At 49.2% G+C, this 60000-nt stretch overlaps 2 protein-coding genes and 2 long non-coding RNA genes across 8 annotated transcripts; all 4 read left to right on the top strand.

Moving 5' to 3' along the window:
* Nucleotides 1–650: 650 nt before the first annotated feature.
* CD79A (CD79a molecule) lies at nt 651–3338 on the top strand. Its single transcript, XM_063182998.1, is given in 7 exon segments — nt 651–801; nt 1507–1865; nt 1867–1894; nt 2128–2246; nt 2814–2844; nt 2847–2881; nt 3006–3338. Coding segments are annotated over 7 exon segments (798 nt in total). The 5' UTR covers nt 651–689; the 3' UTR covers nt 3120–3338.
* Nucleotides 3339–4993: 1655 nt separating this feature from the next.
* Nucleotides 4994–7361, top strand: LOC134434322 (basic proline-rich protein-like). Its single transcript, XM_063182999.1, has 4 exons — nt 4994–5950; nt 6202–6252; nt 6345–6478; nt 6689–7361. Exons 1-4 carry the CDS (start codon nt 4994–4996, stop codon nt 7359–7361), a joined length of 1815 nt encoding a protein of 604 aa, XP_063039069.1.
* A 7896-nt stretch (nt 7362–15257) lies between these two features.
* LOC134434324 (uncharacterized) lies at nt 15258–16685 on the top strand. The gene is made up of 4 exons (XR_010031845.1): nt 15258–15319; nt 15397–15447; nt 16412–16475; nt 16554–16685. It is a non-coding gene; the product is annotated as an uncharacterized LOC134434324 (long non-coding RNA).
* A 9443-nt stretch (nt 16686–26128) lies between these two features.
* LOC134434323 (uncharacterized) lies at nt 26129–32354 on the top strand. Of its 5 annotated transcripts, none has more exons than XR_010031841.1 (6): nt 26129–26311; nt 28942–29006; nt 29597–29660; nt 30350–30404; nt 30546–30855; nt 31196–32354. It is a non-coding gene; the product is annotated as an uncharacterized LOC134434323 (long non-coding RNA). The 5 variants fall into 5 exon arrangements; XR_010031842.1 differs by lacking the exon at nt 26129–26311 and having other exon boundaries at nt 28771–29006; nt 31196–31313; nt 31908–32354; XR_010031844.1 differs by lacking the exon at nt 26129–26311 and having other exon boundaries at nt 28771–29006; nt 31196–31313; nt 31974–32354.
* The last annotated feature ends 27646 nt before the right edge of the window (nt 32355–60000 follow it).

Here is a 60000-nt window from a genome sequence, read left to right on the forward strand (position 1 = left end):
TCCCTGAAGCCCCCAGACCCAAACCCCGAGACCCCGAACCCTGAAAATCCCAGTCCCAAACCCAAACCCTGAGACCTCCAGACCCTCCAGACCCAAACCCTGAAATCCCCAGACCCAAACCCTGAGACCCCAAACCCTGAGACCCCCAGATCCCCCAGACCCAAACCCTGAGACCCCAAATGCTGAAATCCCGGGGGTTTTGGGGGTGGGCTCCGGGGGGATTTTGGGGTGGGGTCCCAGGGGATTTTGGAGGTATTTTAGAGCAGGGTCCCTGGGGATTTTGGGGTGGGGTCCCAGGGGATTTTGGGGGTATTTTAGAGCAGGGTCTCAGGGGATTTTGGGGTGGGGTCCCAGGGGATTTTGGGGGTATTTTGGAGCAGGGTCCCAGGGGATTTTGGGGTGGGGTCCCAGGGGATTTTGGGGGTGTTTTGGAGCAGGGTCCCAGGGGATTTTGGGGTGGGGGTCCCAGGGGATTTTGGGGGTGTTTTGGAGCAGGGTCCCAGGGGATTTTTGGGGCCATTTCCCCCCGTTTCCTCCTCCCTCCGGGGCACTGGGGCAAATCTCCTGTGGGGTCCGGGGGGGATTTTTGGGGCGGGGTCCGCGGGGATTTTTGGGGCGGGGTCCCCCCCATTTCCCTCCCCCGGGGGCACTGGGGCGAATCTCCTGCCGGGCCCGGGCGCACGCAGCCGATGGCGGCCGCTCCCCAAACCCGGGGAGCTCCCCCAAAACTGGGGGTCCCGAGCCCCCTCCTCATCCTCAGCCTCCTCCTCTTCCTCCCAGGTATCACTGGCGGGGGGCTGGGTAATGGGATTTGGGTCTGGGGTCTCCTGAGGATCTCACTTCCGGGGTCTCTGGATTTGGGCCTGGGTGTTTCAGGATTTCCGGGGTCACCGGGTTTGGGGTCTCGGGGATGCCAAGGATCTCACTTCCGGGGTCTCCGGGCGCTCCCCACCCACCCACCTGGGCCGGGGTCTCCCCTGGGACCCCCCCCCCGAGCTTCTGGGGCCCAACGGGAACTGAAACTGGGGGGGAGGGGCGGGGGGGGCTGGGGGGGTCCTGGGTGAGACCCCCACCCACAGAGCCCCCCAGACCCCCACTGACTCCCAGCCCCTCAATGACCCCCAGACCCCTCCCCAATAACCCCCTCCCCATTTCCCCCCAGGTTCCCGGCCTGAGACCCCTCCCCAATGACCTCCCAGACCCCTCCCCAATAACCCCCTCCCCATTTCCCCCCCAGGTTCCCAAGGCCGGACCCCTCCCCAATGACCTCCCAGACCCCTCCCCAATAACCCCCTCCCCATTTCCCCCCAGGTTCCCGGCCTGAGACCCCTCCCCAATGACCCCATCCCCAATGACCCCCTCCCCCATTTCCCCCCCAGGTTCCCAAGGCCAGACCCCTCCCCAATGACCTCCCAGACCCCTCCCCAATGACCCCCTCCCCATTTCCCCCCAGGTTCCCGGCCTGAGACCACCAGCTGGCTCCCCCGATCACCCCCCCGAGCCCAGAGACCACCACCCCTCTGTCGGTGCGCACCAGCCCCGACCCCAGCCCCAGGTGCGGCTCGTGGGGAGGGGTCCGCGTGCAGCCGGTGCCCCCATCCAGCTCGGGGACCCCGGGCTCGTCCCTCTCCATCGAGTGCCGCTTCCAGCCTGAGGACGCCAACGTCACCTGGCTGCAGGTGTGCCCGCGGCGCTACCTGGGCCGCACCTGGAGCTGCACCTGGCCGCAGGAGGTGCCGGCCGAGGGCGGCGGCCGCCAGGTGAGCGCGGGGCCAGGTGTGTCCCGGCTGAGCTTCGCGCACCTGCGGCACAACCACAGCGGGCTCTACTTCTGCCGTGTGTGGCGGGGCGCGGCGGCCGCGCAGTTCCTGCGGCACCTTCGTCCGGGTGGAGGGTGAGTCTGGGGGGATTTGGGGGGTTTGGGTCGGGCTGACTCACCTGTGCCGCGCAGAGGCGATGCTGGGTGAGTCTGGGGGCGCTTTGGGGGGTTTGGGGGTTTTTGGGTGGTCGGGCTGACTCACCCGTGCCGCGCAGAGGATGTGCCGGGTGAGTCTGGGGGCGCTTTGGGGGGTTTGGGGGTGGTTTTGGGGGGTTTTTGGGTCGGGCTGACTCACCCGTGCCGCGCAGAGGACGTGCCGCAGCCGCTGCTGAACCTGGCAGACGCCACCAAGAACAGGATCCTGACGGCGCAGGGGGTGCTGCTGCTGCTGTGCGCGGCGGGCCCGGGGCTGCTGCTGCTCTTCAGGGTGAGGAGGGGGCGTGGGAGGGGACCCCCAACCCTAATGCCGGCCCTGGTATCCCCCTAATCCCAGTCCTGGGCAGGGGCTGCTGCTGCTGCTCAGGGTGAGGAGGGGGCGTCAGGACCCCCGACCCTAATTCCGGCCCTGCTGCCCCCCACCGGTACCTGTCCTGACAGCCCCAATTCATGCTGGCAGCCCCATGTCCCCTTCCAGACACCCCTGCAGACGCCCTGCCCAGCCCCAACCGCCCCCTGGGAGACCCCCAGGGTACCCCCAAACCCCCTTTTTTGCCCCCCAACCCCGCCCCCGTACCCCTTTTCCCCCCCCAAAATCCCCCTCAATTCCCCCCCAAACCCCTTTTCCCCCCCAAATCCCCCTCAATTCCTCCCCAAACCCCCTCATATCCCTTTTTCCCCCTGTACCCCCCTCAATTCCTCCCCAAACCCCCCTGTACCCCTTTTTCCCCCCAAATCCCCCTCAATTCCTCCCCAAACCCCCTCATATCCCTTTTCCTCCCCAAATCCCCCTCAATTCCTCCCCAAATCCCCCGTACCCCTTTTTCCCCCCTCCCAGAAGCGCTGGGCTAACGAGCGGCTCCTCCAGCCAAGAAAATCTCCTTGGAGGAGGAAAACCTTTATGAGGTGACCTTGGGGGGAGACCCCTCCCCAAAACAAGGGGCCTTGGGGAAGCCCCCCAAAAAAGAGGGGGATTAGGGGGGTCCTTCACCCCCTAACCGAACCCCCCACCGCAATTTCCCCCTGGCAGGGGCTGAACCTGGACGAGTGCTCCATGTACGAGGACATTTCCCGGGGGGTCCAGCCCACCTACCAGGACGTGGGGACCCCCCCTGCCGCCGATGGCCTCCTGGAAAAGCCTTAAAAGACCCCCCAAAATAAGGGGGGGGTCCCACGGGACCCCTCGCCAAAGCCCCCCAAAGGCTTCGCTTCGGTAACTCAAGGCAGCGCTGGTAATAAACGAAAATGAATCAAATTAAAGCAGGTGAGGGGCTAGGGGGGTACTGGGGACCTCCCCCTCGCCTGGAGCTGACGAATTGCTAATAAAGAATGAATTAATCTTTATTAAGCTGTGAATAAATAATGAGTGAGGCCTCTGTTTGCCCCCGTTATCCCAAATTTTTCCCCATTTTCCTTAAAATTCCCCCAATTTTCCTTAAAGTAACCCCCTTCTTCCTCAAAAATTTCTGCTTTATCCCATTATCCCCAGTTTCCCCCCATTTTATCCCATAATCCCCACTTTCCCTCTATTTCACGCCATTATCCCAAATTTCCCCATTTTATCCCATTATCCCGTTTCCCCCTATTTTACCCCATTATCTCCAGTTCCCCCATTATCCAAAATACCCCATGTTTTATCCTGTTTCCCCTCCTTTCTCCCAATTTTTCCCGTTATCTCCAAATCCGCCATTCTACCCAATTTGCTTCCCTTTCTCCACAATTTCACCTATTTTCCTTCAGTTTTCTGACAATTTTTCTCACAACTTTCCCTCATTATTCCCAACTTTAGCCCAGTACGTCCCATTTTCCCGCACTATCCCCCAATTTCCTCTCACTATCCCCATTTTCCCCCTTTATCCCCATTTCCCTCCATAATTCCCCATTCACTCTGTTCTCCTCCCACTTTTCCCCACTACGGCCATTTCCCCACAGTTCTCCCCAGATTTCCCTCAAATTTCCAAAACTACCCCTCACTGCACCCCATTTCTCCCCTGTTTCCTCCATTATTCTGCCTAATTTTCCCTTTTCCGCTCATTTCCACCCGTTATTCCCAACTTCCCTCAGACTCGCCTCTCCTTCCCCTCACGGAGCCCCGCCCCTCTCTCGGAGCCCCGCCTTTTCCCGCCCCCGTGCCCTCAGCCTATCAGCGGCCGAGCGCTTCCCCCCACCCCCCAGTGGGCCAATCGGCGCGAAGCGCGGGAGAATTCAAGCGAGCCCTGACGCCCAACGGCCGCTGCCTCCGGCCACGCCCGCTGGCGCGTGAGGAGGCGTGGCCTCGCGGCAGGTGTGGAAATTAAGGCGAAATTGGGGAAAAATTGGGGGAATTGGGGAGGATTGGGAGTTCTGGGGGGAATATGGGTCTTGGAAAGGAATGGAGGGGCCCGGGGGGAGATCTGAGGGGAAAATGAGGGTTGGAGTGGGCTCTGGGCCCTTCAGGGGGGCCTGGGGATATTGGGCGGTATCTGAGGGGAAAATGGGGGGCCGTGAGGAGAACTATGGGTCTAAGGGGTGCCCAGTGGGTCCTTGAGGAGAATGGAGAGTCCTGAGGTGGAACTGGGAGGCTCTGAGGGGGAAATGGGGGGTCCTAGGGGTAACCAGGGGGCCCTGAGGTGGAAATGGTGGGTCCTGAGGGGAACGGGAGGCTCTGAGGGGAAATGGGGGGGGGGGTCCTGAGGTGGAATTGGGAGACTGAGGGGGAAATGGGGGGTCCTAGGGGTAACCAGGGGCTCCTGAGGTGGAATTGGGGACCCTGAAGTGGAATTGGGGGATTTTGAGGGGGAAATGGGGGGTCCTGAGGTGGAATTGGAAGACTCTGAGGGGAAAATGGGGGGTCCTAGGGGTAACCAGGGGCTCCTGAGGCGGAACTGGGGGATACCGAGGAGGGAAACGGGGGGGGGGTGGGGGGGGGGGGGGGGGGTCCCCTGTGATTACCAAGTGGTTCCATCGTGGGGATAACGGGGACCCTGAGCTGGATGTATGACTCCTCCAAGCCCTCTGTCTTTTCCCAGCTTTTCCACCATGAGCCAGCGCCCCCAGCACCGCGAGGTCCCACCGCGAGCGCAGCGCCCCCTCCCCAGCCCGGGCACCAAGCCCAGAGCCGCCAAACCCCCCAGACCCAAACGGCTCCGCACCAAACGCGAGCGCGACGCCGCCAAGTTCGGCCCCAAGCCGCCCCCCCTGGGGGGCTGCCGCCCACCCTGGGCCCCCCGCCGCCGGCCGCAGCCCCCCCAGCGCGGGGGTCTCGCTCTGGGCAGCCCCCTGGGCCCCCCCAAGCCCGTGGTGATCACCCAGCACCGCCTGTGCCACCGCGGCCTCTTCAACCACGAGGTGAAATCGCTGGACGTCCGCCGCCTGCTGACCCCAGGCCCCGCCGGGGACGGACCCCCGGCCCCCGGCCCCCCGAACTGGGAGGGGGCGCAGCGCGGGGGGCTCCCGGGCGAGGCGCTGGGGGAGCTGGTGGCCGGGCTGGCCTCGCTGCTGGGCGGCCTGGGGCTGTTCGTGGGGCGGGATTTGGTCAGCGAGCGGCGCCGCAGCCTCGTGGCCGCGCTCAGGAAGCACCACCGGCGGGGACCCCCGGACCTGGGCGTGTTCCTGGCCCACCGGACCCCGGCCCAGCCCGCAGGTACTGCCCCCGACCCGAGGGGAGGGAGCTTTTCACCCCAAAATATTGTCCCCTTCGTTATTACCCCAAAATACTGTCACCTTTGTTTTCACCCCAAATCAAGTGCTGTCTCCAGCAGGGACCCCCGGGAGGAGGCAAGGCCGGGACCCCCAGGACAAGTGGTCAGTTTGGGGGGGTGGGAGGTGGGGGTCCACCCTGCTGGGACCCCCAGCCCACTTCATGTTGGCCACACGGTGAGTGCCCCAAAATGCCCCAAAAGTGTCCGAAATGCCCCAAAAAACCTCCGAAATTGCCCTAAAAGGGCTTCAAAAGTGTCCCAGAAAATCTCGAAAAGTGCCCCAAAAATACTCCAAGCATGTCCCAAAAAACTCCAGTAATGCCCTAAAAGGGCCTCAAAAGTGCCTCCAAAATGCTCCAAAAGTGCCCCAAAAGGGCTTCAAAATTGCACTAAAAGGGATCCAAAAGTGCCCCCAAAAAACTCCAAAAATTGCCCAAAAATTCTTCAAAAGTGCCTCCAAAATATTCCAAGAGTGCCAAAAAAAGAGCCCAAAACGCTCCAAAATCGCCTCACTTTTCCCCTTACCTTCTCTCCCCTCTCCCGCAGCTACCCCCCCGCACCCCCAGCCCCATTTTTGGAGCGCTCCGAGAGCGGGAGGTGAGTCTGGAATTTGGGGGGGTGGGAGGGGGTCCCACTCCGGTTTTGGGGTGTCCCGGGGGGGTTTTACTGACCCCCCCCCTCACCTCCAGAACCCTTTCTCGTGGAGCTCGGCCGAGGATGAGGAGGATGAGACCCCCGGGGGGCTCCCCCAGACCTGGGCTGGTCGCGGGGGGCTCCTGCCGCCGCCTCCCCCCTTCTGGAGATCCCCCCAGCCCCCTCCCCAGCAGGAGGAGGAGGAGGATGAGGAGGGCGCGGGAGATGAAGGCTGGACCCCCATCGCCCCCCCAGCCTTCAGCCCAGACCTTGCCCCCGCGGGGCGCCCCCAAACCAGAGAGCCCCGCGCCCCCAGACCCCCTCGGGCCCCCAAATTCTGGCGAAGCGAGACCCCCTGGGACCCCCCGGCGCCCCCCGCGTCCTCCTGGGCCGCCCCCAGACCCCCCTGGGGTTCCCCGGAGCCCCCCCGGACCCCCTCGAGACTCCTCTGGGACCTCGCCCGAGCCCCCCCGACCCCCCCCAGGCCCTGCCGAGCCCCCCAGATCTGGAGCCCGGACCCCCCCAGGCCCCCGTGGGACCCCCGACCCTGGAGCCCGGAGCCCCCCCGGGCCCCGCTGGATGCCCCCAGACCCCCGTGGGACCCCCCAGACGCCCCCAGGCCCCTCTGGGACTCCCCAGATCCCAGGCAGAGCCCCCAGCTCTGGAGCGCGGCGCCCGCCTGGGACCCCCCGGCCGCCCCCAGACCCTCACGGGACCCCCGGCCCTGGAGCCCGGAGCCGCCGGGAGCCCCCCAGGACACGACGGAACCGTCACGATGCTGCTGCCGCCGCCGGCTCTGTCGCGACATGGCCCAGCGCCGCAACCCGCTCTGCCACCAGCGCGCCGCCCGTCCCTGCCGCGACCCTTTCCACCGCGCCCCGCCCCCTCTCTGTCGCGACGTGCCGTGTCGCGACCCGCCCCGCTGCTGCCACCAGCCCCCCAAGCGGCGCCGGCCCGACTGGGGAGGGGTCGGGGGGCGCCCCTGGGGAGGGGGCTCCTCCCCCTCGCCCCCCGTCCCGGGCGGCTGCGGGTGCCCCTGCAGGGGCGGCTGCTGGGCGGGCGCTGCCCGGTGAGGAGGGGGCTGCCAGGGGGCGCCCCCTCCCCAATAAAGGCGGTTTGTTCGAGCCCTGGGGTCCTGCTCTTCTTTCGGCTCCCCCTGACGCCCGGTGACCCCAAATTCCACAGAGACACCCCCGCCCCCCCCAAAACACCCTGGAGCCCGCAAGCCTCTTGGCCTGGGGTCCCCAAACCCCTCAGTGACCCCAAAATCCCTCAGGGACCCCCAAACCCCTCCAAGAACGCTCAACTCCCCCAAACCCTCCCTTCCTCAGGGGGAGTTCCCCATGCCCCCCCTTTTGTGATACACCCCAAAAATCCTCCCTGCCAAACCCCGCCCCAAGCACACTTGTTTTGCCCAGAACCGGCTCCAATTAGGGTTATTAATTACTTATTAAGGTTATTAATTACTTATTAGGGTTGTTAATTACATTTATCGATAACAAAGTCAGACGAGTAAACTGAGAAGTAAAATTAAAATTAAAACCAGAGGAGCAAAACCAGGGAGAACGATAGGGAACTGAAAAGGGACTGAAAAGGGACTCATAAGAAATTGATAAAGGACAGATGAGGGACAGATAAGAGAGACTGAAAAGACACTGATAAGAAACTGACAAGGGCCAGATAAGGGGCTGACAGGAGGCTGAGAAGCCAAGCCCCAGCCCAAGGAAGCGTCTCCCGCAATCTGCCGTGCAGACGCGGGGTAGGAGAGTTTTGTTTGCCCGGGAAAGCGCCGGGGCCGGTGTGCGGGTGCCCAGAGCGGCCGGCTCCCCGACGGAGCCGCACTTGCACAGTCTGCCTCCAGCCCGGCTGTGCTTGAGCCTTCAGTGCCTCCTGCAAACCTTCCCCAGCTGCCTCCCATTGCTAAGCGTTTGTAATGAGGGGGAAAAGGCTCTCCTTTCATTGCTGGAGGGATTTAAATTGAGGAGAGCCCTTCCTTTCACAATATTTTTGGAGAATAAATTAAAGGGCAGAATTGGTTCATTTGCCACAGTATTGGTTCCAGTAGAGGTAAATGCCCCATTTCCTCTTTTTAAGGGGCTCACTGGATGGAAGCTCTGTATTTTTCAGCATTTTAAGGCTTTAAAACTACATTTCAGGGCACTTCTTTCTGTGCAGTAGGACCAAGTATCTCTGAGAAGGGTGAGCCTGGCATGCACTTAACCCTTACACTGCCTGGGAGGCTTTTATTTTTCTTATTCTTACTTTGAATGTAGATAGCCCTAATTAGAGGTCCCAAGGAGACCTAGACTATTCCTATCATGAGTATTCTTCTCCACCTGGCTTAGTCACGTGGGAAGTACTACTTAGCAGCCACTAAAGAATAATTATGCAAGCTAACAGCAAATTACCCAATTTAGCTAGTTATGCTGCCTAAACAAAAACTTTTATTTCTTACCAATTTCCTGCCCTTCTGCTCCAAGCAGTTGCTGCAAAAAAGAAAACGCTGCTATTTTTCTGAAGAGTTTTTTTCTATAACAAGCCCTTCACTCTCCTTGAATTCAAGTCAGAGGGGCCAAACAGCTGCAGCTGCTCTGAGGGCTTTTATACCCGGTGGGATTCGCCCCCTCCCTTTTCCCGGGGGCCATGGGAACGAGAGGCGGGCACCATCAGGGGTATATTAACCCCAGCCGTGGCTGAGAGGCTTCATTCCCTCTCTGGGATGTGCTGGGGTAAGAGCTCTCCTCTCATTTCAGTGAAGAGGCTCTTTCAGCTTGTGTTCAGCAGGGGTTGCTGGGCATCTAAAGCAACAGAGGCGTGGAAGAGACTGTAAGATTGAGGAGTGGTAAGGTGGTTTTGTAGCTTTTGGTTGGGCTCTTTTTCTTTTCTTGGATTTTCTTGGGATTATTTTGGTTTTTTTTGTTTGTTTGTTTTTGTTTTTACATTCTTTTTGTTTTTTCTAGTTTTTTTTGTTTGTTTGTTTGTTCTTGAGGAGTGCAACTCCCTGAAATTCCAGGTTGTGTTAAAGACAAGGCATTTTTCAGCAGCTTCATCGTGTCACAAGAGGGATCTGCCCAGTGTCAAGGATGATGTTTGAGATTGAGGCTTCAGGTGAGTTGAGGATGGTGACTGGGAGAGGGAGGGTGAGCAGGTGTCCAGTTAGGAGTTCTTGTGGTTGTGTGTGGGGTGGGGGTTGAAAGTAGCAGGGTGAGAAAGGGTGTTTATTTGAGGGAAATAAAAAAAAAAAGCCTTTCCCCTAAGGCTTCTCAGAAGCCTAGCAGAGGCATTCCCATGTCTTGCAGCACACAAGGTCATCCAGTGCACTCACAGGAATGCCATTAAACTTTGCCTTTCTCTAACCCAGGTGCCACCCCTAATGAAGGCCACAGCCTTGGAAACAGGATGGAGCTGGAGCCTGAAGGAGCCAGGCACACTCAGGAAAGGGCAAGTAGCTGCCTTGCAGGGATTTGGCCCACATAACTCTGGACTCACACTTTGGTTTTGGTTTTCTTTATTGCAGCTGACCGAGAGGCTCACAGGCCATCACAGAGCCTTCCGAGGCAGACTCATTTCAGGTGCAGCGTGGATCCACATTGCTGATCATGCAAAAGATAAGTTGGGGGCCAGGGCCTGGAGATGAGTGAATAGTGGGTTGGGAGTTCTTGGGACAAATTCAAAAATGAGCAGAGGGGAAAACAATCTTCTCCAAGGGCCTCTTAGGACAGCTAAAGGGAGAGGCTCTACTTTTGATGGCAGCTTTCAGGTGGGCAGTGCAGAACAGCTCCGGTCTGTGTCGTGTTGTCCGGTGTGCCGTGTTCCCTAGTGTGTCTTTGGGGTCCCTTTTGCCCTCTTCCCTCGAGGCCCTCACCACAAGCATGATGTGTTGTGTTTCACGTTCCCCTGTTTGTCACGTTCTGTGTCACGGGTGTCTGCAGGTATTTGTGCCGGAGCTGTTCTGCCCTGCTGCATGGCCTGCTGCAGTTGGAGAAACCATGGGGAGTTGGAATTTGTGATGTGGGCTGTACTTGGGCTCTAGATGCTATTCCTAGGTTGGCGTAAGGTGTTTGCAGCTTGTGAGTTACCCTGGTGGTGTTTGACATATGTTGTAACTTTCTTTCAGGTGCAGATGCATTCCATGTGTGGCAGAGGGTCAGGGTTAGGAGGTGCCGGGCCTTCTTAGGAGCGCGGTGAGTAGGAGAGTGGTGGGATTTTGGCCGATGCGGTGCCAAGGTCAGGCACTGATGTTTGGTTCTCTTTAATGTAGCTGTCAGAGAGACACCGGCCCGGTGCCAGCAGGACCTTCCCAGGTGATGAGGTGGCCTTTCTTTGCACCTGACACAGGCATCCCCAGATGTCTGAGAGATAAGTGGAGGGCTGTGACCCACAGAGGGGATGAAGGCATGGTGCTGGTTTGGGAATTACTGGGAGGTGTTTTTGAGTCTAATTTGGAGGTGAGGGGTGTTCATGAAGTGGCCCCTTAGGCCCCATAAAAGCCACGTCGCACTTTTGATCCCAGTGCTGCGGTGTGCAGGGCAGAGCAGTCCCGGTGTGTCTCGTGTCCTTTGTCTGTTGTGCATTATGTGTTGTTTGTGTATCCCCTGTCTTTTACCTTAGGGGAGCCTGTCAGAAACCTTGGCATCCTTGTTAGCATCTGTGATCTCTGCATTCCCTGGCCTGGCACCCAGGCCACAGAACTTTTGACTGGGGAGCTCAGACAGGCATCAGACTCTCTTCTCTCTTTGGAAGCATCCAGTCAGGTGTCTTGTCAGGTCTTGTTCTGAGCTGTACGGACAGCTATGCCCCACCTGGGTCCATTATGGTGGATTAGGACTTGCAATAATATGAGGTTAGGTAGAGGATTCTGACCATAGGATTCCTAGGCATCCATCTTTGCTGTTCTTGGAATAAATGATTCAGTTATCATCTTCTTCCTCCAGGGCTCTCTGAGCCTCATCAGCTGACCGTCAGTTTGAACTCAGTCATCTCCCTTTGCGTTCTCTCAGTCCTTGCAGCCATTTTCCTTGCCAAGAGGTTTCTGTTCCTGTTGTGTCCCCGTTGTCTGTCCTGTCCTGTGTCATGGTTGTCTGCACACATTTGGGATGGGGCTGCTCTGCCCTGCTGCCATAGCATCGTGCGATAGGAGATGGCCCGGGGACTTGGAATGTGTAATGTGGGGTGTAGTTGGACTCTAGGTGGGATTTGTAGATGGACACAGGATATCTGGAGCTCTTCAGTTATCATGCAACAGTGTGACTCTTGTCCTACCTTTTTTTTCAGATTGAGATGGATTAAATCTGTGCCAGAGGGCCCCATCCCGGGTGAGGGGATTGCCCCGAGCAGGTGAGGCCCCGTTTCTCTCTGCAGCAGAAGTGTGTATGGTGACTCTGTTACAGCTCTGTTCTTTGTCTTTCTTTTTAGCATGTCAATCTGGATACCAGCAGTCAAGGTGAGCAGCGGAGAGAAGTGGTTGTTATTGCTCAGCTCTCAAGCACAACCATTTTTCAGCAGATTCATCGTGTCACAAGAGGGATCTGCCCAGTGTCAAGGATGATGTTTGAGATTGAGGCTTCAGGTGATTGAGGATTGTGACTGGGAGAGGGAGGGTGATCAGGTGTCCAGTTAGGAGTTCTTGGGAGGGGGTTTGCAGGCAGCAGGGTGAGAAAGGGTGTTTATTTGTTTGAGGGCCCCCGCACACAAGGCTGTTCAGAAGCCTAGCAGAGGCATTGCCATGTCTTACAGCACACAAGGTCATCCACTGCACTCACAGCAATGCCATTTAACTTTGCCTTTCTCTTACCCAGGTACCACCCCTAATGAAGGCCACAGCCTTGGAATGAGGATGGAGCTGGAGCCTGAGGGAGCCAGGCACACTCAGGAAAGGGGAAGTAGCTGCCTTGCTGGGATTTGGCCCACATAACTCTGGACTCACACTTTGGTTTTGGTTTTCTTTATTGTAGCTGACCAAGAGGCTCATAGGCGCTCACGAGGCCCTCCGAGGCAGACTCATTTCAGGTGCAGCGTGGCTTCCCATCACCGATCATGCAAAAGATAAGTTGGGGGCCAGGGCCTGGAGATGAGAGAATAGTGGGTTGGGAGTTCTTGGGGCCGATTTAGAAATTAGCAAAGGGAAAAGCATTCTTCTCCAAGGGCCTCTTAGGACAGCTCAAGGGTGAGGCTCTACTTTTGATGGCAGCTTTCAGGCGGGCAGTGCAGAACAGCTCCGGTGTGTGCCGTGTTCCCTAGTGTGTCTTTGGGGTCCCTTTTGCCTTCTCCCCTCACCACAAGCATGATGTGTCATGTTTCTTCTTTTTCTTTCCCCCTGTTTGTCACATTCTGTGTCACGGGTGTGTGCACACATTTGTGCTGGAGCTGTTCTGCCCTGCTGCATGGCCTGCTGCAATAGGACAAGACTTGGGGAGTTGGAATTTGTGATGTGGGCTGTACTTGGGCTCTAGATGCTGTTCCTAGATTGTCATAAGGTGTTTGCAGCTTGTGAGTTACCCTGGTGGTGTTTGACATATGTTCTAACTTTCTTTCAGGTGCAGATGCATTCCATGTGTGGCAGAGGGTCAGGGTTAGGAGGTGCCGGGCCTTCTTAGGAGCGCGGTGAGTAGCAGAGTGGTGGGGTTTTGGCCGATGCGGTGCCAAGGTCAGGCACTGATGTTTGGTTCTCTTTAATGTAGCTGTCTGAGAGACCCCAGCCCCGGTGCCAGCAGGACCTTCCCAGGTGACGAGGTGGCCTTTCTTTGCACCTGACAGGGACCAGCATCCCCAGATGTCTGTGAGATAAGTAGAGGGCTGTGACCCACAGAGGGGATGAAGGCATTGTGCTGGTTTGGGAATGACTGGGAGGGGTTTTTGAGTCCAATTTAGAGGTGGGGGGTATTCATGAAGTGGCCCCTTAGGCCCCATAAAAGCCACGTCTCACTTTTGATCCCAGTGCTGCGGTGTGCAGGGCAGGGCAGTCCCGGTGTGTCTCGTGTCCTTTGTCTGTTGTGCATTATGTGTTGTTTGTGTATCCCCTGTCTTTTACCTTAGGGGGGCCTGTCAGAAACCTTGGCATCCTTGTTAGCATCTGTGATCTCTGCATTCCCTGGCCTGGCACCCAGGCCATAGATGCGATCCTGATACCTGTCTGAGTTCCCCGGTCAAAAGTTCTCCCTTTGGAAGCATCCAGTCAGATGTCTTGTCAGGTCTTGTTCTGAGCTGTACGGACAGCTATGCCCCACCTGGATCCATTATGGTGGATTAGGACTTGTGAGAATGTGAGGGCAGGCAGAGGATTCTGACCATAGGATTCCTGGGCATCGATCTTTGCTGTTCTTGGAATAAATCCTTCAGTTACCATCTTCTTCCTCCAGGGTTCTCTGAGCCTCAGCAGCTGACCGTCAGTTTGAACTCAGTCATCTCCCTTTGCGTTCTCTCAGTCCTTGCAGCCATTTTCCTTGCCAAGAGATTTCTGTTCCTGTTGTGTCCCCGTTGTCTGTCCTGTCCTGTATCACGGGTGTCTGCACACATTTGTGCCGGAGCTGCTCTGCCCTGCCGCATAGCCTGGTGTGATAGGAGAGGGCCCGGGGACTTGGAATATGTAATGTGGGGTGTAGTTGGACTCTAGGTGGGATTTGTAGATGGACACAGGATATCTGGAGCTCTTCAGTTATCATGCAACAGTGTGACTCTTGTCCTAACTTTTTTCTTCAGATTGAGATGGATTAAATCTGTGCCAGAGGGCCCCATCCCGGGTGAGGGGATTGCCCCGAGCAGGTGAGGCCCCGTTTCTCTCTGCAGCAGAAGTGTGTATGGTGACTGTGTTACAGCACTGTTCTTTGTCTTTCTTTTTAGGAAGTCAATCTGGATGCCAGCAGTCAAGGTGGGCAGCGGAGAGAAGTGGTTGTTATTGCTCAGCTCTCAAGCACAACAATTTTTCAGCAGATTCATCATGTCACAAGAGGGATCTGCCCAGTGTCAAGGATGATGTTTGAGATTGAGGCTTCAGGTGAGTTGAGGATTGTGACTGGGAGAGGGAGGGTGATCAGGTGTCCAGTTCGGAGTTCTTGGGAGGGGGTTTGCAGGCAGCAGGGTGAGAAAGGGTGTTTATTTGAGGGCCCCCCCACACAAGGCTGTTCAGAAGCCTAGCAGAGGCATTGCCATGTCTTAGAGCACACAAGGTCATCCACTGTACTCACAGCAATGCCATTTAGCTTTGCCTTTCTCTTACCCAGGTACCACCCCTAATGAAGGCCACAGCCTTGGAATCAGGATGAAGCTGGAGCCTGAGGGAGCCAGGCACACTCAGGAAAGGGCAAGTAGCTGCCTTGCTGGAATTTGGCCCACATAACACTAAACTCATACTTTGGTTTTGGTTTTCTTTATTGTAGCAGACCAGAGGCTAACAGGTGATCACGGGGCCCTCCGAGGCAGACTCATTTCAGGTGCAGCGTGGCTTCCCATCACCGATCATCCAAAAGATAAGTCGGGGGCCACGGCCTGGAGATGGCGGAGTAGCAGGTTGAGAATCCCTGGGACAGATTTAAAAATGAGCAGAGGGAAAAGCAATCTTCTCCAAGGGCCTCTTAGGACAGCTAAAGGGTGAGGCTCTACTTTTGATGGCAGCTTTCAGGTGGGCAGTGCAGAACAGCTCCGGTCTGTGTCCTGTTGTGCAGTGTGCCGTGTTACCTGGTGTGTCTTTGGGGTCCCTTTTCCTTCTCCCCTCACCACAAGCATGATGTGTCGTGTTTCATGTCCCCCTGTTTGTCACGTTCTGTGTCACGGGTGTCTGCGGGTATTTGTGCCGGAGCTGTTCTGCCCTGCTGCATGGCGTGCGTCAGTAGGACAAACCATGGGGAGTTGGAATTTGTGATGTGGGCTGTACTTGGGCTCTAGATGCTCTTCCTAGGTTGACATAAGGTGTTTGCAGCTTGTGAGTTACCCTGGTGGTGTTTGACATATGTTCTAACTTTCTTTCAGGTGCAGATGCATTCCAGGTGTGGCAGAGGGTCAGGGTTAGGAGGTGCCGGGCCACCTTAGGAGCGCGGTGAGTAGCAGAGTGGTGGGGTTTTGGCCGATGCGGTGCCAAGGTCAGGCACTGATGTTTGGTTCTCTTTAATGTAGCTGTCTGAGAGACACCAGCCCGGTGCCAGCAGGACCTTCCCAGGTGACGAGGTGGCCTTTCTTTGCACCTGACACAGACTGGCATCCCTTGATGTCTGAGAGATAAGCAGAGGGCTGTGACCCACAGAGGGGATGAACGTGGGGTGCTTTGTCAGGACTCCCTGAGGTGGGGGTCTGAGTTGAGTCTGGCAATGAGGTTAGCCAAGATGTTGCCCCTTAGGCCCCATAAAAGCCACGTCTCACTTTTGATCACAGTGCTGAGGTGTGCAGCAGGGCAGAGCAGTCCCGATGTGTCTCGTGTCGCTTTTGTTTTGTGTATTGTGTGTTGCCTGGATATCTCATGTCTCTTATCTTAGCCCTGTGAGGGGCCTCTCAGAAACCTTTCCTAGCATCCGTGATCTCAGTGTTCCTCGCCCTGGCACCATAGATCTTTGGACTGGGGAGCTCACACAGGCATCAGAAATGCATCTCTCTTTAGAAGCGTCCAGTCAGGTGTCTTGTCATGTCTTGTTCTGAGCTGTACGGACAGCCATGCTGCTCAATGATCCATTATAGCAGAGTAGGACTTGTAAGGATGTGAGGTTAGGGAGAGGGTTCTGACTGTAGGATTCCCGAGCCTCCATCTTTGCAGTTTTTGGAATAAATCATTCAGTTTGCATCTTCTTCCTCCAGGGTTCTCTGAGCCTCATCAGCTCACCATCATCTTCAATTCTTCTTCTTTTGCCTTCTCTCAGTCCTTGCAGCCATTTTCCTTGATAAGAGATTTCCGTTCCTGTTGGGTCCCCAGTGTTTGTCATGTCTTGTCTGTCCTGTGTCACGGGTGTCAGCACACATTTGTGCCTGGGCTGCTCTGCCCTGCCGCACAGCCTGGTGCAATAGGAGAAGCCCAGGGACCTGGAATTTGTAGTGTTGGATGTAGTTGGACTCTAGATGGGATTTGTAGATGGACACAGGATATCTGGAGCTCATCAGTTATCCTGCAACAGTTTGACTCTTGTCCTAACTTTCTTTTCAGATTGAGATGGATTAAATCTGTGCCAGAGGGCCCCGTCCTGGGTGAGGGGATTGCCCCTGAGCAGGTGAGGCCCCGTTTCTCTCTGCAGCAGAAGTGTGTATGGTGACTGTGTTACAGCACTGTTCTTTGTCTTTCTTTTTAGGAAGTCAATCTGGATGCCAGCAGCCAAGGTGAGCAGCGGAGAGAAGTGGTTGTTATTGCTCAGCTCTCAAGCACAACCATTTTTCAGCAGATTCATCTCTCTCGCAAGAGAGATCTGCCCAGTGTCAAGGATGATGTTTGAGATTGAGGCTTCAGGTGAGTTGAGGATGGTGACTGGGAGAGGGAGGGTGATCAGGTATCCAGTTAGGAGTTCTTGGGAGGGGGTTTGAAGGCAGCAGGGTGAGTAAGGGTGTTTATTTGTTTATTTGAGGGCCCCCCCACAAGGCTGTTCAGAAGCCTAGCAGAGGCATTCCCATGTCTTGCAGCACACAAGGTCATCCACTGCACTCACAGGAATGCCATTTAACTTTGCCTTTCTCTTACCCAGGTGCCACTCCTAAGGAAGGGCACAGCCTTGGAATCAGGATGAAGCTGGAGCCTGAGGGAGCCAGGCACGCTCAGGAAAGGGCAAGTAGCTGCCTTGCAGAGATTTGGCCCACATAACTCTGGACTCACACTTTGGTTTTGGTTTTCTTTATTGTAGCAGACCAAGAGGCTCATAGGCGCTCACGAGGCCCTCCGAGGCAGACTCATTTCAGGTGCAACGTGGATCCACATCGCCGATCATCCAAAAGATAAGTTGGGGGCCACGGCCTGGTGATGGGAGAGTAGCAGGTTGGGAATCCCTGGGACAGATTTAAAAATTGGCAGCGGGAAAAGCAATCTTCTCCAAGGGCTTCTTAGGACAGCTAAAGAGAGAGGCTCTACTTTTGATGGCAGCTTTCAGGCGGGCAGTGCAGAACAGCTCTGGTCTGTGTTGTGTTTTCCGGTGTACTGTGTTCCCTAGTGTGTCTTTGGGGTCCCTTTTGCCTTCCCCCCTCAAACCCCTCACCACAAGCATGATGTGTCGTGTTTAATGTCCCCCTGTTTGTCACGTTCTGTGTCACGGGTGTGTGCACACATTTGTGCTGGAGCTGTTATGCCCTGCCACATGGCCTGCTGCAGTAGTAAAAATTCCAGAAGTAAAAGTCTTGACGCAGAAATATTTAATCAAGGATAAAAAAATATGAATAAAAAGATATAAAAAATATGGAAAACTACTCGCATCAGATGTAATATAGAAGATAAATTTAGTTTTAAATTGACATTGGTAAAGATAAATGTGTGCGTAAGCAAAATACAATAATATACATTATAAATACAAACATGAATATAAAAATTGAACATTAGGATAAAACCTATTTAAATTTCTTTTAAAATAAAGGGTTGGGGTTTTTTTATTCTTATTGTGTTAGAGGCAGGGTTTTTATTTTAAATAATATGAATGTAGATATTATTGTTATATATTTCTAAATATTGAGATATACAATCAAGATGTAAATATATATATAAGCACAAAATACAAAGAAACACAAATAATAGGAAGAGATGTAATGAAGAATACAAAGAACAGTATACATAAGTATACATTTTAAATGTACATGTGAATATGAACCTGAAAAATAGAGTTTTAAAAAATATTTAAATACTCTTTAGAAAAAAGGGATTCTGTTTGGCTTTAATTTGGATGGAGGTAAAGGCTTTATTTTAAATAATCCAAGTGTTACAGAAGTAAAAATGGTAACAGAAATATGTACTTAGTATGTAAAAATATGTATAAAAATACACAAATAAATTTAAGTTTTAGGGATATATGTAATATGGAACAGAAATGTATTTATACAAAGAAATGTATAAATGGACAGTGTACATCAATATACATTGTTAATAAAAATGTGAATATTAATATGAAAAAATACTTAAAAAATATTCAAATATTTTTAAAATAAGTTGATGTCTTTTTGTTGGGTTTTTTTTTTTTTGTGTAGTGTTTTGTTTTGTCTTTTATCCTATTAGAGTAGAGGCAGAAGTTTATTTTTCCTCTTCCCGGTTGTTTTGGGGCATTTATTTCAGAGCAGTTTTCGGCGGGGGTCACCCCTGTTGTTTTTTGCCGCCTTCCCTGCCCGCAGCCCCGAGGCGCGCTGCGCCCCCGGCTGGGGCGGGCGGCAGTGCTGCCGCCTTGTGGGCAAAGCGCGGTACTGCAGCCCTGCACTGAGAGGCCACCACCTTGGGAGTGGCGCGTCGTGGATGTCGCGGAGTTTTGGTTGACCTTCTCAACAGGGCAGCGCAAAGGGCGGGGAAGTGGAGGACCGGGTGGGTGTAACTGGACTGCCTGCACGGAATACCGATGTCAGGGCGGCCCCGACGGATTTTTCTGTGGCGTTTCATGTGTACCCGAGACATGCTGTGGGCTCAGGGGCGCCGCGGGCGTGCGTATTTCAGCGGGTTTGTGACAGGCATCTGGGTAAACGCCTCGCTGTGCCGGGGTCCTCTCGCGTCCACTTTCCCGCCCTGAGGGAGCCGAGCCGGGCCGAATTGTTCCGAAGAGCCGAGTGTGGCCGGAAACAGCCGAGTTTCCCCAAAGAGCCGAGTGTGGCCGGAAACAGCCAAGTTGCACCGAAGAGCTGAGTGTGGCCGGAAACAGCCAAGTTGCACCGAAGAGCCCAGTGTGGCCGAAAATAGCCGAGTTCACACCAAGAGCCGATGATAGCCGACTGGAACCGATAGCCGAGTGTAGCCGACTTGAGCCGCATTTAGACAACGTGCCGAATACGACCAAGTTTAGCTGAAGAGCCGAACTGAAACGAGTTTAGACCAAGAGCCGAAGCAAGCCGAATTCATCCGAGTTTAATTAAACAGAACCGAACGACGCGGCAGCGCTCTGCATGCAGTGCGCCTGTGCAGACGGCAGGGGGCGCTGTGCCTGCAGTCCGCCGGTGCACACGGCAAGGGGCGCTGTATAAAGTATAAAATATCAACTATCTATAAGAAGGAATAAAAGCTCTATGTCATGTGCAGCAGTAGAAAATTTCAGGCTCCCAGGGAATGAGTAGTTTTCTTTAAATAATTTTCATTTTGGAGGTTTTTTTTACTCCCAGGTAGCCTGAAAGTTACTACTGCTGCTCTTTTATTCTGAAGCTAGAAAGGAAAACCAAGATTAGAAATACAGGGAAAGAAAGAAAGAAAAATAATAAAAGAAAATAAGGAAAGGAAATGAAAGGAAGGAAGAAGGAAGGACAGGAAGGAAGGGAGGAAGGAAGGAAGGAAGACAGACACAAAAACCCAAAAACCAGGAGGGCAAGGAGAAACCTAGGGAAAAAAAAAAAAAAAAGACAAAGAAAAGAAAAAAAATAACAAAAAAACCAAACCCACAGAAAAAAAACCTGGCGATGGGCGAGAAACCCCCCCCCTCCCCGAAAAATCCAAGATGGGCAAGAAAAATCCCAGAAATACCACAGAAAAAAAAACCAGGAAAAAAACAAAATGAAGACAAAACCAAAAATACCCAAGGAACAACAACAAGGGCAAGAAAAAAATGCAGAAGAAAACCCCAAGATGGGCATGAAAAAGCCCAGAAAAAAAAAAAAAACCAAAAAAAAAAAAACCCAGAAAAATACGTAAGAAAAGCAGAGAAAAAAAAAAAAAAAAAACACAGGAAAAAAACCAAGATGGGCAAGAAAAATCCCTGAAAACAGACCAGAGAAAAATCCCAAGATGGGCAAGAAAAAAAATCACAACAAAAAACCAAGATGGGGAAGAAAAAATCCGGAAAAGAAAAACCCAGGAAAAAAAAAAAAACCTGAAAAAAAACCCCCAAGGGGGGCAAGGAGAAACCAGAAAAAACACCAAGATGGGCAAGAAGAATCCCAGAAAAAAAATGCTAGATGGACTAGAAAAAACCCCGGAAAAACCAGGAAAAAAAAAACCAGGGAAGAAAACCGGAAAAGAATCCCATAAAGGGCAAGAAAAAACCCAGAAAACACAGAAAACAAAGGAAAAAACCCCAAGATGGGCGAGAAAACTCCCAGGAAAAACAACCAAGATGGACCAGAGAAAAACCTTAAAAAACCAAGAAAAAAAAAAAACCGGAAAAAAACCTAAGGATGGGCAAGAACAATCCAGAAAAAAATTCAGAAAAAATCCCCCAAGATGGGCAAGAAAAAACCCAGAAAAAAACCCAGAAAAAAACGCCAAGATGGGCAAGAAAAAACTGCCGTAAAACCGGCCGTAAAGCGCGGCAGTCGTAAAAGGTGCCGTAAAGCGCGACTGTCGTAAAAGGTGCCGTAAAGCAGCACTGTCGTAAAAGGTGCCGCAAAGCGCGACTGTCGTAAAAGGTGCCGTAAAGCGCGACTGTCGTAAATACGGCCGTAAAGCGCGACTGTCGTAAAAGGTGCCGTAAAGCGCGACTGTCGTAAAAGGTGCCGTAAAGCGCGACTGTCGTAAATACGGCCGTAAAGCGTGACTGTCGTAAATACGGCCGTAAAGCGCGACTGTCGTAAAAGGTGCCGTAAAGCGCGACTGTCGTAAAAGGTACCGTAAAGCAGCACTGTCGTAAATACGGCCGTAAAGCGCGACTGTCGTAAAAGGTGCCGTAAAGCGCGACTGTCGTAAAAGGTGCCGTAAAGCGCGACTGTCGTAAATACGGCCGTAAAGCGTGACTGTCGTAAATACGGCCGTAAAGCGCGACTGTCGTAAAAGGTGCCGTAAAGCGCGACTGTCGTAAAAGGTGCCGTAAAGCGCGACTGTCGTAAATACGGCCGTAAAGCGCGACTGTCGTAAAAGGTGCCGTAAAGCGCGACTGTCGTAAAGACTGTCGTAAAGCGCGACTGTCGTAAAAGGTGCCGTAAAGCGCGACTGTCGTAAAGACTGTCGTAAAGCGCGACTGTCGTAAAAGGTGCCGTAAAGCGCGACTGTCGTAAATACGGCCGTAAAGCGCGACTGTCGTAAAAGGTGCCGTAAAGCGCGACTGTCGTAAAGACTGTCGTAAAGCGCGACTGTCGTAAAAGGTGCCGTAAAGCGCGACTGTCGTAAAGACTGTCGTAAAGCGCGACTGTCGTAAAAGGTGCCGTAAAGCGCGACTGTCGTAAAGACTGTCGTAAAGCGCGACTGTCGTAAAAGGTGCCGTAAAGCGCGACTGTCGTAAAGACTGTCGTAAAGCGCGACTGTCGTAAAAGGTGCCGTAAAGCGCGACTGTCGTAAAAGGTGCCGTAAAGCGCGACTGTCGTAAAAGGTGCCGTAAAGCGCGACTGTCGTAAAAGGTGCCGTAAAGCGCGACTGTCGTAAAAGGTGCCGTAAAGCGCGACTGTCGTAAAAGGTGCCGTAAAGCGCGACTGTCGTAAAAGGTGCCGTAAAGCGCGACTGTCGTAAATACGGCCGTAAAGCGCGACTGTCGTAAAAGGTGCCGTAAAGCGCGACTGTCGTAAAAGGTGCCGTAAAGCGCGACTGTCGTAAATACGGCCGTAAAGCGCGACTGTCGTAAAAGGTGCCGTAAAGCGCGACTGTCGTAAATACGGCCGTAAAGCGCGACTGTCGTAAAAGGTGCCGTAAAGCGCGACTGTCGTAAAAGGTGCCGTAAAGCGCGACTGTCGTAAATACGGCCGTAAAGCGCGACTGTCGTAAAAGGTGCCGTAAAGCGCGACTGTCGTAAATACGGCCGTAAAGCATGACTGTCGTAAATACGGCCGTAAAGCGCGACTGTCGTAAAAGGTGCCGTAAAGCGCGACTGTCGTAAATACGGCCGTAAAGCGCGACTGTCGTAAATACGGCCGTAAAGCGCGACTGTCGTAAAAGGTGCCGTAAAGCGCGACTGTCGTAAAAGGTGCCGTAAAGCGCGACTGTCGTAAAAGGTGCCGTAAAGCGCGACTGTCGTAAATACGGCCGTAAAGCGCGACTGTCGTAAAAGGTGCCGTAAAGCGCGACTGTCGTAAATACGGCCGTAAAGCGCGACTGTCGTAAAAGGTGCCGTAAAGCGCGACTGTCGTAAAGACGGCCGTAAAGCGCGACTGTCGTAAAAGGTGCCGTAAAGCGCGACTGTCGTAAAAGGTGCCGTAAAGCGCGACTGTCGTAAAGACGGCCGTAAAGCGCGACTGTCGTAAAAGGTGCCGTAAAGCGCGACTGTCGTAAAAGGTGCCGTAAAGCGCGACTGTCGTAAATACGGCCGTAAAGCGCGACTGTCGTAAAAGGTGCCGTAAAGCAGCACTGTCGTAAAGACTGTCGTAAAGCGCGACTGTCGTAAATACGGCCGTAAAGCGCGACTGTCGTAAAAGGTGCCGTAAAGCGCGACTGTCGTAAAGACTGTCGTAAATCGCGACTGTCGTAAATACGGCCGTATAGCGCGACTGTCGTAAAAGGTGCCGTAAAGCGCGACTGTCGTAAAGACGGACGTAAAGCGCGACTGTCGTAAATGCGGCCGTAAAGCGCGACTGTCGTAAATGCGGCCGTAAAGCGCGACTGTCGTAAAAAGTGCCGTAAAGCGCGACTGTCGTAAAAGGTGCCGTAAAGCGCGACTGTCGTAAATACGGCCGCAAAGCGCGACTGTCGTAAATACGGCCGTAAAGCGCGACTGTCGTAAATACGGCCGTAAAGCGCGACTGTCGTAAATACGGCCGTAAGGCGCGGCTGTCGTAAAAGGTGTCGTAAAGCGCGACTGTCGTAAATACGGCCGTAAAGCGCGACTGTCGTAAATACGGCCGTAAAGCGCGGCTGTCGTAAAAGGTGCCGTAAAGCACGACTGTCGTAAATACGGCCGTAAAGCGCGACTGTCGTAAAAGGTGCCATAAAGCGCGACTGTCGTAAAAGGTGCCGTAAAGCGCGACTGTCGTAAATACGGCCGTAAAGCGCGACTGTCGTAAAAGGTGCCGTAAAGCGCGACTGTCGTAAGTACGGCCGTAAAGCGCGACTGTCGTAAAAGGTGCCGTAAAGCGCGACTGTTGTAAAAGGTGCCGTAAAGAAAAAACCAGGAGGGCAAGGAGTAACCTAGGGGGTAAAAAAAGGAAAAGAAAAGAAAGAAAATGCAACAAAAAACAAACCCACAGAAAAAAACCTCGAGATGGGCGAGAAAACCGCCCCCCCCCCTGAAAAAAACCCCAAGATGGGTAAGAAAAATCCCAGAAATACCTCAGGAAAAAAAAAAAAAAACAGGAAAAAAAAACCCAAAACCAAACAAACAAAAAAACCCAAACAACAACAACAACAAAATGGGTAAGAAAACAACGCAGAAGAAAACCCCAAGATGGGCAAGAAAAAGCCCACAATAGAACCCCGAGATGGGCGAGAAAAATCCCAGAAAAAAAAAAATACGGACAAAAACCCTAAGAAAAACCCAGAAAAAAAAAACCAGAAAAGAACCCAAGATGGGCAAGAAAAATCCCCTGAAACTGACCAGGGAAAAACCCCAAGATGGGCAAGAAATAAAATCAGAACAAAATATTAAGATGGGGAAGAAAAATCCAGGAAAAAAAAAAAAAAACCAAAATGGCAAAGAAAAACCCAGAAAAAAAAATAAACAGAAAAAAAAAATCCCAAGGGGCAAGGAAAAACCAGAAAAAACACCAAAATGGGCAAGAAGAAACAAAGAAAAAACTCCAAGAAATGCCAGAAAAAAATCAAGGAAAAAGGGAGTAAAAGCCCCAAGAAACAAGGCAAGAAAGAGAGGCAATAAAGGCCACAAAAACTCAAGACAAAAAAAACAAAAACAAGACATGCCAGAAAAAGGTATGAAAATGGTTCTGCCAGGCGCGATCAAGGTGAGCGGGTTCAGATTCAGGTCCAGGAGATGAACAAGTGTCAGATTAGCTTGGGGCACTGCTGTGCAATGCAGCTGTGACAGGATTTATGTTTAAATATAGTTTAAATAAATTGGGGATTGTTTGGCTTTTATAGGGGGATAGGCTGGAGATTTCATAAAAAATATAAAACTAGAAATCCAAATATATCATATATATGTCAATATCAATAAATATTTAATATATATAGATATAAGTAAAAGAAATATATTGTGTCGAAAGAATATATCTATTATTATATAAAAAGGTATTCTCTCCAATATATATAATATCTATAAATATAACAAATGGAAATTACAAATATAGATGTGAATAGAATTATGACAAACAAAATTATTTTTAAAATTTTAAATGTGTTTTAAAGAAAGGGGTGTCTTTGCTTTTTATTTCATTAGAGGCAGAGGTTTTATTTTAAATAATGTAAGTACTATAGAAATGTAAATCGACATACAGAAATATATAATAAATATATAGAGATATAAAGATATAATACCAAACTATGAATAGAAATAGACATAGAAATCTATGTAAGTAACATAAAGAGATGCAATATATAATTTTTATTATACAGTAATATAAATTCTAAATATACATGCGAATATAAATATGAAAAATATATGATGGGGGGCTCGGAGCAACCCAGGTGTGAGTGTGAGGATGATGAGGGGCCGGCTCCTGCCGGGGCGAGGCTTTGCCTCAGCTCCCTTTTGCATGGAGCTGCTGAGTGGAGGGGTTTATGGGGCGCTCCCGGTGCTGTCTCATGGAAGGACTGCGGGAGCTTCCCACAGGGTCGGGGGCAACACCTGGATCCGCGCTTGGGTACGTGGAGCATCGCTTAAAGGAGGTGCCGAGGGAGGAATCTTTGTGCCGGGGAGCAGCAGCCGAACAGGTGAGCCCGTGTGGGTTTGGAGCGGGGACTTTTCTCCTTCCCCTTTGCAATTTCATCTTGCCAGTCCCTCCCCGGTTCCCCAGGAACAAAAGTGGAGCTTATGAGGACAAAAGGAATTACGGAGAAGGAAGCAGCTCCTCTTCTTTTATTGTCTGCGTTTGACCTGAGGGGATCCCTCTTGACTTGTGGTTTTAAGGGTGTTGATTGCAGGAAAAGCTGCCTTTTCCAGGCTGTTAGGGGTATCCCGGGGGTGACAGGGAATCCCTGCGTTCTATTCTAAGGGGAATGGGAAAAGTATTCTTGTGGTATTATGGGTTTGATTTGAAGGCAGCCACCCCATTTTCATCACCCTCGGGTTTAAATGGAGGGGGCAGCCCTGGTGTCCCTCCTTTTCAAGGGTTTGAATGGAGGTCGAAATCGCCCTTTCCCATCAGTCGAAGGCTTTCATTTGAGGAGCGCCCCTTCTTTTCTGCTCTCCTAGGGGGTGAAATTGGAGGGGAGAACACATTTCTTTGCCCTTGTTGAAGTGAGGTGCGCCCCGTCTGCGGTTTCGGGGTTGGCTTGCGGGAAGCCGCAGCTCCGGCAGCGTTTGCAGGGCTGCAATGGGGCTGTGCCGCTGCATTGGAGGGCGCTGCCCGTGCCCGCGGCCCGGCCCGGAACGTTCCCGCTCGGGAGCGCTGCTGGCACGGCCCGGGCAGCTGCCGGGGCGCACGGGGGATTCGGCGCGGCCGGGCCGGCCGAGGGCGGCAGTGGCGGAGCCGCGCCGGTGCGAGCCATGCGGAGCCGAGGGGAGCCGGGCCGGGCCGGCCAAGGGCGGCAGAGGCGGCGCGGGCGCTGCTGCGCCGGCCCGGGCGGTGCCGGCCGCTCCGTCCGCTCCGGGCGCGGGGCTCGGGCGCCGCCGGTAGCCCCGGGCCCGGTGCCGGCCCCGCCGGGCAGGGGCAGCGGGCGGGGCTCCCCGGGGCGGCGCCGGCCCCGCGTGCCGGAGCAGCCGCCGCAGGAGCCGCTTTCCTGCCGGGAGCCGCGCTCCGTCCGGGGCCGGCAGCGAGCGCGGGGTTCGGCCGCTCCAAGTTCGGCGGTGCCGTGGCTCGGAGGCGCTTTGGAGGCGTTGATGGCATCGCTGGGTTCGGTTTGCAGCGGCTGTCCGCGAAGGGATACGGTGTTCTTCCTGAGTGGGCACGGTTCTCGGTGCCGGTAGGGGTGATAAAGGTTCGTTTCGGATTGGGTTTTGTAGTCGGATATATATTTTTTGTTTGCCGGGGTATTATGTTTAGAAGGGCGCGCAATGTTTTTTACGGGTCGTAGCGTGAAGCAGCGGTTCAGATTTTAATTCTGTTGCGGTGGCTTTTATTAGCGTGAGTGTGTAGTGTTTGTTTTGGGGGGCTTGAGGTAGCGTCCTGTCGTTCATAGCAGCGGGTTTTTAATCTCGATAATTGCATGTGTGTTTATCATCTTCCAGGGCTTTTATTTGTTTGGTTTGTTTGATTGTAGTGTATGTTTTATGGTTACGGGTAATTTGGGGGACATTGTCATTGGTTACGTTTGTCTTTAGTCTTTGTGTTTGTTTCTAGGTGGTATTTTTATTTTGATAGCTTGAGGCACTATGGGTTTATTCAGTTGGGAATAATTTTTTGGTTGCAGATTTAAGTTTATCTGTTTTTTGGTATTATTCTTGTTGTTGGTTTCTTTATTTTCTTTTTTTTTTTTGTGTTGTTGTTGTTGTCTTTTAATGTATTTGAATATTGTTTATCAGGGTTTATTTTGGGATCATGGGCATTTATATGGTGGGTTTTTAAAGTATTTATTTATTTGGGTAATTATTTTCTTAGTTTTTAGTGGTTGAGATGTTTTTCCATTTTGTTAATTAGTTCAGGTTTTAAAGTTATTTTTACAGAGGATTGTTTATTCTTTGAGTTAGTGTAGAGGTAGAATTTTCTTGGTTTTTTTTTTTAGTAACGTTGTCCAGGGTGAGTGGCACTGGCTTGAGTTTAGTACATTGGTTTGACTTTTTTTAGTACTTTTTGTAATTTGCTGTGTGTGTTTCTATAGGATTTTCTTTTATTTTGGTTCCATTTTTCTGTCGTGATGAGAATTGTTATTGAAAAGAGTGTTCTTTATTTTTTCGCTGACACTTGTTTGGCTGTTGGAGGTATCTTGATGTTTTTGGAAGATATTGGTGGGAATTTGATGCTGTTTGTTCTGTCATTTCATTTAGGAATTGGATTTTAAATATGCAATTATGACTCTAACTATATTGAAACAAAAGAAATAGATGTGTAGCAATGGGACTGAGCCAATTTTATTTTTATATATTCGGTCAATTTTTAAAATTTAACATGTAACATAAGTCATTATATGTTACAATAAGTTATTCTAATTTTAATAGAGTAGTGTGTGTGTTTTTAGATATATGAATAAAGAATATAAATGTAAATACAACCCAAACAAAAATACAAATATATAAATGTATTGCAACTATTTGCAGATATATAAAAAATTAATAATAAATTGTAAATGTAAAATAACATAAATTGATACAATATATAATACAAGTAATACTGTATATATTTTATTAAAAATATTATAGGAAATGGCTATAAAATAGATTTAAATATGGATGTGATATATCTATCTATCTATATATATCTATCATTTGTTGTATATTATGATAAATATAAATATAAAAAAAAATTTAGGTAGTTTAAAATAATGGATGGTTTTGTTTTTTCTTTGCCAAAGCAGGGGTTTTAGTGTAAAAATTACAAATACAAATAATATAAAGGTAGAAATATAAGTATAGAAATATATCATAAACACATTAAAGATTTATATAAAAATTAGAAATATAAGGAAAAATAAGTTGTAGCAGTAGATATGGTAAATAATTTAAAAAATAATTCCCGTATATTTTTTGAATAAGGTGCATATTATATATAGTTATTAATATAATGCATCAATATAAACTATAAATATAAATAAATATAAATAAAATATCAACTACCTATAAGAAGGAATAAGAGCTCTATGTCACGTGCAGCAGTAGAAAATTTCAGGCTCCCAGGGAATAAATAGTTTTCTTTAAATCATTTTCGTATCATTTTCGTTTTGGATTTTTTTTTTTACTCCCGGCTAGCCTGAAAGTTTCTACTGCTGCTTTTTTATTCTAAAGGTGGAAAGGTAAACCAAGATCAGAAATACGGGGAAGGGGAAGGGGAAGGGGAAGGGGAAGGGGAAGGGGAAGGGGAAGGAAAGGAAAGGAAAGGAAAGGAAAGGAAAGGAAAGGAAAGGAAAGGAAAGGAAAGGAAAGGAAAGGAAAGGAAAGGAAAGGAAAGGAAAGGAAAGGAAAGGAAAGGAAAGGAAAGGAAAGGAAAGGAAAGGAAAGGAAAGGAAAGGAAAGGAAAGGAAAGGAAAGGAAGCAGGAGGGCAAGAGGGAAGGGAAGTGGAGAAAAACAGGGTGAAAAAAGTAAAAAGAGTTGGAGGGAAAAAGAGAGGGTATCCGGGAGGAGCGGTGCTGCCTCAGGTCCTTCCCCGCCCTGGGGCGAAGGACCCGTTTGATGCCCGGCAGGGACTGCAGATCCCGGTGGCTCCCGGGGGACGGAGCCGTGGCTGTCAGCCCGAGACTACATCTCCCGGCAGGCCGTGCTGCCGGCGCGGCGTGTGACGCAACGGCCGACGCGGCCCGGCATTTTTCTCTAAATCGGCAGTAAATACAGCTGAGTAAAATTAGCTTGGTTTTCTTCCTTCTTTTGTAACTGAACTGTTTTTATTAAAAATCCTATTTGAATATGTAGAAAAAGTGGGGATGTCCTGTAATAGATCGTAGCTTTTCTTGTTTACAGGGTGCTCAGGAAGCATGCGTCCCTTAGAGTCCCACGGAAAGGTTCTCAGTGCGCTCTCTATCAAGGTATGTATTTACAAATAAGTGATCCCTTTAGATATTTGCCTGTGTACCTTTTCCTGTAATTCAGAGCTTGCGTTCTGTGGGTTTTATGATAAACCTGTAAAACATGTAAAAATGGTTTTGCAAGTCTTAAACCTTGAAGGCAGCAATAAGTGGATTTAGAGCCTGTTGTTGACCAGACAAAGGGGAAAAGTGTGACTTTGATGCTGAACTTGTCATTTTTCATTTGACTTGTCTTGAATGATTTAGGAATAGAGAGAACTAGAAAAAGAGAGAAATAGAATTGATTATTGAGCACTCCTCAGATGCTCACCATGGTTCAGTGTAGAGCCAAAGGGAAGGGTGATGGAACAGAGAACCTGATCTCCGCACAGAGTCTCACTAACTTCTTTTGTTTTAAAATACAAAATACGTTTAATAAGTGTTGGAAGTTAGTATTTTGGGAAAGAAATGGCAGTTCCACAGACCATTCCATTGAACAGAGGCTCTGGGAACGATTCATGTTGTAACTGCTGTCACTGCAATCAGTTGGTGGTTCAGCCTTGAAACGTGCACTTGGCCTTCTATAAAGCACTGTTTTGTTTGCCTTTCAGTGCTATGAGTCTTGATAAATTGGAGAAGAGCCCAAGAGAAATTTTTCATCCCTTGATATAAAAGGTATGAAGTGGCTTTTTTTGGTTTGGTTCTTTTTCTTTATTATTTCCTGGAAATAAAAGTAATTAAGTATAGGTACTACTGGTTTGTTTCTTCCAGTAGCAGGTGATAACAATAGCAGTAGTAATAGTAAAAATAATAATAGAAATAATAATAATAGTAATGTAACACTACTTAAACTGTCTTTATCCATTGGACTGGCCATTTCAAATCAAAACTTCTAAACACAAATCAAACCATCATCCTTGTAGAATCTTTCACAGCAGCGGGCTAAAGATCCTGGTTTTGTTGACAGGATTTATTGGTTCTGGAAGAACAAGAGGGAAGTACAAGCCTAACTACTTCTAGCTCACAGACCCGTCCAGTGAACCCAGCTTTGTGTTTTGGTGGGCTTGTGATGACTTTGAAATCAATTGCTCATTCCAGTAGAAAAAAACATGTTTTTTTGAACGTGACAGCAGAAATAACTTTAGGCACCAACTGAATAATAATAGATCACCAGTTTAAGTTAAAAATTCATGCTATACTATCAAAATTTAAAGGTAAATTATTATGTATTAGGTGATGGTATAAAGTGTATGTTCTCATGTGTAATGCAAAGATGCATACATACCTGAAAGTGCTTAGAGGAAACAAATTTTTGTGTCTGCTGTTTGATTGTTTACCATACGATATTTGGCTTTATTTCCCAGGGATCGGTGAATTTTAACTTTGGAGTCCTCTATGCTAAGGATGCTCAGCTTACAGGTGAAATGAAATGTTCAGTAATGGTGAGTTTTTCACCTTCTCTTTAATTGCTATGCTGATCTGAATAAGAAAAACAAACAAAAGCAAGAGAAAAAAAAGGATGGTTTATTATTTTTTACGCTGTTATGTTTGTTTCCTCAGTATTTGCTGCAGCTCTGCTTACCCAAGCTTTGGGTTCCTTCCGTCCCACTGGGAGTTGCCCAATTTGGTTGCATCTGGTGAAATTCACCCTGAGACCTTACAGAACCAGCTCCAACTACGTGAGAGCCATTTGCAGTTCTCTCCAGACACCTGGAGAATGGGCGACGTTTCTGAGGATCCGGCGAGCGTGCTTCTATCAAAACTCAGTCTGTGAAATTCCTGGGGAAAACCCTTCTGTGTCCTGAAGGGTTCAAACTCTGGTGAGGATCCAGTTATCAGGTGCTCACCTGGATGGTTCCAGCTCCCAAAGGTAACACTTGTACTCTTGCCCTGTAGTTTACATCTATTGTATTTTTGTTATTTTGCAAGATTTTTTGTCTTTGCAAAATATTGTGCATTTCACTCTTTGGAACCTCTCAGATGGTTCTTTGGTGCAGCACCACCCCATGGGACACTTGGCTGCTGTCCTGAAGGGGTTGGTCACTGGAATTGTAAATCCTGGAGAGTTTGTAAGTCTACTGTCCCCAGGGAGGTATCATGCTTTGTTTATTTCTGTTCTGTTGGTTAGGCGCTGCTTCTCGTTGCAAGTACGAATTTCAAACTGCCCTGTTCTTATTTTAACTGTTTTCCTGGTTCTCTCCGTCCGGCAGGGAAAGACTCTCGTATCCTTGTCGTCGGGCTCGGTGCTGCCCAAGAAGATACAGAGACTAAAAAAATCATAAGAAGCAAAATATGACTGCAGGGAAAAGAAGCTGGAGAGAACAGAAGGTGATATTGTTATCCTTACCCTGTATTAGAAACATCCGCTGTGCTTTGATGCTGGCAGCTGCCAGGGGCTTGTTAGCTCTTTGTAGGCAGGTGTAGGTGTTCACTTGTAGTTTTTTTCTCTGGACAAGTCAATTCAAACTTTGCTAAGCTGATATTTGCAGATTACTCTCTAGCACAGTCCAGCATGACATTTTTGAATGTTGTAAAAATACCATGTTACTTGGAAATTGCTAATGAAGAGAAGCTTTAGGGGAAAATAAGATTTTAGGGTTGGAAGATGTGAGAAGAATGTTGTGGGGATGTTAGACTGAAGTAAAGCACACTTGAAGCTGGACTGGCACGCTGGCAGGTCCCCTATTAAACAGTAGTGCTGAGATTAGCCTGGGGGTTGCCCATTGTTTCTGTAGAAATCAATGTTTCCTGGTCTTCAGAGGTAAGCTGCTTTGAAAAACTGGAAGGTGCAGCATGCTGACAATCCCCGTGCTTTGGATTAAAAGTAGATTTCAGAAGGGTCCTAAGCTTTTGTCTTTTCCTAGAAGTCGATGTAATCCTGTCGAGGAGTTTTTAATTCTGTGTTGCCATGTCATCCATCAGAGCCCTGTTGTACTAATCATCATACAAGTACAAAACAAAAAATCAGACCCCGTCCCAAGCACTTAGAGCCCAGAACACGATTTCCTCGGGCTGCCATTTGTGTGCCATCGGTACTCACCGTGGAAGGGAGCTGGGGATTGTTGCAGCTGTTGGGAACAAACCGCTTCTCGTCACACAGAAATGGAATTGGGACGACGCCGCGGCCAGCCCCTCTCTGCCATCGTCTCCTGAATCTGCAGCAGAGCAGTTCCAGCCCATCCGGGCACGTGTAATCCAGTTCCTGATGATCTGAGCACACAGAGCAGCGCTCAGCTCCTGTGGGGGGCTCACGGAAGGCAGAGTGTGCATTGTCATCTTCCTGAACCTACAGACAAATCAAAGTGAGAAGCCACAGCGTGGAAATCAGTCGCATATATGCTAAATAAAACTTGCAGATTTTTTTAAGAATTGTTGTTGCTTGTTCTTTGTTGTGCTTCAGTGCTTAGAAAACCTCCCTTTAAAATCAGTTCAGTTCATCAGTTGAACCTTTGTTTGCAGACCCTCACTGAGCAGAATTCATTGCAGACTCAGTGCACGCTGTGCCGGCCTCCCGGGAGTGTGAGGAGCTCATGTGTGCTACTTTTTGCTTTAGGACGCTCTAAGGTATTTATTCCTTTTGGGATACATGATGAGAATTCCCAAGAGAGGTAGTTATAAGGTATGACATCGGGAAAAAGCCTGTGTGGTTGGAATGTTGTTGCTGTCAAAAGTTAATTTTTTCTTAGCCAGTAGTTAGCTTTTTGCTTTATTTTTGTGGTATCAGTATTTTATTGTTTAAAAAATTGCTTCAAAATAACTTCAGTGTCTGGCCATCAGTACCTTGTTCAGATTTGCCTATTTGCTTGTAGCTAAAATGTTCACATCTTGTTTATCATTCTATTTAAGAAACTGCTGCCCAGCCAACTAATAACTGAATATCTATCTGTCTGGGACATGGGGAGAGGATTTAGGTAATGTCTTTGTTTCCAGAAAGAAGTTGTAGTGTAGTTTCTAAATAGAGGAGAAGGGGGTGAAGACTCAGGGCTCTGATGCCGTTGGGGCGCCCCAAGGTCCCCAGGAGAAGGAGCCCCACTGCGGTGCAGGAGCAGGTGTGTTCTCATGTAATATAGAATAAATTATAAATATAAATATGAAAATTATAAACATGAAAATATTTTTTTAAATCGTTACATAAAGCAGGCTTTTTTTATTTGTCAATAGGCAGGGTTTTGATTATAAAAATTATAAATACAAGTAATATGAAGGTAGAAATGTAAGCATAGGAATATATCATAAATAAATACAGATTTATATATATATATATATATAACGTTTAAAAACAAGAAAAAATTAGTTGTAGCAGTAGATATGATAAATAATAATTTAAATCAATTTTCAGAATTTGATGTATATTATATGTAATTAATAATTCACTGCATCAAAAGAGACTATAAATATAAATGTGCATATAATTATACTAAGTATAAAAATATTTCAATATCGTTTGAAAGAAGGTGGTTTTTTGTAATTATTTGGCTAGAGATGGGGGTTTTATTTTGAATAAAAGAAGTATTATAGAAATATAAATCTAAATATAGAAATATACAGTCAATATAGAAAGATATTTATAAAAACACGAGCGAACGACGCCGCCTTCGGCCGAATGGAACGAGCTCAGCCGAACCAAGGCGAGACCGGCCGAACCTGACGGCCTCGAGCGAACCGAGGCCAGGCTTGCGAGACTGCCTGAACCGAGCCGAGCTCAGCCGAACCGAGCCCGCTGCTCTCGTGCGCGCTAATTAGCGCGAGTGCGGTCACAGCCCAATGAGCTCCTGTGGCACGCCGCGCTCCCGATCGTGTCCGTGCGATGGCCGGGCCGCCCGCGGGACGCGGCAGCAGGAGAGCCCCGAACCGGGCGAGTTTAACGTGAGGCGGCGCCGCTTGCCCGCCCTCAGGGAGCCGAGCGGAGTCGCGTCGAGCGCACTGAGCGGCTCCGAGTTCGGCCGAAGCGAGCCGAGGCGAGCCGCGCCGAACGTACAGAGCGGCTCCGAGTTCGGCCGAAGCGAGGCGAGCCGCGCCGAAGAGGCGAGTACAGCCGAATGCAGTCGACAATAGCCGAGTTTAGCCGAGCAGCTGTGAGCCTTGAGGTGAGCGTGCATCATTGCCAGCTTGGGATTGAGTGAAATGCACTAAGGAAACCAGCTTTGGGGAGGGAGGCAGGGAAATCCTCTCTTAACGTTTACCAATTCTTCCGTCAAACTCATCACGGCAGCACAGCGTGAAGACTGAAAGTGTAAGAAGATGGGGAGGGAAACAAAGAATCTGACAGGAGCATCGAATGCACAAGTGCACGAATTTTGCTTTTTGCTTGGATGTAAATTCAGAAGTTTTAAGGAATTTGGGAAGAAGAAGGGACATTTCAGAAGGCGAAGAAGTTGTTCTTACAGTCCTGGCAAAATCTTTTGTTCTAGCTAATAAAAGAAGTTAGTTTAAAAAACAAAAAAAAAGTTTTTTTTTTTTCTTCACTGTTGTATTCATTGGTGGTATATGGTGTGTTGCTTTATTTCTTGGTGTTATTAACTCTGTGTAAATTGTTTTTTGAGTGAAGCTGACTTTGGATGGGTTGGTTTGTATTTGAGGTAGGATTAATTTCAATAGGTTTCTTTCATAGACTTTTGATCGGTATTACTGGGATTTTTGGTTTTGTTTTCTGTATGCATAAACAGAGCTTTGGTAGGGCCAGCTGGGCTGCTGGAGTTTTGGGTGTGAATTTATTAGAGGGCTTTTGTTAAATGCAGTTTTTAGTTTTCAAAAGGTTTTTCAATGTAGTGGTCTTCAGGTGGTTTTTAAGAACTCATTGTATTGTTTTATGTTGTTTGTAGTTGGTGTATGATAAGGGATGTGGTGTGAGTTCTTGAACGTTATGGTTTTGGTGTTCCTAAGTTATGATTTTTTTAAGGTTTGGTGGGTTTTTTTAGTTTTGTTTTTGTGGAAAGGGGCATTTATATCGTGGGTTTTTATAGGCAATATTTTTTAAATTTAGTTAGTGATATTTTTTAGTATTTTAATAGTTTAGGTTTTTTATTTTCATGGTTTTTATTTTGTTTTTTTACTTTTTTCAAATAATAACATATAATCTATAAAAGTTATTTGTGCATAAAGGTAAAGCTTTTTTTTTTAGTAATGTTTAGGGTCAGTTGTACAATTTTGAGTCTAGTGAGTTGCTTTGCTTTAATTTTTACTGGGTGTTTGTTTTTATTAGCAGTTGTGTCATTTTCAAGGTCTATTTGAGTTTTTTGGGTGTTTGAGATACTGGTTTAGGAGGAAGTTTATGATGAGAATGTGTGGAGGTTTTGGGCTACTTTTAAATCCCACTATAAGTTATTTACAATTAGGTTTATTTGAGTTTTTATTAGGGTTCAATGTTGTGGGATGTTTGTTCTGTTAGTACTGGAAATAGGTTTTGTTTTGATGTGCTGTGATGGGCTGAGCTGGTGCTGCATACTGGTGCTGACAAAGGTACAGTATTTTTATGGCTCTGATGTGTCAGGTTATATTTATTTCTATTTTCATCTAGACATTAGACCATATAAATTCATTAAATTTAAAAACAAACATAAAATTAGAGTGGTAAACATAAATATAGAAATAAAATAGATATATATCAATTAGTTTTATGTACTTATGTTACAATTATACACCATATATTATATAGTCTATTATATATATAAACAAAGATATATAAATATAGAATGCAAATATAAAAGTGTTAAAATAAAGTGGAGATTTTTTTGGTTTTTTATAGGTTATAGCCTGTTTTTTTTTAATAAATAATATAAATAGAAATAATATAACAGTAGAAATCCAGATATATCATTTAAAATAAAACTCCTGCCTCTAACTAACTAAAAACCAAGGAAACCCCTTTATTTAAACAATAGTTAAAATTCTATTCACATCTACATTTCTAAATTTAATTTATTATATTTATACATATGATATTTTAGAGAGAATACCTTTTAATAAAAAAGTAATAGGTCTATTATTTTTATATTAGGTATTTCTTTTACTTATATAAATATATAATTTATATACTGATATCTATAAATATTTAATATGACTAAATATAAGTATTATAAAAATGTGAATCTTTGTATTGATAGTTTAGCAATTTGAAATATATAATAATTAAATATAAATAAAAGTAAGATTCTCTTTATATAAATTAAGTAAAATGCAGATTTGTAATAGAGAATATAAATAACATTATACGGCAATATAAAATATAAATGGGAATATACCTTAATGTAAATATATTTTAAAGGAAAGGGAATGTTTTGGCTTTTATTTGAGTAGAGGCAGGGGTTTCATTTTAAATAACATAAGTGTTACAGAAGTAAAAATCTTGACACAGGAATATATAATCAATGTATAAAAATATGTATAAAATATATAAATAAGTGCTTGGACTAGATGTAATATAGCACATAAATTTATTTAAAAATTGACATTGGTAAAGATTAATGTATATTGCTTACTTGTACATTTAAAATATTTAAATATATATATCCTTATGTTTTCATGTTTATATTCACATTTGTATTTATAATGTATATTAAAAGAAAGGGTTGGGGGTTTTTTTGGTTCTTATTGGGTTAGAGGCGGGGTTTTTATTTTAAATAATATGAATATGGATATTCCTGTTATATTTTATATTTGTATGTATATTTATATCTCAATATTGAGAAATATATATCTTGATTATATAATAAATATAAATAGCAGGAAGAGATGTAATGGAGAATACAAATAAGAGTATACATTAGTATACATTTTAAATGTAAAAGTGAATATGAACCTGAAAAATAGAATTTTGGAAAATATTTAAATACAGTTGAAAAAAAAGGGGTTATTTTTGGTTGTAATTTGAGACAGATTTTTTTTTTAAATGATAAGTGTTACAGAAGTAAAACTCGTAACACAAATAAATAATAAATATATGAAGATATTAATAAAAATATATAAATAAATGTAAGGAATTCTAACCAATGTAAAATAGAAAATAAATTTATAAAGTAATTGGACATTAAAAATGAAAAGTTAAACATTATACACACCAATATATATTTTGAATATCAATTTGGATATAAATATGATAAACATAATTTTTAAAAAAAAATAAGTACATGTAAATTTAAGGGGTTCTTTTTGGCTTTTATACGGGTAGAGGCAGAGGAATTATTTTAGAGACTGTAAGTTTTACAGAAGTAAAAATCCTAACAGTAAGTCTATACTTACTATGCAAAAATATGTATAAAAATATATCAATACATTTAGGTATTAGGTATAGATGTAATATAGAATATAAATTTATTTATAAATAAAATGTATAAATAGGCTGTATACATCAATATGAATTATAAATAAAAAGGTGAATATTATTATGAAAAAATATTTTAAAAAATATTTAAATATTTCTTAAAAGAAATTATTCGGTTTTGGTTTTTGTTTTCTTTTTTATCCTCTTAGGTTAGAGGCAGGAGGGTTTTTTTTCTTCTTCCCGGTTGTTTTGGGGCATTTATTTCAGAGCAGTTTTCGGCGGGGGTCGCCCCTGTTCTTTTTTGCCGCCTTCGCTGCCGCAGCCCCGAGGCGCGCTGCGCCCCCGGCTGGGGCGGGCGGCAGTGCTGCCGCCTTGTGGGCAGAGGGCGGTACTGCAGCTATGCGCAGACAGGCAGCCGAGAGGCCGCCACCTTGGGAGTGGCTCACTGAGGCTTCCCCGCTTGCCCCTCGCCCTAGCCCTGCTTCCTTCTCCCCGTATTCTCCTTGTCTCGCTCCATTTCTCCCATTCTGCATTGCAAAGGATGCCTCCCAGACCCAAGCTGCCACCTCACCTGAGTCGAGCTAGTTTGAGAGTCCCAAGCGACTCCACTAATCTGCCAGAAGCAACCTGTGGGGCTGAGTTTGCTTACCTGGGGGAAGGGTCAGCATTAGTTTTCAGCAGCCTGTGGCCCGGAGTGGCTCTTTGTGTGTCTTCTGAAATTCCGCATTGCGCAGGATGCCTCCTGGACCCAAGCTGCCACCACCGCAAAGTCAGGCTGGTTTGAGGGTCCCAAATGGCCCCAGCAATCTTCCATCAGGAACCTGGGTTGCTGAGTTTTCTTCTTCTGGGGAAGGGCTGGCATTGGTGCTTAGGAGGTTTTGCCTGAAGTGGCTGGCTTCCTGCTGAAATTCTGCATTGCCAAATGTGCCTCCCACACCCAAGCTGGCACAAGTGGCAACCCCAGGTGCTTTTGCCTGGGCACCTGTGTCCTGCCATCAGGAACCTGGCAAGCTGAGTTACACTTCTCTGTGTAATGGGCCACACTTGTGTCCAGTGCCCAGGGGCCCGTAGTGGCCGGCTGTCTGCAGAAATTTCTCATTGTGCAGGATGACTCCCAGACCCCAGCTGCCGCCTAAGCCGAGTTGAGCTTGTTTGAGAGTCCCAAGCGCCTTGAGCAATATGCCACCAGGTACTTGGCCTGTTGAGTTTTGCTTTCCTGGGGAAAGGGTCAGCATTAGTGTTCAGGAGCCTGGTGACCGGAGTGGCTGGCTGTATTCTGAAATTTAACATTGTGCAGGATCCCTCCCGGATCCAACCTGCCACATCAGTCGAGTCGAGCTTTTTTGAGAGTCCCAAGCTCCTTCACCAATCTGCAACAAGGAACCTGGGGGGCTGAGTTTTGCTTACTTGGGCAAAGGGTCACCCCTACTGTTCAGGAGCCTGGTGCCAGGAGTGGCTGTGCGCCTTCTGAAATTCCGCATTGCGCAGGATGCCTCCCAGACCCAAGCTGCCACCTCACCTGAGACCTGCTTGTTTGAGAGTCCCAAGCAGCTCCATCAATCTGCAACAAGGAACCTGGGGGGCTGAGTTTTCCTTACCTGGGCAAAGGGTCAGCCTTAATTTTAGAGAGCCGGTGGCCCGGAGTGGCTGTCTGTGTGACTTCTGATATTCTGCATTGCACCAGATGTCTCCTAGATGTAAGCTGCCACCTCAGCCAAGTCGAGCTCATTTGAGAGTCCCAAGTATCACCAGCAGTCTGCAACAAGGAACCTGGGCGGCTGAGTTTTGCTTACGTGAGAAAAGGGACAGCACTAGTGTTCAGGAGCCTGTGGCCCGGAGTGGCCAGCCGTCTGCCTGCTGAAATTCTGCATTGCGCATTATGCCTCCCAGACCCAAGCTGCCACCACTGCAGAGTCAGGCTGCTTTGAGGGCCCCCAAATGTGTCCAGCAATCTGCCATCAGGAACCTGAGCTGGTGAGTTACACTTTCCTGTGTAAAGGGCAGCATTGGTGTTGAGGACTCAGGGGCCCTTAGTGACCGGCTGTCTGCTGAAATTCTGCATTGCGCAGGATGCCTCCCGGACATCAGCTGCCCCCTCAGCCCAGTCGAGCTCGTTTGAGAGTCCCAAGTGCCACCAGCAATCTGCAACAAAGAACCTGGGCGTCTGAGTTTTGCTTATCTGGGGGAAGGGTCAGCATTCGTGTTCAGGAGCCTGGTGACCGGAGTGGCTGGCTGTCTTCTGAAATTTAACATTGTGCAGGATGCCTCCCGGATCCAAGCTGCCACATCAGTCGAGTCTAGCTTTTTTGAGCGTCCCAAGCTCCTTCACCAATCTGCAACAAGGAACCTGGGGGGTGAGTTTTGCTGACCTGGGGAACGGGTCAGCAGTAATGTTCAGGAGCCAGGGGACTGGTGTGGCCAGCTGTCTGCTGAATTTCTGCATTGTGCAGGGTGCCTCCCAGAGACACGCTGCCACCTCAGCCGAGTTGAGCTCGTTTGAGAGTCCCAAGCGGCTCCACCAATCTGCAACTAGGAACTTGGGTGGCTGAGGTTTTCTTCCCTGGGTAAGGGGCAGCATTAGTTTTCAGCAACCTGTGTCCTGGAGTGGCCGGCTGCCTGCTGAAATTTAACATGGCGCAGGATTCCTCCCAGACCCAAGCTGCCTCCTCACCTGAGTCAAGCTCATTTGAGAGTCCAAGTGCCTTGAGCAATCTGCCTCCAGGAACTTGGGCTGCTGACTTTTGCTTACGTGGGGAAAGGGTCAGCCCTAATGATCAGGGGCCTGTGGTCTGGAGTGGCCGGCCGTCTGCCTTCTGAAGTTCTCCATTGTGCAGGATGCCTCCTGGACCCAAGCTGCCATCACCGCAAAGTCAGGCTGGTTTGAGGGTCCCAAGTGGCTCCAGCAATCTTCCATCAGGAACATGAGCTGGTGAGTTTTCTTCTTCTGGGAAAGGGCTGGCATTGGTGTTCAGGAGGCCTTGCCTGGAGTGGCTTTCTTCCTGCTGAAATTCCGCATTGCGCAGGATGCCTCCCTGACCCAAGCTGCTGCCTCAGCTGAGTTGAGCTCGATTGCGAGTCCCAAGCGCCTCGAGGAATATGCCGCCAGGAACTTGGGCTGCTGACTTTTGCTTACCTGGGGAAAGGGTCAGCAGTAGTGTTCAGGAGCATGGGGACCGGAGTGGCCGCCTGTCTGCTGAAATATACCATTGCGCAGGATGCCTCCCAGACCCCAGCTGCCCCAGCGCAGAGTCAGGCTGCTTTGAGGGTCCCAAATGGCCCCAGCAATATGCCATCAAGAACCTGAGCTGGTGAGTTACACTTCCCTGTGTAAAGGGCGGTTTTGGTATTCAGGGCCCAGGGGCCTTAGTGGCCAGCTGACTTCTGAAATGCCACATTGTGCAGCATGCCTCCCAGACCCAAGCTTCCCCCACCGTAAAGTCAGGCTGGTTTGAGAGTCCACGTAACTCCAGCAATCTGCCATCAGGAACCTGTGCTGGTGAGTTACACTTCCCTGTGTAATGGGTGGCATTTGGTTCCAGTGCCCAGGGGCCCTTAGTGGCAGGCTGGCTCTTCATATTCTGCAGTGCACAGGATGCCTCCCTGACCCCAGCTGCCAACACCTCAAAGTCAGGCTGGTTTGAAGGTCCCAAATGGGCCCAGCAATCTGCCATCAGGAACCTGAGCTGGTGAGTTGCACTTCTGTGTGTAAAGGGTGCCATTGGTTTTCAGGGCCAGGGGCCCTTAGTGGCCAGCTGTCTGCTGAAATTGCGCCTTGCGCAGGATGCCTCCCAGACCCAAGCTGCCACCTCAGCCGAGTCGAGCTTGTTTGAGAGTCCCAAGCGCCTCGAGGAATATGCCACCAGGAACTTGGGCTGCTGAGTTTTGCTTATCCTTGGGAAAGGGTCATCATTAGTTTTCAGGAGCATGTGGCCCGGGGTGTCTGTGTGCCTTCTGAAATTCTGCATTGTGCAGGATGCCTCCCAGACCCAAGCTGCCACCTCAGCCAATTTGGGCTCGTTTGAGAGTCCCAAGCGCCACCAGTAATCTGCAACAAGGAACCTGGGCGTCTGAGTTTTGCTTATCTGGGGGAAGGGTCAGCACTAATGTTCAGGAGCCTGGGGACCAGAGTGGCCTGCTGTTTTCTGAAATTCCACATTGTGCAGGATGCCTCCCCGAGCAAAGCTGCCACCACCGCAAAGTCAGTCTGGTTTGAGGGTCCCAAGTGCCTCCAGCCATGTGCCATCAAGAACCTGAGCTGGTGAGTTACACTTCCCTGTGTAAAGGGCGGTTTTGGTTTTCAGGGCCCAGGGGCCATTAGTGGCCGGCTGTCTGCTGAAATTCCGCATTGTGCAGCATGCCTCCCAGACCCAAGCTGCTGCCTCAGCCGAGTCGAGCTCGTTAGAGAATCCCAAGTGCCTCCAGCAATATGCCACCAGGAATTTGGGCTGCTGACTTTTGCTTATCTGGGGGAAGGGTCAGCATTACTGTTCAGGAGCCTGGGGGCTGGTGTGGCCTGCTGTCTGTTGAAATTTAAGATTGCGCAGGATGCCTCCCAGACCCAAGCTGCCACCACGGCAGAGTCAGGCTGCTTTGAGGGTCCCAAATGGTCCCAGCAATCTTCCATCAAGAACCTGAGCTGGTGAGTTCCACTTACCTGTGTAAAGGGCAGCATTTCTGTTCAGAGCCCACGGGCCCTTCGTGGCTGGCTGTCTGCTGAAATTCTGCATTGCGCAGGATGCCTCCCGGACCCAAGCTGCCACCTCAGCCGAGTCGAGCTTTTTTGACAGTCCCAAGCACCACCAACAATGCACAACCAGGAACCTGGGGGGCTGAGTTTTGCTTACCTGGGCAAAGGGTCAGCATTAGTTTTCAGGAGCCTGTGGACCGGCGTGGCTGGCTGACTGCTGAAAGTCTGCGTTGCGTAGGATGCCTCCCTGACCCCAGCTGCCACCAGCGCAAAGTCAGGCTGGTTTGAGGGTCCCAAATGGCTCCAGCAATCCCCCATCAGGGACCTGGGTTGCTGAGTTTTTGCCTTCTGGGAAAGGGCTGGCATTGGTGTTCCGGAGGCCTTTCCTGGACTGGCTGGCTGCCTGCTCAAATTCTGCATTGCCAACTACGCCTCCCAGACCCAAGGTGGAACCAGTTCCAAGTCCAGCTGCTTTGTCTTCAGCACGTGTCTCCGGCCACCTCCCATCAGGTACCTGGGCTGCTGAGTTTTCTTCTTCTGGGAAAGGGCTGGCATTGGTTTTCAGGAGGCCTTGCCTGGAGTTGCTGGCTGCCTGCTGAAATTTCTGCATTGCCAAATGTGCCTCCTAGAGCCAAGGTGGCACGAGTTCCAACTCCAGCTGCTTTTGCCTCAGCATGTCTCCTGCTGTCTGCCATCAGGAACCTGGGCTGGTGAGTTACCCTTCCCTGTGTAATGGGCTGCCTGTTGTGTTCAGGTCCTAGGGGCCATCTGGCTCCTGACCTTTTGCATTGTGCAGGTGCCCTCTAGACCTCAGGTGGAACCAGTTCCAACTCTGGCTGGTTTGACCGTGCCAAGTGGCTTCTGTAATCTGCCGTCTGGAACATGATCTGGTGAGTCTTGTTTGCTAGGGTTAAAGGCCGGTCTTGGTGTTGAGGGGCCAGTTGTCCAGAGAGGCCCGTTCCCTGCTGAACTTCTGCATTGCAGAGGATGCCTCCCGGACTCTAGCTGCCACCACTGCAAAGTCAGGCTACTTTGACAGCGCCCAGTGTCTCCCGGAATCTGCCATCAGGACCCTGCGCCGTTGAGCGTCGTTTCCCAGGGCAACGGGTCAGCATTTTTTTTCAGGCGCCTCAGGCCCAGCATGTTCCGCTGCCCGTTGAAATTCCCTATTGCACAGGATGCTTCAAGGTCGTAAGCTGGCACAACTTGCAGGTCAGGCTGGTTTGAGCGTCTTAAGGCGCTCCCGCAATCTGCCATCGGGAATGTAGTCTGTTGCATTTTCTTTCCAGGGAAAAGACCTTGCTTTGGTGTTCGGGTGCCCGCAGCCTGGAGCGGCTGTTTGGCTCCTAAAATTCCGCATTGCGCCAGATACCTTGCAGACCCAAGCTGGCAGCAGGGAACACTTAGGCTGCATTAACAATAACAAGCGCCTCCTGCAAAGGGACACCAGGAACCCGGAACGGTTAGTTTTGTTTACCTAGGAAACGGGGTGGCATTTTTGGTAAGGACTCAGCCGCCACGAGTGCCCAGCCGGCTCCTCATATTTTGCATGGCACAGGATGCCTCTCAAGCCCACACCGGCACCTCTGCAAAATCAGGCCGCGTAGTCAGTCCCAAGCGCCTCCTCTGAACCAACCCGGGCAGGTGAGTTTCGTTTGCCAGGGGAAAGGGCCGGTGTTCGCGTTCACGGGCCTGTAGCCCGGAGCGGTGCGGTGTCTGCCGAAATTCTATTTTGTGAAGTATGCCTTCCAGATTCCAGCTGGCACCAGGGACACCTCAAGGTACTTTGGTAGTGCCAAGTGCCTGTTGCAAATTGCCATCTTGAACCTGAGTTAGTTAGCTGTCATTGCTAGGGAAAAGGGCCAGCACTGTTGTTCAGAGGTCTACGGACCAGAGCGGCCGGCCGCTTGCTGAAAAACATGCCTCGCGCCAGACGTCTCACAGACACAAGCCGTCACCACCCCAAAGTCAGGTGGCTTTGTGAGTCTTAAGTGCCTCCTGCAAACCTTCCCCAGCTGTCCCTCGTTGTTAAGGGTTTTGATTGACAGAAAAAATTCTGTTTTTTCATTGCTTGAGGGATTTAAATTGAGGAGAACCCTTCGTTTCACAATATTTTTGGAGAACGAATTATAGGGTAGAATCAGTTTATTTGTCATGTTATCAGTTTCAGTGGACCTAACTGCCCCGCTGTCTAACTTTTATGGCTTCACTTGAAGGAAGCTGTGTCTTTTTCAGCATTTTTAGGATTTAAGTATTCATTTCTGGCCACTTTTTTTCCGTGCCTTTGGAGCAGGTATCTTAGAGAAGAGCGAGCCCGGCGTGTACTTAACACATAAGCCACCCAGGAGGTTTTTTTTTTTCTCATTTTTATTTCTAATGCAGTTAGGCCTAATTAGGAGTCCCAATGAGACTTAGACTATTTATGTCATTATCATTCTTCTCCACCCTACTTTGTCCTACATGATGTTCTACTTAGCAATTACCAAAGACTAATTATGTAAGGCAGCAGCATATCACCCAATGTATCTATCTATGTAACCTTAAGAAAAAGTTTAAAGTCTTACCAGTTTTTTGTTCTTCTGCTGCAAGTAGTCGCTGTGAAAATAGAAAGCACTGTTTTTTCTATGAAGAGCTTTCTTCTTTAACAAGCCCTTTGCTCCTCTTGAATCTGAGTCAGAGGAGCCAAACTGCTGCAGCTCTTCTGAGGGCTTTTATACCCGGTGGGATTAGTCCCCTCCCTTTTCCAGGGCATCATGGGAACAGGAGGCGGGCACTATCAGGGGTATATTAACCCCAGCCTTGGCTGGGGGCCTTCATTCCCTCCCTGGGAACTGCTGGGGTAAGAGCTCTCCTCTCATTTCAGTGAAGAGTCTCTTTTAGCTTATCTCAGCTCATTTTCAGCAGGTGTTTCTGGGCCTTTAGACAAAGTAACAGAGGCTTGGGAAATACAGTGAAGAAAACGCCGTGGAATACAGGGAGTATTTAGGTTTGTGGTTTTCAGTTTTGTGTTTAGGGGGGGTAAAGTACGTTTGTAGTTTCTGGTTTTGTTCTTGTGTTTGTTTTTTTTTTTTTTTTTTTTTTTTCCTTCCATTGTTTTTAGTAGGAGGGCAGCTTTCACAGATTCTAGGGTGTGTCAACTCCAGTACATTTTTCAGCAGATTAATCATGTCATAAGAGGGATCGTCCCTGTGTCCAAGAAGATGCGTGCGATTGGGGCTTCAGGGGATTTGAGAATTGAGAGTAGGTGAAGTGAGGGTGAGCAGGTATCCAGTTGGGAGTTCTTGGGGGGGGGGTGTTTGTAGGCAGCAGGGTGTGAAAGGGTGTTTATTTGAGGGCTCCCCCACCCAAGGTTTTCAGATGCATAGCAGGGGCATTTTCACGTCTTTCTCACACAAGTTCATCCACTGCAGTCACAGGAATGCCATTCGACATTCCCTTTGTTTAACCCAGTTGCCATTCTCAATAAAGGCCGCAGCCTTGGAGTCAGGATGAAGCTGGAGCCTGAGGGAGCCAGGCCCACTCAGGAGAGGGCAAGTAGCTGCCTTGCTGGGATTTGGCCCACATAACTCTGGACTCACACTTTGGTTTTGGTTTTCTTTATTGTAGCTGACCAAGAGGCACGCAGGCCATTACGAGGCCCTCGGAGGCAGACTTATTTCAGGTGCAACATGGATTCCCATCACCCATCATTGAAAAGATAAGTCGGGGGCCACGGCCTGGAGATGGGAGAGTAGCAGATTTGGAGTTCTTGGGCCAGATTTAAAAATGAGCAGAGGGAAAGGCAATGTTGTCCAAGGGCCTCTTAGGACAGCTAAAGGGAGAGGCTCTACTTTTGATGGCAGCTTTCAGGCGGGCAGCGCAGAACAGCTCCGGTCTGCGTCATGTTGTCCACTGTGCCGTGTTTCCTAGTGTGTCTTTGGCATGCCTTTTGCCTTCTCCCCTTAGAGGCCCTCACCACAAGCATGATGTCTCGTGTTTCTCGTTCCCCTGTTTGTCACGTTCCGTGTCACGGGTGTCTGCACATATTTGTGCCGGAGCTGTTCTGCCCTGCCGTGTAGCCTGCTGCAATAGGACAAGCCCTGGGGAGTTGGAATTTGTAATGTGGGATGTACTTGAGCTCTAGATGCTCTTCCTAGATTGACATAAGGTGTTTGCAGCTTGTGAGTTACCCTGGTGGTGTTTGACATATGTTCTAACTTTCTTTCAGGTGCAGATGCATTGCAGGTGCGGCAGAGGGTCAGGGTTAGGAGGTGCCGGGCCTTCTTAGGAGCGCGGTGAGTAGCAGAGTGGTGGGGTTTTGGCCGATGCGGTGCCAAGGTCAGGCACTGATGTTTGGTTCTCTTTAATGTAGCTGTCTGAGAGACACCAGCCTGGTGCCAGCAGGACCTTCCCAGGTGACGAGGTGGCCTTTCTTTGCACCTGACAGGGACCAGCATCCCCAGATGTCTGAGAGATAAGTAGAGGGCTGTGACCCACAGAGGGGATGAAGGCTTGGTGCTGGTTTGGGAGTTACTGGGAGGGGTTTTTGAGTCCGATTTGGCGGTGGGGGGTGTTCATGAAGTGGCCCCTTAGGCCCCATAAAAGCCACGTCTCACTTTTGATCCCAGTGCTGCGGTGCGCAGGGCAGAGCAGTCCCGGTGTGTCTCGTGTCACTGTTCTGTTGTGCATTATGTGTTGTTTGTGTATGCAATGTCTTTTACCTTAGAGGGGCCTGTCAGAAACCCTGGCATCCTTGTTAGCATCTGTGATCTCTGCGTTCCTTGGCCTGGCAGCCCGGCCACAAAACTTTTGACTGGGGAGTTCAGACAGGCATCAGACTCTCTTCTCTCTTTGGAAGCATCCAGTCAGGTGTCTTGTCAGGTCTTGTTTTGAGCTGTCCGGACAGCTATGCCCACCTGGATCCATTATGGTGGATTAGGACTTGTAAGAATGTGAGGGCAGGCAGAGGATTCCGACCATAGGATTCTTAGACATCTGGTTTTGCTGTTCTTGGAATAAGTCATTCAGTTAGCATCTTCTTCCTCCAAGGTTCTCTGAGCTTCATCAGCTCACCATCAGTTTCAACTCGGTCATGTCCTTTTGCATTCTATCAGTCCTTGCGACCATTTTCTTTGCCGGTAGATTTCTGTCTGTGTGTTGTGTGCTTTGTTTGTCATGTCCTGTCTGTCCTGCGTCACGGGTGTCTGCACACATTTGTGCTGGAGCTGCTCTGCCCTGCCGCATAGCCTGGGGCAATAGTAGAAATCCCGGGGACTTGGAATGTGTAATGTGGGGTGTAGTTGGACTCTAGGTGGGATTTGTAGATGGACACAGGATATCTGGAGCTCCTCAGTTATCCTGCAACAGTTTGACTCTTGCCCTATCTTTTTTTTCAGATTGAGATGGATTGAATCTGTGCCAGAGGGCCCCATCCCGTTGAGGGGGTTGCCCCGAGCAGGTGAGGCCCCATTTGTCTCTGCAGCAGAAGTGTGTATGGTGACTGTGTTACAGCACTGTTCTTTGTCTTTCTTTTTAGGAAGTCTATCTGGATTCCAGCAGCCAAGGTGAGCAGCGGAGAGAAGTGGTTCTTATTGCTCAGCTCTCAAGAACAACAATTTTTCAGCAGATGGATCATGTCGCAAGAGAGATCTGCCCAGTGTCAAGGATGATGTTTGAGATTGAAGGTTCAGGTGATTGAGGATTGTGACTGGGAGAGGGAGGGTGATCAGGTATCCAGGTAGGAGGTCTTGGGAGGGGGTTTGCAGGCAGCAGGGTGAGAAAGGGTGTTTATTTGTTTATTTGAGGGCCCCCTCACACAAGGCTGTTCAGAAGCCTAGCAGAGGCATTCCCATGTCTCGCAGCACACAAGGTCATCCACTGTACTCACCGCAATGCCATTTAACTTTGCCTTTCTCTTATCCAGGTGCCACCCCTAATGCAGGCCACAGCATTGGAATCAGGATGCAGCTGGAGCCTCAGGGAGCCAGGCACACTCAGGAGAGGGCAAGTACCTGACTGGATGGGATATGTCCCCCATAATTCTGGACTCATACTTTTGTTTTGGTTTTCTTTATTGTAGCTGACCAAGAGGCTAACAGGCTATCAGGGGCCCTCGGAGGCAGACTCATTTCAGGACCAACGTGGATTGCCATCACTCATCATCCAAAAGATAAGTCGGGGGCTTTGGCCTGGAGATGGGAGTGTAGCAGATTGGGAGTTTTTGGGCCAGCTTTAACAAATAGTGGAGGGAAAAGCAATCTTGTCCAAGGGCATGTTAGGACAAGTGAAGGGAGAGACTCTACTTTGGATGGCATCTTTTTGGCGGGCAGTGCAGAACAGCTCCGGTCTGTCTGGTGTTGTCCCTTGTGCCTGTTCCCTGGTGTGTCTTTGGGGTCCCTTTTGCCTTCTCCGCTCGAGGCCTTCACCGCAAGCATGATGTGTTGTGTTTCACGTCTCCCTGTTGGTCACGTTCCGTGTCACGGGTGTCTGCCCATATTTGTGCTGGAGCTCTTTTGCCCTGCTGCCTGGCCTGCTGCAATAGGACAAACCATGGGGAGTTGAAATTTGCAATGTGGGATGTACTTGAGCTCTAGATGCTCTTCCTAGATTGACATAAGGTGTTTGCAGCTTTTGAGTTATTCTGGTGGTGTTTTACATATGTTCTAACTTTCTTTCAGGTGCAGATGCATTGCAGGTGTGGCAGAGGGTCAGGGTTAGGAGGTGCCGGGCCTTCTTAGGAGCGCGGTGAGTAGCAGAGTGGTGGGGTTTGGGCCGATGCGGTGCCAAGGTCAGGCACTGATGTTTAGTTCTCTTTAATCTAGCTGTCTGAGAGACACCAGCCCGGTGCCAGCAGGAGCTTCCCAGCTGACGAGGTGGCCTTTCTATGCTCCTGACACAGACCGGCATCCCCAGATGTCTGAGAGATAAGTAGCGGGCTGTGACCCACAGAGGGGATGAAGGCATGGTGCTGGTTTGGGAATTACTGGGAGGGGTATTTGAGTCCAATTTGGAGGTGGGCGGTGTTCATGAAGTGGCCCCTTAGGCCCCATAATAGCCACGTCTCACTTTTGATTATAGTGCTGAGGCAGGGCAGTGCAGGGCAGAGCAGTCCCGGCGTGTCTCGTGTCCTTTGTCTGTTGTGCATTATGTGTTGTTTGTGTATGCCATGTCTTTTACCTTAGGGGGGCCTGTCAGAAACCCTGGCATCCTTGTTAGCATCTGTGATCACTGCATTCCCTGGCCTGGCAGCCCGGCCACAGAACTTTTGACTGGGGAGCTCAGACAGGCATCAGACTCTCTTCTCTCTTTGGAAGCATCCAGTCAGGTGTCTTGGCAGGTCTTGTTCGGAGCTGTAGGGACAGCTGTGCCCCACCTGGATCCATTTTGGTGGATTAGGGCTTGTGAGAATGTGAGGGCAGGCAGAGGATTCTGACCACAGGATTCCTAGGCATCGATCTTTGCTGTTCTTGGAATAAATCCTTCAGTTAGCATCTTCCCCCAGGGTTCTATGAGCCTCATCAGCTGACGGTCAGTTTGAACTCGGTCATCTCCTTTTGCATTCTCTCAGTCCTTGCAGCCATTTTCCTTGCCAAGAGATTTCTGTTCCTGTTGTGTCCCCGTTGTGTGTCCTGTCCTGCCTGTCCTGTGTCACGGGTGTCTGCACACATTTGTGCCGGAGCTGCTCTGCCCTGCCGCATAGCCTGGTGCAATAGTAGAAATCCCGGGGACTTGGAATGTGTAATGTGGGGTGTAGTTGGACTCTAGGTGGGATTTGTAGATGGACACAGGATATCTGGAGCTCCTCAGTTATCCTGCAATAGGTTGACTCTTGTCCTACCTTTTTTTTCAGATTGAGATGGATTAAATCTGTGCCAGAGGGCCCCATCCCGGGTGGGCGGATTGCCCCGAGCAGGTGAGGCCCCATTTGTCTCTGCAGCAGAAGTGTGTATGGTGACTGTGTTACAGCACTGTTCTTTGTCTTTCTTTTTAGGAAGTCAATCTGGATACCAGCAGCCAAGGTGAGCAGCGGAGAGAAGTGGTTCTTATTGCTCAGCTCTCAAGAAAAGCAATATTTTAGCGGATTGATCATGTCGCAAGAGAGATCTGCCCAGTGTCAAGGATGATGTTTGAGATTGAGGCTTCCGGTGAGTTGAGGATTGTGACTAGGAGAGGGTGGGTGATCAGGTATCGACTTAGGAGGTCTTGGGAGGGGTTTTGCAGGTAGCAGGGTGCGAAAGGGTGTTTATTTGGGGGACCCCCACACAAGGCTGTTCAGAAGCCTAGCAGAGGCATTCCCATGTCTTGCAGCACACAAGGTCATCCACTGCACTCACAGCAATGCCATTTAACTTTGCCTTTCTCTTATCCAGGTGCCACCCCTAATGCAGGCCACAGCCTTGGAATCAGGATGAAGCTGGAGCCTGAGGGAGCCAGGCACACTCAGGAAAGGGCAAGTACCTGACTGGCTGGGATATGTCCCCCATAATTCTGGACTCATACTTTTGTTTTGGTTTTCTTTATTGTAGCTGACCAAGAGGCTAACAGGCTATCAGGGGCCCTCGGAGGCAGACTCATTTCAGGACCAACATGGATTGCCATCACTCATCATCCAAAAGATAAGTCGGGGGCCTCGGTCTGGAGATGGGAGTGTAGCAGATTGGGAGTTTTTGGTCCAGCTTTAACAAATAGCGGAGGCAGAAGCAATCTTGTCCAAGGGCATGTTAGGACAAGTGAAGGGAGAGACTCTACTTTTGATGGCAGCTTTTAGGCGGGCAGTGCAGAACAGCTCTGGTCTGTCTGGTGTTGTCAGGTGTGCCTGTTACCTGGTGTGTCTTTGGGGTCCCTTTTTGCTCTCTTCCCTCGAGGCCCTCACCGCAAGCATGATGTGTCCGTGTTTCACGTCCCCCTGTCGGTCACGTTCCATGTCACGGGTGTCTGCACGTATTTGTCCCGGAGCTCTTTTGCCCTGCTGCCTGGCCTGCTGCAATAGGACAAACCATGGGGAGTTGAAATTTGTAATGTGGGATGTACTTGAGCTCTAGATGCTCTTCCTAGATTGACATAAGGTGTTTGCAGCTTTTGAGTTATCCTGGTGGTGTTTGACATATGTTCTAACTTTCTTTCAGGTGCAGATGGATTCCAGATGTGGCAGAGGGTCAGGGTTAGGAGGTGCCGGGCCTTCTTAGGAGCGCGGTGAGTAGCAGAGTGGTGGGGTTTTGGCCGATGCGGTGCCAAGGTCAGGCATTGATGTTTGTTTCTCTTTAATGTAGCTGTCTGAGAGACACCGGCCCGGTGCCATCAGCAGCTTCCCAGCTGACGAGGTGGCCTTTCTCTGCACCTGAGACGGACTGGCATTCCCAGATGTCTGAGAGATAAGTAGAGGGCTGTGACCCACAGAGGGGATGAAGGCACGGTGCTGGTTTGGGAATTACTGGGAGGTGTTTTTGAGTCCAGTTTGGAGCTGGGCGGTGTTCATGAAGTGGCCCCTTAGGCCCCATAAAAGCCACGTCTCACTGTTGATCCCAGTGCTGCGGTGCGCAGGGCAGAGCAGTCCCGGTGTGTCTCGTGTCCTTTGTCTGTTGTGCATTATGTGTTGTTTGTGTATGCAATGTCTTTTACCTTAGGGGGGCCTGTCAAAAACCCTGGCATCCTTGTTAGCATCTGTGATCTCTGCATTCCGTGTCCTGGCACCCAGGCCACACATGTGATTCTGATACCTGTCTGAGCTCCCTGGTCAAAAGTTCTCTCTTTGGAAGCATCCAGTCAGGTGTCTTGTCAGGTCTTGTTTTGAGCTGTCCGGACAGCTATGCCCACCTGGATCCATTATGGTGGATTAGGACTTGTAAGAATGTGAGGGCAGGCAGAGGATTCTGACCACAGGATTCCTAGGCATCGATCTTTGCTGTTCTTGGAATAAATCCTTCAGTTAGCATCTTCTTCCTCCAGGGTTCTCTGAGCCTCAGCAGCTGACCGTCAGTTTGAACTCAGTCATCTCCTTTTGCATTCTCTCAGTCCTTGCAGCCATTTTCCTTGCCAAGAGATTTTTGTCTGTGTGTTGTGCCCTTTGTTTGTCCTGTCCTGTCTGTCCTGTGTCACGGGTGTCTGCACACATTTGTGCCGGAGCTGCTCCGCCCTGCCCGGTAGCCGGGTGCAATTGGAGGCGTCTCGGGGGCTTGTAATTTGTAATGTGGGGTCTAGTTGGCCTCTAGATGGGATTTGTAAATGGACATGACATGTCTGGAGCCTCTAAGTTATCCTGCAGCCCTTTGACTTTTCTCCTAACTGTCTTTCAGATGCAGAAGGATCAAATCCAGGGCAGAGCCCCGCATCTAGGGTGAGGGGATTCCCCCAAGCAGGTCAGTCATTGTTTTCCTCTGTAGAGGAAGCATAAATTCTGTCTGTCACAGCTCTTTTGCCTTTCCTTTTAGGAAGTCAAGCAGAGAGCTGCAGTCCAGGCCAGCGGGCAAGGTGAGCATTGCATAGCGTACACCCGCAGTTTTATTGCTGAGGTCTCAGTTTCTGGTGCAGCTCTAACTGTCTCCTCTTGTTTTTTTTCTTTTTTTTTATTCTTTTAGGTGGTCCACTTGTGATCTATCCCGGCCGAGGCTGCTCATGCGAGGCGGGTGCAAGCCTAAGGTATCGGTGTGGCATACTTGTCACGGTAGGGAGGTTGTGTTTTCCCAGTATCTCAGCATGCTTTTTTGCTTTGTTTCCTTGCAGGTGCTGTCGCTGCCCTAAGCATGACCAAGGAACAGAGGAGGGCAGGTGAGTCGGTGTTTAGGCAGGGTGAGTCATAGGGGAGCGTTATGCAGCAGCATGCTAAGCGTGTACATTTTCTTTTTGCAGGTGTCTTCTGGGATGCCTCCTGAGTCAAATCAAGTTTTGAGGTGAGCTGGGGCCACGGTGCGGAGGAGTTCCAGGGATTACTGTTTTTGAGGGCAATAGTCGCATTTTCTGTTGTATCTTAGGTACCCTGAGCAGGCTCGTAGCCACAGCTGGGAAGCGGCAGCACCGAAGCACACACATCGAGAACATCTCAACGCGCACGTCCGACCGAGGCTGGATTTTGTCCGCTCGTCTTCCAAAAGCTAAGTGTCGGGGCGGCGCTCGGGAGAAGGGGAAAAGCCTTTACTATCCCAGGGGGCAGTTTCACGTCAGCTTAGCTGAGAGGTCTGTAGTGGGACGGGCTCTTTGAAATTAAAGAGAGAGGGTTTGTCCTCAGCCTCACGAGAGCCTTTGCCGGGCAGGGCAGTTCCGACCCATCTCCACGTTCTCGTGGACTTTGCGTCGTCAGCTTTCCTCGACTAGGCGTAGTCACGGCGTTTTCCCCGAGGGGCTCGCCTTCGGGTCCGGAGCCATCGCCACGGTCATCAGGCAGTCCGCTTCCTTCCGTCGGCCGGCCGAGCGTCTGGAGGGTCTTCCTAACTGCTTTGACACTAACTTCTTTTGCGAGCTACATTTCATCATCACGTGCCATCATCACAGGTCTTCCTTTCCTGTGGCTCATCTTGCGTTTGCAATATCAGATCCCTAAGGGGAAAGTTCCCGCTTGCATTTGCGTCAGGTCATCTGGGTCCGTGTTATGTTGCGTGTGTCCATTGTCTTTCACGCCTAAGGCCTTTCTTACGTCTCGACGCTTTGTCGGCACTAACGCGTGCTATATTGCCTATATTCTACTCATGTGCCTTTCTGGATCTTCCTTATTCTGCCCTCTTTATCTTTTTACTCTGAGGCCAGGTAGGATTAGAGAAGATGTTCTCATCCGTCTTCCTTCTCACTACCAGCTTCGGTAGTGCCTTTTTTCCCAATGACATTTTCTTTGACTTCTAGAGCAGTGTCTTATACCCTCCTGACGTGACTGCAGTAGTTCTATGGGTTCCATCTTCTGAAAGGGTATAGGTCTCAGGAATTCATCTTCCAGAGTCATCTTAAGTCCTGTTTTATATTGTATGTACCTGTGTCGGCTTATACTGTATGTACTCATGTTGCATGTACCTGTGTTGGCTTATACTGTATGTACTTATATTGTATGTACTTGTGCTGGCTTATATTGCATGTACTTGTGTCAGCTTTTACTGTATGCACTTAGGTTGCATGTACCTGTGTGGCTTATACTGTATGTACTTATGTTGCATGTACCTCTGTTGGTTTATCTAGCATGTACCTGTGTTGGCTTATAGTCTATGTATTTATCTTGCATGTACCTGTGTTGGCTTATACTGTATGTACTTATGTTGCATGTACCTCTGTTGGTTTATCTAGCATGTACCTGTGTTGGCTTATAGTCTATGTATTTATCTTGCATGTACCTGTGTTGGCTTATACTGTATGTACTTATGTTGCATGTACCTCTGTTGGCTTATACTGTATGTACTTATGTTGCATGTACCTCTGTTGGTTTATCTAGCATGTACCTGTGTTGGCTTATAGTCTATGTATTTATCTAGCATGTACCTGTGTTGGCTTATAGTCTATGTATTTATCTTGCATGTACCTGTGTTGGCTTATACTGTATGTACTTATGTTGCATGTACCTCTGTTGGTTTATCTAGCATGTACCTGTGTTGGCTTATAGTCTATGTATTTATCTTGCATGTACCTGTGTTGGCTATACTGTATGTATTTATCTTGCATGTACCTGTGTTGGCTTATACTGTATGTACTTATGTTGCATGTACCTCTGTTGGTTTATCTAGCATGTACCTGTGTTGGCTTATAGTCTATGTGTTTATCTTGCATGTACCTGTGTTGGCTTATACTGTATGTACTTATGTTGTATGTACCTGTGTTGGTTTATACTGTATGTACTTATATTGTATGTACCTGTGTTGGCTTATATTGCATGTACTTGTGTCAGCTTTTACTGTATGCACTTAGGTTGCATGTACCTGTGTTGGCTATACTGTATGTACTTATAATGTATGTAAGTGCATTGCATTTTATTGTCTGTACTGGCCCTTTGTGCATTGGCTTATATTATGCGTACCTATGTTGTAGCACTTATGGTCGGAGCTGCCCTGCCCTGGCAGCTAGTCATAGTGAGGTGGAACAGTTCTAGACATTTTCCTGTTGCTTTGTGTTTTGTGGGGTTTTGGGTAGAACTTATCGGTTCAGAGCGGGTACAATTCCCGGCTGTCAGATGGCAGTTGCTGACCACTTTCTGTTGTCTCACAGGTCCCCGAGGCTACCGATTTCCCTAATCTACCATTTGATGTCAGGGAGGGGCAGCCAGAAGATGCGTCGAAGCACGTTCTTCAGCGTCTCAGGTAAGGGCCACAGCGAGCGTGTAAGCGGGCAGAGGGTTGTGAGCATGTGTGAGAGCCTGTGGCTGTGTTTGTCTGTGTGTGCTCGTCTCTGTGTGTGTGAGCACAGGGTGAGTGGATTTAACCTCGTGTGTGTGACGTTTGCTTTTCAGGTTTTTCAACTCATTTTTAAAATTAGAATAAAAAATCCCCAGCCGGGTTTTTTTTTTTTTTCCCCCCGGCTGGGTTTTTTTTTCCTCGGTCCCGGTCGGTCCGCGAGGCGACGTTCATCGCCAAAGTTCGGGCACGGAACGGCCAGGGACCGGGGTTTTCGTCAGGCAGGAGGATTTTTTGGGGGCTCCCGGGAACCACGTTCCCGAGGAGCGGTGCGAATGTGTGCCGAGGGTTAGCGGAGCGGTTGATGTGGGAGGTAGTGTGTGTTTGTGTGTAAGCTGAAGTGTGTGTATGTGTGTGTGTGTGCCTGTTGAAGGTCTGTAGGGTTGTAACCTTGTATGCTGTTTGCTTTTCAGGTTTTTCAACTCATTTTTAAATTTAGAATAAAAAATCCCCAGCCGGGGGGGTTTTTTTTTTTCCCCCCCGGCTGGGTTTTTTTTTCCTCGGTCCGGTCGGTCCGCGAGGCGACGTTCATCGCCAAAGTTCGGGCACGGAACGGCCAGGGACCGGGGTTTTCGTCAGGCAGGAGGATTTTTTGGGGGCTCCCGGGAACCACGTTCCCGAGGAGCGGTGCGAATGTGTGCCGAGGGTTAGCGGAGCGGTTGATGTGGGAGGTAGTGTGTGTTTGTGTGTAAGCTGAAGTGTGTGTATGTGTGTGTGTGTGTGTGCCTGTTGAAGGTCTGTAGGGTTGTAACCTTGTATGCTGTTTGCTTTTCAGGTTTTTCAACTCATTTTTAAAATTAGAATAAAAAATCCCCAGCCGGGGGGTTTTTTTTTTTCCCCCCGGCTGGGTTTTTTTTTCCTCGGTCCCGGTCGGTCCGCGAGGCGACTTTCATCGCCAAAGTTCGGGCACGGAACGGCCAGGGACCGGGTTTTCGTCAGGCAGGAGGATTTTTTGGGCGCTCCCGGGAACCACGTTCCCGAGGAGCGGTGCGAATGTGTGCCGAGGGTTAGCGGAGCGGTTGATGTGGGAGGTAGTGTGTGTTTGTGTGTAAGCTGAAGTGTGTGTATGTGTGTGTGTGTGTGTGCCTGTTGAAGGTCTGTAGGGTTGTAATCTTGTAGGCTGTTGGCTTTTCAGGTTTTTCAACTCATTTTTAAAATTAGAATAAAAAATCCCCAGCCGGGGGGTTTTTTTTTTTTTCCCCCCGGCTGGGTTTTTTTTTCCTCGGTCCCGGTCGGTCCGCGAGGCGACGTTCATCGCCAAAGTTCGGGCACGGAACGGCCAGGGACCGGGGTTTTCGTCAGGCAGGAGGATTTTTTGGGGGCTCCCGGGAACCACGTTCCCGAGGAGCGGTGGGCATGTGTGCTGAGGGTTAGCGGAGCGGTTGATGTGGGAGGTAGTGTGTGTTTGTGTGTAAGCTGAAGTGTGTGTATGTGTGTGTGTGTGTGCCTGTTGAAGGTCTGTAGGGTTGTAACCTTGTATGCTGTTTGCTTTTCAGGTTTTTCAACTCATTTTTAAAATTAGAATAAAAAATCCCCAGCCGGGGGGTTTTTTTTTTTTTCCCCCGGCTGGGTTTTTTTTTCCTCGCTCCCGGTCGGTCCGCGAGGCGACGTTCATCGCCAAAGTTCGGGCACGGAACGGCCAGGGACCGGGGTTTTCGTCAGGCAGGAGGCATTTTTTGGGGGCTCCGGGAACCACGTTCCCGAGGACCAATGATTGCTGGGTTTAATTTAGTAGATTTGGTGAGAGGGCTGGTGGGTTTGTGTGCTATTTGAAGCGAGTGTCTGTGGTGGGTGAGTGTTGTTTTCTCTGTGGTTTTGTTGTTTTGGGTTTCCTGTAACCATGGATTAACATGTAATGGAAATAGGAAAAGGTTATCAGTTTGTGTTAATCTTTGTACTGCTTTGTACTGCTTTGTACTGCTTTGTACTGCTTTGTACTGCTTTGTACTGCTTTGTACTGCTTTGTACTGCTTTGTACTGCTTTGTACTGCTTTGTACTGCTTTGTACTGCTTTGTACTGCTTTGTACTGCTTTGTACTGCTTTGTACTGCTTTGTACTGCTTTGTACTGCTTTGTACTGCTTTGTACTGCTTTGTACTGCTTTGTACTGCTTTGTACTGCTTTGTACTGCTTTGTACTGCTTTGTACTGCTTTGTACTGCTTTGTACTGCTTTGTACTGCTTTGTACTGCTTTGTACTGCTTTGTACTGCTTTGTACTGCTTTGTACTGCTTTGTACTGCTTTGTACTGCTTTGTACTGCTTTGTACTGCTTTGTACTGCTTTGTACTGCTTTGTACTGCTTTGTACTGCTTTGTACTGCTTTGTACTGCTTTGTACTGCTTTGTACTGCTTTGTACTGCTTTGTACTGCTTTGTACTGCTTTGTACTGCTTTGTACTGCTTTGTACTGCTTTGTACTGCTTTGTACTGCTTTGTACTGCTTTGTACTGCTTTGTACTGCTTTGTACTGCTTTGTACTGCTTTGTACTGCTTTGTACTGCTTTGTACTGCTTTGTACTGCTTTGTACTGCTTTGTACTGCTTTGTACTGCTTTGTACTGCTTTGTACTGCTTTGTACTGCTTTGTACTGCTTTGTACTGCTTTGTACTGCTTTGTACTGCTTTGTACTGCTTTGTACGTGAATTAGATTTTATTGTTGTGTCTATGGATTGTATCTGTGCTTGCATTTGTATGCACTGTTTCTATGTCTATGTCTTTTGCTGATTTCCTGTAATAAAGTTGCATCACCCCTAATAAAGATACCCCCTGCCCTTCCCTAAACCCCCCTCTTCCCCCCATGGCTCCTGTCTTTTTTTGGTGTGGTTTTGTCATTTTTTTCCTCTGTGTTTCTTCCTTTTGCTCCTTTCTTTCCTTTTCTATTTTTCACTTAACTTCCATCTGTCTCCCACCCTCTGTTTCTGTGTCTCACTCTTTCTGACGCTGTCTTGCTTCTGTAACTCTGTTCTATTTCTCTATTTTCTTTGCACCTTATTTCTAACTTTCACCTGTGCTCTTCTTGCTTCTTTTTCTGTCTGTGTTCTCCTTTTCCTTGGTTTGTCTTTTTTTGCTCTTAGTCTTTTCCTTTTTCACTCTACCCTGAATTTTTGCTGTAACTCTAATCCTAACCACTTTTTTTCTCTTTCAACTCCTGTTCTTCAGTTTTTCCACCCTCCTTTTCTTTTCTGTCCCTGTCTTGATTTCTCTCTCTGTGCTTTCTTATCCTCTGTCTCTCTGTCTTCTTTTTTTTTCCTCTGTGTTCTTTTTTCTCTGTCTTTTCTTCTGTCTTTTTGTCTTTCTCTGTCTTCTTTCGTGTCTCTCTCTTCTCTATTTTCTTTCTTTTCTCCTTTTTCTTTATCTCCTTTCTTTTCTCTCTGTCTTTGTCTTTTCTCTCTTTTGTCTGGTTTTCTCTTTTCTCTCTCTATTTTTCTCTTTCTTTTCTGTCTTATCTCTGACTTTTTTCTTCTGTCTCTTCTCTTTCTTTTCTCTCTTTTCTCTTTCTTTCTCTCTCTCTCTCTCTCTCTCTCTCTTTTCTTTCTCTCTTTTTTCTCTCTATTTCTAACTTTCTTTTCCTTTCTAGCTTTAGTTTTAAAAAAGCAGCAGTAGAAACTTTCAGGCTCCCTGGGAGTAAAGCAAAAAAAAAATAATTATAAAACAAAGCATTTACTCCCCGGGAGCCTGAAATTTTCTACTGCTGCACCAGACATATAGTTTTTCTTCTTTTTATATATAGTGTATATAGGAACCCCACCCACCCCTAATCAGTACCGCTGCCCCAATGAAGCATGATGACTCACACCTGGCCCTAGGCACCACCCCCATACCCAAGCACCCACCCCTAGCTGCCCCCCTGGCCGTGCACGCCACCCCCATCGCCCAACCACCATCCATTGTACAGAAAAACCCTGCCCAGTACCCAAGCACCCGCCCCCTGTTGTCCCCCCAGCCCTAGCTGCCACCCCCCAGACGCAGCCCCCACCCCGACTGCCAATCCACCAGCCGCCGTCACGAAGCACCCCCCCCCCCCCCACCCATGCGCGCCGCCCCCTGTTGTTGGCCACAGCGCTGAAGCAGCGCCCCCTGCTGTCCGACTCGGCGTAGTGCCATTACAGTTCCCCATTACAGCGCCCCCTGTCGTCCTCAGCACCACACTGCATACATAGCGCCGCCGCGTGACGTCACGAGAGCGACACACCCCCACAAGGACCCCCCAGGTATAGCCGTCTGTCCCAGTGCGCGATCGAAAACCCGGCAACCACCCCGCGCCCCGGAAGCCGCTCCCCGTCACGCCGCTGGCCGCACGCGAGCCGGAATAGCCTCCCGCGGCCGCCGGCACCCCCGGAAACCCCCAGAAACACCCCGAAACCCAAAGAAACCAGACCGGCCCCGGACGGCCGCCATTTTACCGGAAGTGACGTCATTCCGCCGGTCGCCGCCATTTTGTCCCCGTACCACGTGCTTCCCTGGGCGTCGCCATATTGTTTTTCCCGGAAGTCACCCCTGAGCGCGGCCATGTTGTTGCCGGAAGTGAGCGCCGGGCGCGGCCATTTTGCTCCACATCACGTGACCGCCGCCATGTCGGAAAGAAATCACGTGACCGCGTGGGGGCCGCCATCTTGGATTAGGGTTAGTTTTAACGATTAAATTCAACAATTAGGGTTGCTTTTACCAGGGTTTGGACACCAACCCCATCCCCATTTCCCTGACCTAACCCTAATTAGCCCTCCCCCCACT

Source organism: Melospiza melodia, unplaced genomic scaffold (genome assembly GCF_035770615.1).
Source record: "Melospiza melodia melodia isolate bMelMel2 unplaced genomic scaffold, bMelMel2.pri scaffold_345, whole genome shotgun sequence".
NCBI lineage: Eukaryota > Metazoa > Chordata > Aves > Passeriformes > Passerellidae > Melospiza > Melospiza melodia.

What these genes read in the sequence shown, in the direction of transcription:
- LOC134434322 (XM_063182999.1), top strand. Translation starts at nt 4,994, where the DNA reads ATGAGCCAGCGCCCCCAGCACCGCGAGGTCCCACCGCGAGCGCAGCGC. An exon ending in GTGCCCCAAAAATACTCCAA is followed by an intron (nt 5,951 to 6,201) that starts GCATGTCCCAAA and finishes CCTCTCCCGCAG; the next exon opens with CTACCCCCCCGCACCCCCAG. An exon ending in TCCCCCCAGCCCCCTCCCCA is followed by an intron (nt 6,479 to 6,688) that starts GCAGGAGGAGGA and finishes GGCCGCCCCCAG; the next exon opens with ACCCCCCTGGGGTTCCCCGG.